At 42.3% G+C, this 72,089-nt stretch overlaps 1 protein-coding gene across 1 annotated transcript in view; it reads left to right on the top strand.

Moving 5' to 3' along the window:
• The first annotated feature begins 71,868 nt into the window (after positions 1-71,868).
• Positions 71,869-72,089, top strand: part of ANKFN1 (ankyrin repeat and fibronectin type III domain containing 1) — a 178,177-nt gene continuing 177,956 nt past the window's right edge. The window contains exon 1 of the mRNA XM_021704390.2: positions 71,869-72,005. The gene's annotated coding sequence lies outside the window, so the exon portion shown is untranslated. The remainder of the gene's footprint in view (positions 72,006-72,089) is intronic.

Genomic DNA, 72,089 nt, shown 5'->3' with positions numbered 1-72,089 from the left:
ATAGACTATGGAAGGCCCTGGTCAATAAAAAAAGAGGTCATGAGATACCAGTGGAGAAGGGCAGACTGTTTAGTAAGTGCTGTGGGTCTGTTGGCTTTTCATATGGGGATAAATTAGAAGAGGAATTTTACTTTTTTTCATATGGAAAACCAATAGTCCCGTAGCACTTTTTGAGATTTAATCACTGGGGCAGCTTCCAGTGCTTCTGGATTTTGTGCAACACCATCATTAGCATTTTTTCTGAGAAAAAAAAAAGCTTCTGTGAAATAGTTTTATTGTATATATTTATACAGTGGTTGAAACAAAGTTAGGACATTGGAGCCCCACTTGATTGGCATCCCCTCAACAATCCCTACCCCCAATCTCAGCACTTCACAAGAACAGAAGGCCCGTTTTCTCATTAAAAAACAGAGCAGGAAAGACAACATGACCCAAAGATCCTCCATTCTCTTGTTTCTGAATTTAGGGTTCAGAAAACCCAGTTTTACTCTTTATTTAGAATCCAGGCAGTGTTGTGATATACCTATTTACAACCAACATTTTGTACATCCTCTCACGTATTCTGCCTGCTTCAAAATGGAAGGCAATTAAGTTTCATCTTACGGTGATGGACAGTCTGTTGAAACAGCCATTCAAATGGTCTTCATCTGAGTCCCAACTCATAAGAAGAATGGCAAGGTTGATTAGTAATACTGCCAAGAGCACGGTATAGGATAGGGACAGCGTGCTGGCTGAAAATTCATCATTCTTTAATTTGACAGGTTTCTATCCAGAAATGGAAACATAATTTTTATATCATTAATCTAGGGAGCTTGGCATTATTATTCAAATAAAGAAATACCAATTCTGCCCACAAAGTATTTTTTTCTTAAAGCATCTGGTTGGGATATGCCACACAAACTAGATCAGTGCACCAGGTGTCACAGCTCTTTTCAAGTGAAAGGAGAATGTATACCCTCAAGAGTTAAGTTATTTGGCTTCATCAAGCCAGCAGTTGATTAGGGAATAGGGTATGCAGCCAGGGTTTCCCTTCTAAATATGATAGATAATTACATCTGATCATGTATCTAAGATAGTAAAGCCATCATTGATAATTACTTGAAAACTTATTACTTTAAAAAGCAAACCTTTTTACTTTTGAAGAGTTTTAACAAAATTTCCCATGTAGGGAAGTTGGGAGGGCAAGCTAAACCCAGTGGATTATTTCATTTACTGAACATATTTATACTTCACCTCTTTCCAAAAAAATCTTTTTTTTTTTTTTTTTTAAAGATTTTTTTATTTATTTATCTGAGACAGAGAGAATGAGAGAGACAGAGAGCACAGGAGAGGGGGGAGGGTCACAGGGAGAAGCAGACTCCCTGCCGAGCAGGGAGCCCGATGCGGGACTCGATCCAGGGACTCCAGGATCATGACCTGAGCCGAAGGCAGTCGCTTAACCAACTGAGCCACCCAGGCGCCCTTTCCAAAAAAATCTTGAAGCTGACTAAAACAAGAGCCATATACAATCATGTTAATAAAAACAGATAGTCTTGTTAATAAAACAAAAAAGATTGGTCATTTTTTTTCCTAAAGAAAGCCAAATTGTGTTTACTCGGTATTTTGTCATTGGTCTCCTTTAACATGGGACCTTTGGGTAACTTTGCAATGGTGTGAAATAATGTTTCAGCTGTAACTTAGAAGTGGTGCTCCCAAAAGCATGATCTGTGACTCAGGGAGTAAGTAATAAATGGAATCTCATGAAAGTGTGTGTGGTGAATTTTAAAAAATGAAGCTTCTGCTTCTAGAGCAGTTTTCATTGTAGGTAAGCCAGAATTTGACTTAGTTGCATTTATCTCATGAAAGACTTTTGTAACGCAATTAGCAGAGTGTAAATCTCCTGCCCCAAAGATTTTTCTCTCTGAGGTCCAAGTTTTCAGATGAGACATCCATCTCACAACTGCAGTTTCATTTCCACTGACTGTTCTGATGCTAAAGACCACCCACTTGTCCTCATCTCATTTGTTTTGACTGCCACCCCAGATGAAGCTTGAACGTGAACATGAAAATCTATGTTCCATCAGGAGAATTAAAAGGAAAAAAAAAAAAAGTAACAAGTACTCTTAACTTCTGTAGGAAGAGATCTTGTGAATCCATGCAAAAAGGTCTTAGAATATGAGCATTAAGAGACTAAAAAGAAAAAAATGAAGCAAAGGGTGAGGGTAGCTTCTAAAACGAATGCCAGGAAGTCCTGTTCAGATGCTGGAGTTGAGTTACAAATCTGTCTCTGACAGGCCCCTGGGTGGCTCAGTCGGTTAAGCGTCTGCCTTTGGATCAGGTCATGATCCCAGGGTCTTGGGATTGAGCCCCGCATTGGGCTCCCTGCTCAGCGGGGAGCCTGCTTCTCCCTCTCCCTCTGCCCCTCCCCCCCCGCTTTCTCTGTCTCTCTCTCTGACACTCTCTCTCTCTCTCATCCGCTCTGCTCTCTCTCTCAAGTAAATAAAATCTTAAAAACAAAAACAGAACCCTCAAATCTGTCTCTGAATCAGTAGTCTGTATCTTTTTGTGTTGAGCTGTGGACCCCTTTGAAGATATAATAAAGAATCTGAAGCATTCTCTCAGAAATAAAAAATAATGATTTATCAAAAAACTGCTATCAGTAAAAATATGTTTTTTTTTTTTACACCATAACATTTCCATAGCAACTTAATTTTAATTATAGTAACACAAATAAATAGATGTTTAGGTGCTAATTAGGAAAAATAACTGGAAATAAATTTCTGTCCAAAGTATCATCATAAATCTTTGGAAGTATTTACCTACTTCTGGGGTTGGGGATTGAGAAGGGGATGCAGGACAAAGTTATAGCAAGGGGACTGGAAATCCATATGCACATCAAGAATTATCTATTGAATAAATAATAACTCTTACATGCATGTAGCAGTCTTTACATATATAGATGCTGTTTTAATAAATGAAATAAAATATATCTAAAAGGAAAAAAATCCAAAATTTGAGAAGCCATTCAAGAATGTATTGATTGATTGATCCATCCTCTGTTTACTGACTCAACAAATGCTTAATGCCTGACTACTCTTTGAAATATTGAGAATGAATTTCAGGGTAATCCATTAGATTCTAAACTCCATGAGCGAAGTACCAAGTTGGCTCAAGGCAATTAGCTGGCAGGTATTTAGTTATGAATGTTGTGCTCTGTGGTACAGTCACAGAGCACAGGCTCACAAGATGGCGTCCATCCGTCATGTAGTGCCTTTGTGGGTTGATCACGTATGCTCAGAGAATGTGAACTCTTTTTTTTTTTTTTTAAAGATTTTATTTATTTATTTGAGAGAGAGAGAATGAGAGACAGAGAGCACGAGAGGGAGGAGAGTCAGAGGGAGAAGCAGCATGAGAGGGGGGAGGGTCAGAGGGAGAAGCAGACTCCCCGCTGAGCAGGGAGCCGGATGCAGGACAGTGTGAACTCTTTTATGCATCCAACATTACCACCACCGTACAGGACTTTAGGAACCATGTATTTCCACTTCTTCACTCTGGAGATATACAGAAAGGCCTGCAGGATAAAGTGGCTTCTCTAAAATTACCCAGCTAACCAATGATGGAACCAAGACTGGAACTCTTGATATTATATGCTTTTAACTAAAGAAAAAACTAGGGCAGTAAATCTGTAAAAGAATTATTTAAATGTATTCCTAGGCTAACTTGGCTTGTTTACTTTCCTCCCACATGTTGAAAGGTTTTTTTTTTCTTTTATTTGAAACACACTGTGATAAGATAAAAAATAACAATTGAGGGAATCTGGAATGAGAAAGAGGAGGTGAGAAAAATTAGGCGAAGTAAGAGATTACTTTAGTAAACTAAATGCTCCTGTAAGGTTCTGCATGGTTACCAACAATGGGTCACTGATTAATGCTGAACTTCTTAGCAGCAGTTCATGGTAGGCATCAGATAAAAACAATCTAAATCTGAAAAGATTATAGACTCTATGATTCCAACTATATGACATTCTGGAAAAGGCAAAACTATGGAGATAGTCAAAAGATCAGTGGTCGTAAGGAGCTAGTGAAAATGGAAGAGTTTCAGCACTTGTTGAGGTACAGAGGATTTAGGGCAATAAAAATACTTTGTATGAAAAAAATACTTTGTATGACAGTATAATGATGGATACATGTCATTATACATTTGTCCAGACCCACAGAATATACAACACCAAGAATGAACTTCAATGTAAACTACGGACTTCGGGTGATTATAATGTGTCAGTCAGTGTGGGTTCACTGATTGTAATCAATGTACCAGTCTGGTGGGGGATGTTGGTAATGTCGGGGAGTCTATGCATGTATGGGGGGCAGAGTTGTGTGGGAAATCTCTGTAACTCCCTCTCAATTTTGCAAAGAACCTAAAGGTGTTCTTTTTTTTTCTTTTAGGATTTTATTTATTTATTTTTAGAGAGAGAGAGAGAGAGTGAGTGCACAGTCAGGGAGGGGCAGAGAAAGAGTCTCAAGCCGACTCTGCTCTGAGCATGGAGCCCAATGTGGGGCTCAATCTCAGGACACTGTGATCATGATCTGAGCTGAAACCAAGAGTTGGAGGCTTAACCGACTGTGCCACCTAGGCACCCCAAACCTAAAACTATTCTTAAAAAATTAAAATCTTTATATTAAAAACCTAGATTCTCAGGGCCTTGAGACCTCAGTGAAATTTCTCCTGTAGGTTCTCAGAAAATGCACCTGCCTCTATCAATTCAATTGTAAATTTCAGCAGGCTGGTTCTTGAGCCATTCTTCATAGAGGCCAGGAGGAATGCAATGCCCGGGACAGTGGAAGCATCTGGTTAGGAGGCCAGAACACTGCAGTCCAGGCATGCAGATCACAGAGGGTCTGGCTTTATCTTGGGATAATATTTAGACCACCTAGAGGAATAACAAAAAGTTTGCCTTGCTTGGGCTGCTCTCACTATGTGCCCAGACTATTCTGGGCATTTACATGCTATCTTCATATCTTCTGGGCAGTCCCTATGGGATATTATTTCTTTTTTTTTTTTTAAAGATTTTATTTATTTATTTGAGACAGAGAGAATGAGAGACAGAGAGCACGAGAGGGAGGAGGGTCAGAGGGAGAAGCAGACTCCCTGCCGAGCAGGGAGCCCGATGCGGGACTCGATCCCGGGACTCCAGGATCATGACCTGAGCCGAAGGCAGTCGCTTAACCAACTGAGCCACCCAGGCGCCCGGGATATTATTTCTTAAAACTGAATTTTTAATAAGGACTGAGCAGTGGAACATTCAAGGTTATAAAGGTCATATATTCTGTCAAGTACTTGGAGAATAGATGTTCACTGTTGCTGATAATTTTTCTAATGCTGAGCCAGTAGTCTTCTGTGAAAATTAAAGCATTTCACCAGAACATGTACCAGAAGATGTTCAGGGAAATATAAACAAAACAAAACAGTTTTTCAGCATATTGGGATACCTGAACCACTGCCACATCCCCATCATGAGTTCAGGTAATTAGTAATTTATTAGTATTTAAAGCACTCTGGAACCTGAGAGAACGCAAGGTATAAATGTTCTCACTAATTTTAAAGTTAGGGTGTGAGACAATGTTATGTGAGCAACAACAAACCACAGTTAGTGTTTTTATCAAATGAAAGTTAAGCCAGGGCGCCTGGGTGGCTCAGTCGTTAAGCGTCTGCCTTCAGCTCAGGTCATAATCCCGGAGTCCTGGGATCGAGCCCCGCATCGGGCTCCCTGCTCCACGGGGAGCCTGCTTCTCCCTCTCCCACTCCGCCTGCTTGTGTTCCCTCTCTGGCTGTCTTTCTCTCTGTCAAATAAATAAAACCTTTAAAAAAAAAAAAAAGAAAGTTAAGCCAAAGGTTCTCTCACTACATTGTCTGTGTGTACCAGTGTGCTAAGGGTAGTGAGTTAAGCCTGTTTATTAGCTCACGTGAGTGACTACACTCCTCCACAGCCAGGACTCAGATAGTTCTTTTCCCTGGGTTACATCTCTGATATCTGCTTTCCTCTGGACTGCATGCAATCTGTTTCTCTCCACAGCAGAGCTTTTCAACCCCTGTTGCTCATCAGAACTGCCAGGGGAGCTTTGAAAACGCCCCATGTCCAGGCTGCACCCCAACCCACTGATCTCAGAGCCTCTGGGGTAGAACTCACATAAGACAGATCAAAAGAGTACACTGAGAGCATGAGCCCTGGATCCCGGGTATGCAGGAAGTGGGGAGAAGAGGCAGTGAGGGAGGAGACCAATAAAGGAGTTGGGGACCTGTGCTCTGGTGGGGGGCAGGGTGTCCCCAATCCTGTGGCTCTGGCTGCAAATATATGGCATCTCTTATACACAAAGGGCCCTGCTCCATTACCACTTTCTGTACACGTTGCCTCCGGCTACCAGACCTAAAATCCATTAATAGTAAGGCTGAAGTGACCACTATCAGGGAGGGCCAGGGAGAGGAAGAGCAAACAGCAAAAAGCAGTGAACACTTCCAGGAGGGGCTGTGAGTAGGGGGAGAAAGGCAGCAGGGAAAGTGACTCCTGGGTTCTAGCCTACCTTTGACCATGGCCATTTGATTCAATGATTCTCTTCTGTGCCAACCCTGCATTGATGATTTTCACTGGAGATAGCTGGTCACACCTGATGCTTGTGTTGCCGAAGTCCTTGAGGTTGGAGCTATAGAATATACTAGAAAGACCATTTATGCCTTTGGGTACAGAGAGGGTAGAGATGGTAGGAATTAAGTCCAGCTTTTTCTCAAGCTTCCTGCTTTTGGGTCACAGTACAGCTCCAGACTCCTGGGATGTGGGATTCAGCTCGGCCAGTGAGGTCCACCAGGCACGGACATTTGCCCCAGAGAAGGACACTCACTGTGCCCTTTAGGCTCAGGCAGCATGGAAGAGGATACTCCTTGTGAGACTCAGACTTGTAAAAAGAAAAGAGTACATTTTCACCGTTTCCTTGGTCCCCCAAAGAAGTCAAAATTAATCATATAAATTTAGAAGTGGCTAATTTTTAATGGAAACTTAATCTGTATGTTACCCCAGTGAAAAAGTAGTCTGTTTACAAACCAAGAAGGTCAGTGTGGTAAGTGTAACCTAATCATGCTTTGTAAATGGGTCGACTTTTCACTGGACTGTTGTATATCACACAGCTTTTACGCAAGCTTGTTAAATTTTAGACATTGAAGACAATCGAGTCTCATTACTGGTTAAGCCTCCATATTCTAATAATAGGAATTTATGTAAGAACTGTAAATTCACTGTGGAGAAAAATTAGTAGATGATAATTCTGCCTGAAGAAGGAATGTGTCATGAGCTGAGACCTGCCCACAGAGTGGCTCTTTCCATCCTGAATTCCTTCATTGTCCAGCTATGTAAGTTGCCAATGCCAGAGTTAGTCTGGGAACAGCCTGGTAGGGCTTAGAAAAGATTAATGAAAACCTTTTCAAAGACTCAAGTCAGGCCATTTTATTGGGGAGCAGAGAAGTATTGATTTTAATCCATTATTTGTGAGCTTAGAAGGAAATACTTATTTGCAAATTACCAAATAAGAAAAATGTGGTATTTCTTTTAGTCTCTCAAAATCTGGGCATTTTTCTCTTGGCAGATGCAAGCCTTTCCTCCTATAGTTTTCTCGCCTTATGAAAGGAGACTGGAGGTTAGCCTGGTGATGGGTATTGGGGAGGGCACGTTCTGCATGGAGCACTGGGTGTTATGTACAAACAATGAATCATGGAACACTACATCAAAAACTAATGATGTAATGTATGGTGATTAACATAACAATAAAAAAATTTTTTAAAAGAAAGGAGGCTGGAATTCATGGGGTTTGGTTTTTCATGGTGGAGAATTATTTGAGGCTGAGAACTTAGAGTGAAGAGTAGAAGAGAGGGAAGTGCACATTCTGAAAGGGTAAAATGGTAGGAGGTAAGAGAGCAAAAAATGCAGCCAGCTTCCCTTGACTGCCACCTGCCCATAGCTTGCTTTTCTTGATGGTTAGTTTTAGGCCACATGCAATTATCAATTAATATAAACATAGTAAATGTTTAAAAATAATATGTAACACGTATCAAGGGTCAACTATGAAGAGGCATGTTATATATTATACATAAGAACTTTAATAGTAACTTTACACTGTGGTTGACATTATCCCTATTTTACAGATACAAAATTAAGCTCAAAGGCATAATGAGCTACCTAAGACCACACGTGTAGAACATGATGAATCAGGAATTCAATCCTAAACCTAGTTCTTTTGCCTAACCAATATTATCTCCTAAGATTATCAAGAGTCACTAAAGTGAGTCAAGTCAGAATGTGCCTTTGTAATCATTTGTTCTCTCATTCCTTCATTCAAGTTAGGCCCAGATTACCCAGCCACATACTGATCAACATTGTAGACTTTGAGGTCAAGTCCTAGATATGCCTCTTGCTACCTTGGTGATTTGGTCAACTCACTTAAACCTTGGGTTCCTGATTTATGAATAGGAGATTGTGATGGGCTATTCAAAGGGCTCTTGTAGACTGAATAACTTCTAGCCCTTGGCTTGGTGCCTGAGTATTGTAAGTACTCACTAGCTTTATGTTGCTGATGGTAGTGATGAGGATGATGATAATTGTGGTGGCTCTGGACACAGAGATGCCATTTCTCTGCTAAGGACAGCTGACACTAGGAAGCTGTAATAATGGTCAGAGCCCCTCGAATCCTGGAGCTGATAAAGACCTTCAGAATTCATTTGTTCCCTGCTCTGGCTGCAGACAGAACTGCAAACCCCAGGGCTACATTAATGTGACGTGCAACCCAACTAATTTATTCACTGGCCCTTAAACAAGTTTGTCTCTTGCTCATGATTCTGGAAAAAGAGGGTAAATCCCATAGCTCAGGGCCTGCAGACACCCAGATGACATGGTGGGAGCGTTTTCCAACAATGTGTAAAACCCTCCACTTAGACTCTTAGCTTCTCTCCCAGGATGATGCCCTCTTGAGAAACCTTGCCAATTTACTCACAGTCACCAACCCTCCAGGCCACAAGCAAATGAGGACATGAGGACTATCCAGGGGACTCTCTCCCCCCGCAAAAAAAAAAAAAAAAAACCTTCATCCAGATGTTTGGCACTGTGGAAACAGGCACAGCCACAGTTTCCTTTGGACAGTTTAAGGAATTAATATTGAAGGATGTGTCACCCTGGACCTAGAAAACAGGTTGCCATAGGTTTTCTCAAGCAGCATTTGGAGCTCCAGGAGAGGGCTTTGGAATCAAAGGGAAACATGCATGGGTTATCCTACCTAGTGTCTTCTTGCCTCCCAACACACCCCACCCCTTCCAAGAGCACTTCATCAGCTGCTTGTCCTGTCCCTCTTCTAATGCCACCCTGGAAAACTCACCACGATTCCTGAACCTAAGCTATGAAAAAATCTCGACACTACCACCAGCTTCTATAGCACACTGAAAACGCTGCTACTGAAGTTCTCTTCTGAAAGTCTAGGAATATAGCAGAGTAAGAAGAGCCACGGGAGAGCATACAAATTTAACTCTTTCTTGCCTCTCTGTTCACTTGGACATGATGACTTTATTAAAAATGATAGTGTTTTTATTTTCCGTGAAACCCCCATCTCACAGTTCAAATGGGATTTAGATGGCTTTACCTGACAGGTGAACTTTGAGGAACTTTCATGACCCATGGTCCAAGCTAGAAATGATAATGCCCTTCTGTGGCTTAAATATATTTTAAAGATAGTATTAGGCTGTAGACATGAAAATAATAACAACATTAATAAATGGTTACTGTCATGCTATTTTTTCCCCCTCTAAATTTGCTCCATTTGCTTTCACATTCCCATAGTGTGAAGGTTTTGTTCAGAGTTCCATGTTGGGAAGGACCCCATGTGCTTTCTGTGTAAAGCATGGAGCCTGCCCACCATGGGCCAGAATTTGTAATAAATGGCTGGTGGAGAGAGAGGACCTCAGAACATACACAAATTATCTGGCCCACCGCAGCTACCACTGGCCTCTTTATTCATAAAATGGTAGGCACATTCCTTTGTCCTGATGAAAGTTCCAAAGTCTGAGAGATACAGAGTCACTGCACAGAAGAGTAGAAAGAACATCAGCCATGATTTGTTGGGTCCTTGTTAAATCTAGACACTGTTAAACGTGGAGTATCTTCTGTAAGCTTCACAACAGCTCTGTAGTGTAGTTACCATCATTATCCCCATTTCTGTGAGAATGAAGACACAGCCAAATTCAGGCACAGGCCTAAAATCCCCCACTGCTGAATGGTGGAGTCAGTATTCTGATGCACATCACAGATCCTCATTTTTTGACCACCGGGCCACAGTGGGACTTGGGGAGTCAGATGTTCTCTGTCCTTGTTCCAGCTGTCTCAGCAACTCTTGGACTTCTGTTTCTTCCTCTGTTAAGTGAGAAGGTTGGAATGAGTATTCCGGGTATAATTTATACCATTGAGATTCAGGGAAGGAAGACAAGGTTTTAAAAAGAGAGTGAAGTCCACTGACATCTGTTATCACAGGTGAGAGAGAAAAAAAGACGGTAACAACTTGCCCCTCTAGTTTGTCAATGAGCATGACACTGCTTCAATGACCGTAACTAGACCTCAACTAAGACTAGTTAAGGAAGACTGTATCCTGTGTGTTCCCAATTAATTCTTGTGGCAAGTACCTAAACTGTTTGATTCTCTCCTTTTTCTCGGCTTGTGATTCCTTTTTTTAGTGCCATCTTGCCAGGTATACTTAAGGATCCAAAAGATTTGGTATTACACACACACACACACACACACACACACACACCGTTCAAATTACTTAAAGGAAGTAACTTACTCACAGATGCAATTTAGCTGATTATGTGCAATTATGAGCATACATCTGCCATCCAAACAGAGCACTGCACTGGGTTTTGTGTGAGGATTGCCAAAAATAGATTCATCTAAACCATGGTGGCCTAAGAATTATCATACCAAATTTTAACTTTTAGGTATTCAACTTCCCCAATGTGACTTCCTGTTTTGCAGAAAAGAGCTTGAAGAAATAATTTTAAGAGAAGGTTCATACTCATTTCTGTTCACCAAGTGGCTCGTTCAAAACAACATTTTAATGATTTAAGTGTAAATGAATCAGAAGCATATGGATTAGATTTCCCTTAAAATACACAAGGATTTTTAAATGAGGGAGAGTGGAATGAAGAAATTTCCCCAAATTTAGTGCTCCTTGGAATTGCCTTTTCTAATGTTATTAAAAATTGGTGGTGGTGGTAAGGTGGGGCTAGGGTGCTGATTCACTTTGAACTACATTTGGCAAATGCAGGGGGTGGGGTGAGGGGTAGGTTCCTAACATCCTCTTTAAAAGGGGACCATACTTCTCCTTGGGCATCGACTAATTCATCCCAACCAGCATTTTTGATGAGTTAAGTGTAAATGAATCAGTAACATACGGATTGCATTTGAAATACACATGGGATTAAAAAATGAAGGAAAAATTGCTTGGTAAAGTATGTCTGGGGTTTTGCCAAACCCATAATGTTTAAAAAAAAAAGTTTGAAACAATTGATGAATCCCTCCCAGGCTTTGCCAACCTCACCAGGAGCAATGGACGCAGGGCTGTTTGTGTGACTCTTCCAGGCCCCTCGCTCTTAAACAACACTAGGGAATGGCCAGGATCCAACCTCACCTGTCTGGTGCCTGGATCACTTCCTGGTTGTAAGCTTCCATCCTAAAGAGGATCACTTCCTGAGTAGGAGAGAAGGCAAACTCATTCCCTTCTTTTGAGAGCATGTGGATACAGTACGTTTGGCTATTCAGATAATAGTACATTTGGCTTTCCTAGATAAATATAAAAGACAATTGGACAGATATTGGAATCTGTCCCTAACTGGGATCTGCATTTTGTGTTTACTTTTCAGCACCTGAATAAAACATGCAGTGACCTGGTACTCCATATCCTGCACGGAGGCCCCCTAAACCAGTGGTTCCCCACTTTTCACCTCCAGGGAACTTGTAATCTTCCTCCATATTTTGGACAATAAGGTCTATATACCAGATACAATTATTGAGAAATAATTTTCTCCTTTTGTTATTAAACAAAAACTGCCATCGTAAGAAAACCAACATAAAAAAAAAAACCCAACATAAACATATTGAGTTGATAGAATTTGAGTTAAAAGAAATATATTTTAGTTCTCCCTTGCGTCTGAACCCAGTTAGCTGTACAACTCCAGTGAGTGTTTCCAGCATGTTGGGAATATCTCAAAGAAGCTCATTTCTCTTCCTGCTTGGGTCACCAAGGGACCAGGATCCAAGATAGGGAATTATTAGTCTAATGAGTCTGACAGGCATTTCAAGGTGGAGAGATTTCCAAAACAGCTCCAATGGAAAGCTCTAGATCTGAGTCCTCCAAGAATCCTACTATTATTTTCATACATCTTTTCCTAATACTAGGCAGGTCAAAAGACTTGGTAGCTCTGAGAATCATCTCAGAGAGAAGCTGACGAGGTCTGGTGGGGCCACTGTCTTCCCAACAGAGTTTCTGATTTCTTAGAGCGGCCATGAGCCTCTCCCCTTTGCTTGGAGGCATTCTGCTCCTCATTTGGGGCCTGAAGTCATTCGGCCAGCCCCATTTAAGACCTCTGCAGAGACTGCAATGGTTTCAGTCTGTCGCAGCCACCCAAACACCTATTTTATTTTCAAGAAAATTAAGTGTGTGTCGTCAGCAATCGTTAAAGAGCTTAAGGGAAATTTGATTTTATTATTTCCCCGCTCTGTTTTTGAGGGTGGGGTGGGGGAGTGGAGTGGGAGAGAGTGATTATTTGAAGATCTGTATAAAAATTCAAAAGTTCAATCGTTTCTCGTCAGGACTTGGGCAAACATACTCCTGCGTGTTTTTATCAGAGTAGGTGGGAAGGCAGTTCTTTTTGTAACATTTGAAAATGAGCTTGATCTCCTGATTCCCATGAAGCAGACACAGCTCTGGCAGATGCCTCAGGAGACCGATCATCTTGAGACAGCCATGGAAACAGTTTGACATTAATGAAAATGTGCAAATGAGATCACAAACCAGGATGGAAGAACCATTTTGAAACAACCTGCGACCTTTTTTGTTTTCTTCCTGACACCCCCCCCACCCGCCCGCCAATGGAACAGTCACACAGATTGTTCAGAGAAAGGAGCCGCCATGGGATTAGCCATTATTAGAAAAAGGAGATTGTCCCCTTTTGCCCAGCCTTCTTTTCCGTTGTCGAAGACCGGAGTTAAGGTGCTGCTGTAACAATAAGCTGCTCTAAGAAATGAATTATGTCTGTAGCTTACATACAGTTAGTGCTCAAATGACCAAACCTCAGCAGAGAGGCCGAGTCATGGGAGTGCGCACATATACTCAATTTTATTTCAGGAAAGCAATCAAAGCCGGGCACTGAAGCCCCACAGTGGGGCCCACTCAGAAACAAGACAGACAGGTTCACCGGCCATTGCCCAGGAGCCTCCGAAGGGCTGACATAAGATCGATTGGCCATCCTGGGCCATTTACCAAACAGTTTACATAGACAGCCCAGGCAGTGGATTTAAATTAAATGAAAACTATTGGGAGAATTCCCTATAAAGTGGACTTGATCTATATTAGGGAACAGGCTAATTATAGGGATTGGCATATATGGAATCAAAGTGAAACACTATATGGGACTAAAGAGTGGTGGTCTTTTATACCAGGGTGGTCTGAAACCGGGATTTAATGTATGTACAATATACAAACATTTTTGACAGACCATTAACACCTATAATCTTGTAAATATTTGCAATTTTCTAGATCATAAATATAGCTGCATAAGCAGTTCTTTCAGAACATCATTTATACACCATTAAAGGTTAATTTACAAGTTAGTACCTTATAGAAAGAAGATATGTGGGCTTTATGCTAACTTTCTGTAAAGGGAGACCGGTGTCTCCAAAAGCAATTTGTAGCTCTCCTGTGGGTCTGACTGGGGTCCTATTCAAAGCACTATTTGAATTCTTTTCATCAGCTCATGTTCACAGCAAACTTAATCTTCTGTTTTTGGGGGAAAAAAAACAGGGGAGAGAAAGATCTGAGGTCTTCAGGCTGTACTTCCAAGCATCCAACTGTTTATTTGAACAGTCTCTCTTGACACCATAATCATTTGTCACAGTCCCTCTGATACCTGCTGTTGTACCTTAGCCTCCACCCCGAAGGACTTCCAACGGTTCTAAACTTAAAGACTCCTTGGTGGGACCAACCAACAATGAAAGTCTGACCTCTGAGGCTGCCATTGTGTGACATTTCACTTTGTCAAAAGATCAAAGAGGGGAAGGAAGAGAGGAGGGGAAATGGTGTGTGGGGACTCCCCCCAACCTCTGTCCAGCCAAGGCAATACTGGAGTCTCACTAAAGATGGTGAGAGGGACCCGGGATCCTCTAAGAGCCGGCCACAAATTATACAGCAATGGAAGGATGCTGGGGCGCTCACAGAAGAGCATCTCCTCTGTGAGAGGGTTGGTAAATGTGGGTCAAATCCATGAGGAGAAAGCCACAGAGTGAGGGCAAGTGACCACAGTGAATTTGTGTTGTCTGTAGGACGCTGAACTGTGTAACTTATTCACTGTGTGGAACCTCTCTTCCTCTGCAGAAGGATTCCATCGATATCACTGCCCTTTTCCTGAAATATGAGCAGCTGGGTCTGCTGGCTGCATGCCTGCCTGGCCTGGCTCAGGCATTTTTTAGAGCATGTTCTGCCTCTCAGACTTCCCGAACTTAGAGGATTCTTGGTATTTTCCTGCAACTCTGGTTGTCAAGAGTGCATTAAGTCACCGGAAGTAAATTTTGAAAAGTTTGCAGTCTTAGGAGCACCTGGGTGGCTCAGTTGGTTGAGCTTCTGACTTTTGGTTTTGGCTCAGGTCAGGATCTCAGGGTCGTGAGATCGACCTGCGTCTGGCTCTTCACTCAGCAGGGAGTCTGCTTGGGGTTCTCTCTCCCGCTCCCTCTGCCCCTCCCACTCATGTGCTCAATCTCTCTTTTTCTCTCTCTGTCAAATAAATCTTTTAAAATAAATAAAAATAAATTTTACAGTATACATACACACTCCTCCCTTCTTTTTCTGTTGATAATTGGGGAAATTTCCCAAGCGTGTCCCATCTCTCTTGTGCACTCTTGCCCCCTCGAAGTCAACCCATTCTCAGGATAGCAAGACAGCTCTCTCCCACACTTGAAACCCTCAGCACAGTGTGGCCAGTAGAACTCCGAAGTGGGTGTCTCAAGGTTTAGGCCCTAACCTTAGCCCTGTACCTCTCTGATCTTAGAGAAATGACAGTCCACTTGGGCTTCAGTTTTCTCATTTGTAAGTAACTACACTGAGTAGTTAATGAGATGGCCTCAAAGTTCCCTTCCATGACTCAGACTCTGTTTTCTGTGGTTCCTCTTGTTTGGGACCCATGAAACCTACTCAGTACCCTCCTCTCCCCACTACAAAGACTTCATCTCAGGGAGTGAACAGCATTGCCCTCCCCAGAACCCTCCCTCTAGTCCTCATGTGACCCTCTCATCGCATACTTTCTAGCACTTTTTCTATGATTTTCCCATCAAACTGTAGGCACAGCTTCTATTGTCTCTTTCTCTACTCTGCATCTACCGTTCCATGCTAGTTTAATATTACTTTTTTTAAGAAAAGATTTATTTGAGAGAGAGAGAGAGAGCTGTGGAGGGGCAGAGGGAGAGAGGGAATCCCAAGCAGACTTCCTGCTGAGCGCGGAGCCCAGTGCAGGGGTCAGTCCCATAACCCTGCGATCATGACCTGAGCCAAAACCAAGAGTCAGAAGCTAAACTGAGTGAGCCACCCAGGTACCCCTAATACTATTTTTTTAAAAATAATAGGGGCGCCTGGGTGGCCCAGTTGGTTAAGCGTCTGCCTTCAGCTCAGGTAATGATCCCAGGGTCCTGGGATCAAGCCCCGCATCGGGGTCCCTGCTCAGCAGGAAGCCTGCTTCTCCATCTCCCACTCCCTCTGCTTGTGTTCCCTCTCTCACTGTGTCTCTCTCGGTCAAATAAATAAATAAAATCTTTAAAAAATAATAATAATAAATGTTGGTGTAGCTCATGGGTTTTATGGGAATGAAAGATTCCCTGATATTTTGAGAAGAAACCCAAGATTTGAGCAAAAGGTGCAATACTTAATAAAATGGGAAGTTTTAAGGCTGTGGCTAGGGATTTAGGAACCTGACTTAGGGCCTGGAGGCCAAGTGTAGGACCGTATATGAAAAGTAGCCAGTCGGGGGCGCCTGGGTGGCTCAGTTGGTTAAGCGACTGCCTTCGGCTCAGGTCATGACCCTGGAGTCCTTGGATCGAGTCCCGCATCGGGCTCCCTGCTCGGCGGGGAGTCTGCTTCTCCCTCTGACCCTCCCCCCTCTCATGTGCTCTCTCATTCTCTCTGTCTCAAATAAATAAATAAATAAAAATCTAAAAAAGAAAAAAAGAAAAATAACCAGTCGAAGGGCAGAGTATGTGATGAGGGAGGGACACACAAAAATGGGCGCAACCATGAGGAGTGTCAAGTTACTGGCTTTTCTCTGGAACAACCAGACTGTATAACTTTTTTTTTTTAATTTTATTTTATTATGTTATGTTAATCACCATACATTACATCATTAGTTTCTGATGTAGTGTTCCATGATTCATTGTCTGCGTGTAACACCCAGTGCTCCATTCAATACATGCCCTCTTTAATACCCATCACCAGGCTAACCCATCCCTCCACCCCCGCCCCTCTAGAACCCTCAGTTTGTTTCTCAGAGTCCCTAGTCTCTCATGGTGCATCTCCCCCTCCGATTCCCCCCTCCTCATTTTTCCCTTCCTACTATCTCCTTTTTTTTTTTTTTTAACATCTATTATTTGTTTCAGAGGTACAGGTCTGTGATTTATCAGTCTTACACAATTCACAGCACTCACCATAGCACATACTCTCCCCAATGTCCATCACCCAGCTACCCCATCCCTCCCACCCCCCACCACTCCAGCAACCCTCAGTTTGTTTCCTGAGATTAAGAATTCCTCATATCAGTGAGATCATATGATACTTGTCTTTCTCTGATTGACTTATTTCACTTAGCATAATACGCTCTAGTTCCATCCACGTTGTTGCAAATGGCAAGATTTTGTGGGGTTTTTTATGGCTGCATAATATTCCATTGTGTGTGTGTGTGTATATCTATATATATAGATAGATAGATATACACACACAACGAGAGACCCCCTCTCGTTATCCAATGGAATATTATGCAGCCATAAAAAATATATATATATCACATCTTCTTTATCCATTCATCTGTTGATGGACATCTTGGCTCTTTCCACAGTTTGGCTATTGTGGACATTGCTGCTATAAACATTGGGGTGCACATACCCCTTCGGATCACTACATTTGTATCTTTGGGGTAAATACCCAGTAGTGCAATTGCTGGGTCGTACGGTAGCTCTATTTTCAACTTTTTGAGGAACCTCCATACTGTTTTCCAGAATGGCTGCACCAGCTTTCATTCCTACCAACAGTGTAGGAAGGTTCCCCTTCTCCGCATCCTCACCAACATCTGTCATTTCCTGACTTGTTAATTTTAGCCATTCTGACTGGTGTGAGGTGGTATCTCATTGAGGTTTTGATTTGGATTTCCCTAATGCCGAGCATTGATGAGCACTTTTTTATGTGTCTGTTGGCCATTTGGATGTCTTCTTTGGAAAAGTGTCTGTTCATGTCTTCTGCCCAAAAACCAAAAGACAACCAACAAAATGGGAGAAGATATTTGCAAATGACATATCAGATAAAGGGGTAGTATCTAAAATCTATAAAGAACTTATCAAACTCAACACACAAGGAACAAATAATCCAATCAGACTGTATAACTTTTAATATCAGCAAACAGTGAAATTTGATTTTCTTGACATTTTTCAATTGTGCTTGAGTCATTTGTAAATAACACTAGTTATCTGAGTGTTGGAGTTTTCTTCCATTTGGAAATAGAATCATTTTGAGCCTTGGACTATGTATTCCTTCAGTTTCTGATTTGGGGCCTCAGAGCTAGGCCTTATTTTACCAGCACTGCCTTAGGCCATCTACTCTGTGAGAATTTTAACCCACATTTGAATCTAATTCTGTGGCCTCCAGGACACTTGCCTGCTGAATCATTATGAATCTGAGTGCTCCTTCCACCTAAACGCTCCCATCCTGCCTTCCCCTTCTCTCCCTCTCCTTACTGGTTCCTCCGCCTCTCTTCAAAATGGCCCTGCTCTACATACCTTCCACTTAGAACCCGATTCTCCGCTTTCTCCACTAGTTAACTAAGCCAATAATCTACTCTGTGCACACTGGTGATTTCCATTGGGTTGACTCATTAGCTGCTCTATCTATATCCCTAAGCCCTGTCTATCCTGTACAAATTGAGATCACTGAAGTAATGTGTCAGACGGCATGCCCTTGGTTCACTGTAGATATTCCTACAAAGAACTGTGATTATCCTTGGTTTTCACTGAATGTTAATAGATGAAACAGCCGAATGGGGGATGTTTCTGCGTCTTTGGCATATTTGCTGTTGAAGACCAGCCATTATGTTATTCAATACCCCCTGTATAGGGAGCTATGTGATCAATTTGTTCTGAGGCTTCAGTGCTAAAAAGAAATAATTGCCCCTCCCAATTAACTATTTTGCTTTCATTTAGGAGGTAATTAGAACCATGAAACTCAAGAGTATTAGAGGAGTGTTTCCTTAATTTAGGAAAGGGATTCATCATGATTCCTTCTTCTTTCTGCCTTGGTTTCAAGGAGTTCAGAGCCTTGCCTTCCACACAGTTGTCATCACTTCCATTGTCCTGGTTCCTGAGCTGGTCCAACACTCTCCTTTTCCTCTCCTCTTTTCAACACCCTGTTCTTAGTCTCTTAGCCATGCATTCCCTACTCTGCTTACCTCTGTATCTCCAATGCTTTGTGGAAGGAAGAGAGGTTAAAATAATATGTTCCTTTCCTCAAACAGTATGTTGCTTTGCAGCGGTCCTTCTGGGAAAAGGACACTTTAACCCAAGACCTATCGAAAAATGTACTTATGAGAGTCTCCTCCAAACAAAAGAAAACAAAGAGTCCTTTGAACCAAAAAGTTAAGAAATATCATATACTCCAACTGCCTCTTGGGGGTCCTCAAAGAATATTAGCAGAGTTAAAGCTAAGAAGTCCTGAAGTAAAGAAAATAAATGTATTTGAATAAAAGTGACAGGAACCCTTTTGGAGAAAAAGAGTTTATTGGCTCATGAACCTGGAAGTCCATGGGTGGACATAAAGCATGGCTGAATCTAGAGCCTTCAATTAAGTCACCATGTCTGCTTCTTTCTCCTTCTCTTGGCTCTACTCCTGACTGCCCATTGACATCACTCTTAGTATCTCTCTGCATGTTGGGAAAGAAAGTCACTGACCACCCAAGTTTGCCTGTTGTGGACTAACAATCCAAAAGGAAGAGAGACCCCCTCTCATTATTCATATACCAGACAGCATGGAAGCACTGTGGCTGGCCCCTGTACATGGTCACATGCCCATCCCTGTAGCGAGGGCTGAAATCAGAGTATTGCCCTGAAGTGACTGCCCAGCTTGAGTCGTGAGCCCATTTACACAGGAGGCCTTAACAACAGAGAAAAACTGCAGGTTTACCGCATGCATACCAACATTATAGGTCTTGCTTGTTTTAGGGGCATGAATTATTGCACTTCGTTTAAAATGTGTTTTGCTTAAGAAAAAGAACCCCCATTTCATTCTACTTACAGTTACTTACACTGCATCCCTTTGCTCTCACTTGGAGTGCTTCAAGTTTTTTTCATAGACACCTTGTCTCCCCAGCTAGACTGTAAGCTCCTCTAGGACAGAAATCATGATTTCTTTTGATTTCCTGTTCCTCCCTCTCCTACCTAGTCCTCTGTACTAAGAATTGTACTAAGCCCTAGAAATTAAAAATAAAAATGCAAGAAGCTCAGAAAATGCTTTACAAATAACTGAAGCCCATTTCTTGTGACATTCTCACTGCTAAGACGGACCTTATTCTCTCAGCCACTGGCATTATAGCATTTTCAGTGAGGTAATTATGTGACCTTGGGCCAGTCATTTCCCCCCTTTGCACTTCAGATTCTTCATATGAAATAAACAGATTAGCAAGATGCTATCCAAGCTCTAAAATTCTAGGGTTCTAAGGCATGGACAGCCATAAACAGGGGCAGGAAGAGATGCTATTTTTGAACCCATCCCTAAATATCTCATTCCAGCTTAGATTACATCCTGACCCTCCCTTAGCATAAAAGATAAGGGAGCACATGATTATTTCACTGCCCCCTCTGCCACATTCACTTCCAGATAAAATGGATGTACCATTTTAAACTCCTTCACAACCTTCTGGCGTATTCACTATAACCAGCTGTTTTATTGATATGCACTCTGCAATTTAGGCAGCCCTCCCAAACAGCTCTTGGAAGCAGATAAGGTGTTGTCCCCACTTCACAGATGAGAAAGCTAAGGTTGAGAGATTATAACTATCATTTTGCTTGAGGTCATGGAGCTGGTATGGGTTTCTGAATGGTGCCAAGACAGTGCCCTCTCTCTTTGATGCAAGGCTGTGGCACAACGAAAAAGAGTTAGTTTTTGCCATCCAAAACCTGGATCCCACGAGAACAACGTCTGTGAACTTCTTAAGATGTTTAAGTCAAAAGGGCTTTGGTGAAGCATAGTTTTAACCCACAGCATAATAAGGCCTTTGGCAAGGAGACAAGGAATACCAGGAGTATAGTGTCTGTAAGAAACATGCGGCAGAATGCCACATATATCAAGCAGCTCTCACGGCGTGGGATGAAAGAAATTAGAACAGGGGGAAATCTCCCCATGTTTGGGGCCCTCCATTCTGTGAAGTTCTCATTCAGGTCCTTGCAAAGTCAGCCATGCTTTCCCACATCCCCCTAAACCCTGCCTTTCATTTTTAAACCAGAGTGCCTGCTAAGAGAAATCCAATGCACATGTTTCTGATTCATTTACACTTATCAAGCTCTGTTCAGGAAGAGCTATCTGGTGTCCAAAAATCTTTCAGAGTCTTTTTTCCGCTCCTGTTAATAAGCCACTGGAAGCTTGTGGTAAGCTTCTGGACCATGCCGGAGTTGAGCGCATGAAACAAAGTAGGGCACCCAAAGAGCCTTGTGGGCACGCAGGTTCCTGTCTGCTTAGAGATCAAGATGGACAGCACTGGCTAGCAGAGTCTCCAGGGTCCATGGCAGTGGAGCTCTACTAAGGGAACCCAAAGAAGCTGGAGGCAGGGCGAGGCAGGGCGATTTGCCCAGAGCCAGACCCATGTAGTTGCCATGAGGACCAGCAAGAAGCAGACAGGGCTGCAGACTTGGGGTAGGTTTTCCCTGTCCTGTCCAGTCTCCAGAGATACAAGGATGGAAAAACTACAAAATTGCTAACTCAGAAGGAGATGGTCACCCCAGGGAGAGAGAGTCCAGCTCACCAAGAAGGCCGTCCCAGCCACCATCATCCCTTCCCTGGACCCCTGCAACAGCATCCTGGCTGGGGGCTCTGTTCCCACTCCTGACCCTGTACAGCCCAGATTGTACTCTGGAGAAACCAAAATAAACATTTAAAACAGAAATCAGAGCTCGCCCCTTTTTGACTTAGAAACTTCCAATGGCTTACTGGAGCACTTTGAATAAAATCCAAATTCCTTGCCAGACCCAGAATATTCCTCAGGGCCAGGCTTCACCTGCTCCTCCAACCTCAGCCCTGACTGTCCTCGTTCACTCCACTCCAGCCAAAGTGCTACTGTTCTCTGACTTGAACATGTGAAGCTCATTTCAACCTCAGGATCTTTGCATTTGCTATTCCCTCAGCCTGGGCGCTTCTTCCTTCCAGTAGTCGTACCACCAGTTACGTCTCATTATTTGTTTCTTCTTTTCATCCTCTCTTCACTCATCCCTCCTGCTGCGGTGATGCTTCTGCCTTAGCTTGCTCTCTCATGTCTCATTTTTTCCTTCATACTTACCACCACCCAAAACTGTCTTAATTACATCTTTGTGTGTATGATTAGTTCTACTGACCCCCGCCGGAGTGTAAGCTCCAGGCCAGAGACCGTTCTTTCTAACACACCTCTGACTCTCCAGTGTCTAGAACACTACCTGACCTAGGGTAGCATCTCAGTAATTATCTGTTGAATGAATGAATGCCCTTAACAAATATTTCAACCCAGAGTCACACATAACCTCAAGAAGCCTCCCAGTCCCTGAGCAGCAGGAGGACGCTGACCTACAAGAGCCTTGCCTCTGTCTTGGATAAGGTGGCATCAATCCATTGCTTTCAGGCATCTGTCCCTTGGGGCAAATGCTGTGACAGTGACCAGGAAAGGCAGTGGAGCCTAAAATAGATGACTGTAGGAACAACTGCTGGCCCAAAACCTCTGGAGTGTTGGAAGGCATGATGCTGTAGAGACCAAGCTCATGCAGATGCAGCCAGAACAGAGGAAGCAGAGCCCCCACGTCCCACCCCAGACATTCACTGGCCAAGTGTCTTTGGGAAAGTATTTACCCTCCCTGTGCCTGTTTCCTCTTTTGAAAAACTAGGGTAATAACATCTAACTCAGAGACTCCTGTGTTACGTTAATGTGTAAAGTACCAAACACTAGATCTGATGTGAAAAGCGTATTCAAGACGTGGTAGTTGTTAAATGGAGGAGCAGAGGTACCAGACTTACGATGATGAACCAGAGAAACATGGTTTTGTTACACTATTGGGACAGGTGCTTCCCCAGACTGGGGTGACCTGGGGAATGTTTCCACCTACCAACCCAGCAGTTACATTTTTAACTGGAGGCTGAGGGAGGGAAATACCAGGGCTGAGTGTCATGCCATGCAGAAGGGATCCTGATTCCACACTTAACTCCAACTGTCTGGGAAAATGTTCTTTGGTTTGTTTCCTTTAAGTCTCTGCCAGGGAAAACTGAGAGATGATGCCTGGATTGGGCCCCTGGTTTAACAGCCCAAATATTTTTTCTAGATATAGCTGTTAATGTATCTTAACAGCCAGAGTCGTCACTTTGACACAAAAGATAGCAAATTCTAACTCCTACAGGACATGGTGCACGAGTCTGGCACTCTGAATCTCTGACAAATACCTCAGGATTTTCCTTCATTTTTTCTCATATGTATGAGACAATATACATAAAATATTTTACATGACTAAATTCTTAGTTTGTGTGTGTAGCCTAGCGTATTCATTCACCTTGTTATAAACAACTCTTTGTAAATATATTTATTTAAAGGATATGCGATATTCATTTCTATGCCTGGCTCATACTTTTCTGAGCCGTTCCTCTGTTTGCTGTTTGCTTTGTCCACTTTCCTCTGTTGTTCAGTATTTAGGCTTTTCCTTCCAATTTTTCCTATTATTTAAAATATTGTGACACATAAATCTTTGTCTGAACTTTATGTAGTTTTCAGAAGAGTGAGTGGCAGAAGTGAATTTTTGGATCAAAAACAATGGACATTTTTAAGGACTATTATAATATTGCTAAATTGATTTCAAGAATACAGTACAATTAGGGGTGCCTGGGTGGCTCAGTCAGTTAGGCGTCGGACTCTTGATTTCGGCTTAGGTCATGATCTCAGGTTCATGAGATGAGGCCTCCCTTGCCCCCTCAAAGGGCTCTGTACTCAGCAGGGAGTCTGCTTGAGATTCTGTCTTTCCCCCTCTGCCCCTCCCCCTGCCCCATTGGCACATGTGCGTTTTCTCTCTCTCTCTCTCTCTCAAATAAGTAAATCTTTAAAAAAAATAGTATACAATTATATACTATAACCAAATCTTATTTTCAGTTACATATGTGATTACTGTGTTAGGCTGAATTATTTCATGTTTGTTAGCTGTAACACTAGATTGTTAAGTAAAGAATGTTACTAAAACCTGAAGGAAGTCAAAAAATATATAAAGGAAAAAACTAAAAGCATAAAAATAATTAAATTCCCAAAGTATAAGCTTAAACTCAGAAAAATTGAACTACCTAATATTGTATATTTAACATGTATCAGAAACCTTGTTAATTGTTTATGTGAAACCATCTTTTATCCTCACAACAAATATATAGTATGGTTAGGACATTTTCAGCTGTAATACCCCAAACAACTGACTCATTTAATTGAAAAACGCTGGTAAGTTTGGGTTCAGGTAGAGCTTGATTCAGGGCCCCAAATGATACTTTTTCTATTTTTTGACTCTGACTTCCTCTATGTTTGCTACATTCTCAGCAATGAACGGTTGCCCAAGAGCCTGGTCCAGAGTCTTAATTGTATTTCATTGACTCTCACCAGATCACATTTCTAGGACTATGGTAATACAACATCTTATTGGCTAGATTTTACTTACACACAGTAACATCCAAAGCACGTGAGCTGTGAGCAGGGTAGAGGGCAGCACCAAAAAGAAAACTGGGGACCCTTTGACCAGAAGTGTCAATAGACACTGAGCAGCTGAAGTTACTCTACTATAGGCACAGACTCTTACTAACCACAGTTTCACAGATAAGAAACTGAGGCTCAGAGAGCTTATGTGGCTGCTCCAAGATCACACAGCTAGTATGAGGCCGAGAGCGATCCAAACGCCATCCCCCATTTATCTGACCTTAGGGCAAACACTGAAGAACTTGACAGAGTCCCCAAACCTCTGAGGTAAACATAACCTCATTCTAGTCCCTTTGGGGCTGGCAGTTTGCCTGGGTTCCTCTGTCAGCTCTGGGTCTCCACATAATTGCATGCATTCAGGCTGAATGCATTTATTCACTCAACCATGGGAGACTTCCACTCATTCTAGCTTCTAGTTTAATGAACTCAAGTTAATATTACAGGACTTGGAGGGCAGGCAGGTATGGGTTCAATCTTGTCTCTGAAAAATGTACCTTGAGAATATTTACATGGAGTAAATAGTAGTCCCTACCTTCATATGGTGGTTGTGAGAATAAAGTGCACTCATGCGTGCAAAGCTGTCGAGAGACATGTCTGCTCTTCATTGGTACCCATTGGTGATTGGCCATCTGGGAGCATGAAAGGCATTGTCACCACCTCCTTCTGTGCTATTACTACCCATCCTCAGGAAAGGTTGCTTACAATTTCAAATCCATCATAGTGTAATGCATGATAGGGAGATGACTAAACCAAGAATGATCATTCTTTCAAGGATCATTCCTTCTTCAGATTGGAATTTTGCTGATTAACAAGGAGGTGAATGTTACAAAGGGGAGTTTATGCTTATTTCTTAACTCATGAAATTTTTATTCCTCTTATTCTTAATAGCTTATCTCTCCCCTCTGAATTCTTTCTTATTCATTATATATTTTGATATCATAGACTATGTTTACATGCTTTAGATGAAGCCTTTTTTTTTTTTCTGACAGAGCCCCCAGCTTCACTCCCATTTTTCTTCAATTGTGGCAAGTTCACTTTCGAGGTTTATTTGAGGGAAAGGCAGCTACTCAAAAAAAGTACACTCTATTCACCATGGCAGTAATGTTTGTGGGTTGCCCTTGTGTTAGTCAGGGTTCTGCAGAGAAATAGAACCAATGGGATGGAGAGAAAGAGATAGAAAGAGGTATATTTGAGGATAGGCTCACATGATTTTGGAGGCTGAGAAGTCCCACACTCTGCTGTCCTCAAGCAGGAAGCCCAGGAAAGCTGGTGATGTAGTTTTAATCCAAAACAGAAGGCCCGAGAACCAGGGGAGCCAATGGAGTAAGCCCCATTCTGAGTGCAAAGACCCAAGAACCAGGAGCGCCAGTGTCCTAGGGCAGGAGAAGATAAATGTTCCAGCTAAAGCAGAGAGCAAACTCACCCTGCCTCCCGCTTTCTGTTCTATTCACACCCTCAAAGATTGGATGATGCCCACCCACATTGGTGAGGATGATCTTCCTTACTCAAGTCTGCTATTTCAAATGCTAAATCTCTTCCAGAAGCATGCTCACAGACACACCCAGAAATAATGTTTTACCAGCAATCTGGGCACTCCTTAGCCCAATCAAGTTGACACATAAAATGAACCATCACACCTGAACTCCTGAAATCCCAGCTGTAGAAATGATCTAGAATATAGGAGCCATCCAGATCAATCTTCACTGCCACATAAGGGAATGACCACCAACTGGTAGCTGTTTGCTATGTCCACTTTTTGTTTAAATATTTATTTATAAACATCTGTCAGTTATCTTCTTGAAATTCTCCAGGAACAAATCTGAATTCAGGAGTCAATTCCAGGAATTTTTTTTTATTCCTAAAAATCAAAAGGTCATACTTTTTTTTTACTTAATCCCAATTGTCATACAATGTTGAATTGCATAGTGTCATATAATATTCAGTAATAAAATTCCTATTTGAATATTAATATAAAGTAATTTTCATTTTATTCTTAAGTGATAACTAAGCACTTTGTAGACACACTTTGGTAATGAAAAATAATTTACAATTCCACATTTTACAGATTTGACCTGTAAGTTGTCAGTCTTGTAAGTCCTTTGTTTTTAAGACCATTTCTTTTCAGGGCACCTGTGTGGCTCAGTTGGTTAGGCATCTGACTTGATTTCAGCTCTGGTCTATGATCTCAGGGTCATGATCTCAAGCCCTGCATCAGGCTTCATGCTCAGCAGGGAGTCTGCTTAAGATTCTCTCCCTCTCGTATTATGTTGAGTGAAATAAGTCAAACAGAGAAAGACATGTATCATATGATCTCACTGATATGAGGAATTCTTAATCGCAGGAAACAAACTGAGGGTTGCTGGAGTGGGGGGTGGGGTGGGAGGGATGGGGTGACTGGGTGATAGACACTGGGGAGGGTATGTGCTCTGGTAAGCGCTGTGAATTGTGCAAGACGGTTGAATCTCAGATCTGTACCTCTGAAACAAATAATGCAATATATGTTAAGGAAAAAAAAAAAAAGAAGAAGAAGGTAGCGGGAGGGGAAGAATGAAGTGGGGGAAATCGGAGGGGTAGACAAACCATGAGAGACGATGGACTCTGAAAAACAAACAGGGTTCTAGAGGGGAGGGGGGTGGGAGGATGGGTTAGCCTGGTGGTGGGTATTGAGGAGGGCACATTCTGCATGGAGCACTGGGTGTTATGCACAAACAATGAATCATGGAACACTTCATCTAAAACTAATGATGTAATGTATGGGGATTAACACAAGAATAAAAATAAAAAAAAAAATTTTTTTTTAAAATTAAAAAAAAAAAAAAAAGATTCTCTCCCTCTCTCTCTCCCTCTGCTCCGCCGCCACTCACACACGTACACACATGCTCTCTCTCTCAAAATAAATAAAGACCTTTTCTTTTTCATTTACTGACTTACAGAGTTCTTCTGAGGTAGTAGAGTAATGATGATGATGATAATGATGATTTAATAGTAATAGTAGTAACTCCTGTGTATTGAGAGCCTACTATGTGCCAGGCACTGTCCCGGGTGCTACATGTACATTTCCTTATGCAATCCTCACAGTAACCCTGAGAATTAAGTATTCATATTTCCATTTTACACAGAGGGTAACATCGGAGTTCAAAGAATTATGTCTAGTCTCATGATAGGAAGTAACAGTACCAGAATCAAAACCAAATATTGCAAACTCCAAAGCCTACACTGCTTTAGAACTGAGTTTGCAATCTTTCAGAGTTTGAGTTTTAGAAATCTGGCTCACTGTCATAGAATCGTATTTTTAGCCCAAATGGTAGCGATCCAAGGAAGTGACAGAGCAATTCTATTAAAGCCTGAAAGCTAGCAGTATCGGTAAATTTTTATGGAAGACAACACTGAGTCATGTGATCCGCAGAGTTTCCAATAACTCAGCCGACGGTGTTGCTGTCACGGACATCCACACACTCTTCAGTATACCACTCTGCCAACAAGAGCAAGGGATGATACCCACTGGGCGTGTCAGCATGTCTGATAAGGCAAGTTTGAACACTTGCTCCCTTGAGAAAGTAATCATTTATCAAGGAAACATCGAGAGATCAACTGGTCCTTTATCACCAATCAATGACTTTTTAAAAGCAACTCCCTACAAAAGTCACTTTGAATTACCCATCCACAGCAGTATCAAAATGATCAAAGCAGCTTATATCTCATGCTAAAGCCTTTTCTTGTCTAAATGTTTCTTTGCCAACCTCTCTAGCATTCTCAAAGGTAACCACAGTGGAATACAATCTGGGTCCTCACGAGATAGCCTCCAGGGAACCTTCCCTTCCCTGCTGTCCCATCCCCCTCCCTCTGCTACCCCTTCCCTCAGTCTTCCCCTTGGATCTAAGTTTTCCCAAATCCCCAAATTAGGTATTAAGTACATGTTTATTCCATCATGATTTTCTCCTCTAATCTGGGAGATAAAAATAACAGAAAGAAATGTCTGTTTGTAGTCTCATTTTATCCTCCACCGTCCCCAAAGTAAACTTCAAAATGCCACTGATCTCATGCCTCCTCTTTCTTCCTTGGGCCCAGTCCAAACAAGACAGCTTTGAGGGCGGACCCCACATACAGCTCCAGTTTAGAAAAATTACTATCACTTCAGGAATATGCAGACTGATTCTGAATGTGCATTTGGCACATCACCAGTATTTTTTTTTAAGCCCATTCTACTTTAAAAACTAGAGAATAGGGTGCTTTATTGGCAAAAGTAATTCTGAGAGTTGATGACCAACAGGCAGCTTGAAAGACAGCTTAAAAGATGTCTTGTGACAAAACACAAATAATCATAAACAACTTCTAAGAGCCCAGAACTCCTCCCCGACTAGGTACACTGGAACCGCCTTCGTTTGTCTTAAACTGCCTCGAAATGAGAATAATTGTGGAACTGTGACATTTATTTTGAAAGATGTTCAATATGAAGCTTAAAGGTGAAAGATCCATTGAGCATGGATTGTTTTAAAGCTTTGAAATGAGCAGTGTCTGATTGTTACAGTAAAAGCTGTAGGACTTTGGGTAGAGACGTAATGGGGCTCCTAGTTTTTCTTCCTTGGTAGAGTAGTCCCATGGAATACTCATTGACCACCGTCTACGTATCATGCCCTGTGCTAATGAGAGAAAACCAAGTAAGACAAGCATGGCTTCTGTCCTCCAGGAGCTTAAAAACAAATCTTATGCTGGAGAGAGTGGCACTGCAGATTCTAATATCCACAAGTTAAAAAACTAATCATTGCATACCATCAGTTTTTCTGTCTATTGTCCTGTCATTTCTCCTTTCCAAAGAGAAGGATGTTGAATCCCAGGGAGAGAGAAAATAAATGTGCATGCTGAGCAATGTTCTTTTCCCTGTGATGTTTAACAGCAATTTTCTTTAAATGAAATTTTGATAGAAATTGCTAATATTGAAGTTAGTGATATTATCAGATATTCTGTGTTTTTACCCGAGAAGCATAAGAACTTCAGGCTTCGTGGTGTTTCAGCAAATAGTCTTTTGTTTTTGTAGCTTGAACCTTGACAACACGAAGACAGCTATTGACTTGGTATCCAGGGGTAGAATAACACACCTGATCCTAATGCCTCAGTTATTTCTTTCAATCTTCCGCCTCTCTCTGTTCCTTCTCTTTATGACTTCCCAGAGGAAATTCATATTTAGAATTTTGCTCCATACGACACAAAGAGCTAGATAACATTCTCTGTTGGCAAGAAAGCAGCAGCTATTTCATTGGGTTGGGAGCTGTGGTGGTGGGTGTTTTTGTTAGGTTGACATCAATTTTGTTGTACATCCATATGACGTGTGAAGAGCAGTGGGTTTAGAGTGAGTCAGTTTGTAAGTTTTGTAAATTGAGGCGACTCACTTATAACTTCGGAGCCTCAATTTCCACATTTATAAATTTGAGCACTAAACCAGTGGTTCCCAAACTTTGCTGCACATTAGAATCATCAAGAGAGCTTTTAAAAATCCTGATGGCCAGGTTGTACACCAGACCAATTAAATCAGAATACTTAAGGGTGGGAGTCATATATGTGTGGTTTAAAGATCCCCAGGTGGTTCCAGTGTGTAGCAAGGGTAAAGAACCACTACAGAACAGATTTATCCATTGTCTTTTCCAGCTCTAGTATTCTAAATTCCATAACTCTCTGAGCTTTAGTTTTCTCATCTCTATCATGTGGCTCAAGTTATTAACAACGTACCTATAGCTTCAATAAAATCATAATAAAAATCTCAGTGGGCTTTTTTTTTGGAACTTGGCAAACATTGTAAAATTTTTATGGAAATGCAAAGGATCTAAAATAGTCAAGGCAATCTTGCAAGAAAGAATAGTTGAGGGCCTCAAGATTGTCAAACTGCAGTAATTCAAACATGTGGTATTAGTGTGAGGATAGACAAATAGATCAATGGAACAGAATAGAAGATGCAACACTTGACCCTCACTTACAGCATCAATTGATTTTCAACAAAGGTGCCAAAAAGGAAAGGAAAATCTTTTCAATGCATAACACTGCAACAACCAGATAATAATTTGTAAAAGAAATGAATCTCAATCCCTACCTTACATCAAATATAAAAATAAATTTTATATGAATCACAGACCTAAATGTACAAGCTAAAACTACAGTGTAAAGCTTCTAAAAGAAAGTATAAGATAAAATATTTGTGAAGACTTCCTGTTAAACAGGACACCAGAAATACTTGGCATTAAAAATGATAAATTATCTTTCTCTACTTATTTCACTTAGCATAATCCCCTCCAGTTCCATCCATGTCAATACAAAAGGTGGGTATTCATCCTTTCTGATGGCTGAGTAATATTCCATTATATATATGAACCATTTCTTCTTTATCCATTCATCTGTTGAAGGGCATCTTGGCTCCTTCCACAGTTTGGCTATTGTGGACATTGCTGCTATGAACATTGGGGTGCATGTGCCCCTTTTCACTACATCTGTATCTTTGGGGTAAATACCTAGTAGTGCAATTGCTGGGTCATAGGGTTCTTGAGGAACCACCATACTGTTTTCCAGAGTGGCTGCACCAGCTTGCATTCCCACCAACAGTGTAAGAGGGTTCCCCTTCCTCTGCATCCTCGCCAACACTGTTTCCTGTGTTGTTAATTTTTGCCATTCTAACTGGCGTAAGGTGGTATCTCATTCATATGTGGAACATAAGGAATAGCGCAGAGGACCACAAGGGAAGGGAGGGAAAACTGAACGGGAAGAAATCAGAGAGGGAGACAAACCATGAGAGACCCTGGATACCGGGAAACAAACTGAAGGTTACAAAAGTGAGGGGGATGGGGGGATGTGGTAACCGGGTGATGGGTATTAAGGAGGGCACGTGTTATGATGAGCACTGGATGTTATATGCAACTAATGAATCATTGAACACTATATCAAAAACTAATGATGCACTATATGCCGACTAACTGAACATAATAAAAAAATAAAAAATAGAAAAAAAAAGAATAAAGACAATAGATCATTTGACTTAAAAAAAATGATAAATGGGGGGGCGCCTGGGGGGCTCAGTCAGTGAAGCATCTGCTTTCGGCTCAGGTCATGATCCCAGGGTCCTGGGATCAAGTCCCATGTCAGGCTCCCTGCTCAGTGGGGAGTCTGCTTCTCCCTCTGTCCCTCTCCCTGCTTGTGCTTTCTCTCTCGCTCGCTCGCTCTCTCAAATAAATAAATAAATAAAATTTTTTTAATGATAAATTAGGGGCACCTGGGTGGCTCAGTCAGTTAAGCATCTGCCTTCAGCTCAGGTCATGATCCCAGGGTCCTGGGATCAAGCTCCATATTGGACTCCGTGCTCAGTGGAGAGCCTGCTTCTCCCCCTCCCTCTGCTGCTCCCCCTGCTTGTGCGCACACGCTCTCTCTCTCTCTGTCAAATAAATAGATAAAATTTTTTTTAAAAAAATGATAAATTAGGGGCACCTGGGTGGCTCAGTCAGTTGAGTGGCTTAGGTCATGGTTGATTTTGGCTCAGGTCATGATCTCAGGGTCCTGGGATTGAGGCCCCCCCCCCACTGTTGGGCTCTGCACTCAGCAGGGAGTCTGCTTGAGGATTCTTCCTCTTCCCCTCCCCCCACTCACTCACTCTCTAAAATAATAAATCTTTTTAAAAATTATAAATTAAAACTTCAGAAGACTCCATTAAAAAAATATGAATAGGCAAGCCACAGACTGGGAAAAAAATATTCACATTATGTAGAACTTGTATTCAGAATATATAAAGAGCTCCCAAAATTCGATAACAAAAAGACAACCCCAATTTAAAAATGGACAAAATACATGAATAGAATAAATACTTTACAAAAGACATAAAAATAACCAGTAAGCACATAGAAAAAACATCCAAACTCATTAGACATCAAGGCGATGCAAATGGAACTTAGAATGAAATCAAAATGAAAACTCCTTGCATGCATTAGAATGACTAAAATTTGAAAGACTGACAACACCAAATGTTGATCCACCAAATGTGGATCAACTGGAATTCACATATATTGGCCATAGGAGGGTAAAATGGTACAATTACATTGGAAAACTGTTTGGCAATTGTCTATAAGGTTAAACATGTATCTACTCTATGACCCAACAATTCCACCTCAAACTGGAGATGACCCAAATGTGCACCAGTGGGATGCTTGGATAAACAAATTGTATATATTCATACTCAGCAAGAGTAAAGAGTAAACTACTCATACAAACATCAGCATGGATGAATCTCAAAAATATGTTGAATGAAAGAAGCCAGACACAAAAGAATACATACAGCATGATTGCATTTATTTTTTTTTAAAGATTGCATTTATTTATTTTATTTTAGAGAGAGAGAGCATGAGTGGGGAAGGGGCAGAGGGAGAGGGAAAGAATCCCAAGAAGAGTCAGCGCTGAGTGCAGAGCCTGATGTGAAGCTTGATCTCAGGACCCTGAGATCATGACCTGAGCCAAAACCAGGAGTCAGAGGCTTAACCAACTGAGCCACCCAGGTGCCCCTATGATTACATTTATATAACAATAAAATCGGAACAGTAGTTGTCTTTGTGTGTATGAGAGGGGAGGGTGTGCAATAGACTAGAACTCTCTGGGGTGTTGGAAATGTTCTATCTTGATTGCAGTGTGGGTTACATGGGTATATATGTTTATCAAACATTTGCTAAAGCTCATCAGATTGTATACCTAAGATCTATATGTAAATTATACCTCAAAACTTAAAATATAAAAAAATTACTTTTGTAAACTATGAAGTGTTATATACGAATACTAGAAAATACTAGAAAGTGTTTTAATTTTTTAAATCTTCCAAGAAAAAGATGAGTTTGAGATGGTTTGAGTGCTGAACAGATGCTCAACAATCATATGGCACTGTGTATCCCATTTTCATCTGGATATTTGATGTGATTTGCTCTAAACTTTTTTTTAAGATTTTATTTATTCATTTGAGACACAGAGATACAGAGAGAGAGAGAGAGCATGAGCAGGGGAAGAGGCAGAGGGAGAGGGAGAAGCAGGCTTCCCCCTGAGCCAGGAGCCCAATGTCGGGATCGATCCCAGGACCCTGGGATCATTACCTGAGCCGAAGGCAGACGCTTAACCATCTGAGCCACCCAGTCGCCCCGATGTGATTTGCTCTAGTATGATGAGTTTGTTTTATAACTTAGAATATGAATGCAGTGCCTTTTAACCACTCTTGCTAGCAATTAAAAAAAAAAAAAAAAAGACCTGGTACCAAGAGTGATCTATACTACACATAAGTGTATAGAATCTTAAACCTTGACAAAGTGTTGGCACAATCACTTAGATATTGCAATTGCTGGTGATTTCAGTGATTTTTTTTTTTTTAGTGATTTAGTAATTTTACCTTTATATCGAAGTAAAAAAAATAGAAGTTTAAGACATATGACACTAGAAATCACATTCTGTAAAGCAAATTCTACTAATAACCAAACAACAGTGTGAAGGTATGTGCATGACACTAAAAAGGTAAAAACTGATTTAAATATTTTACAACAAAATCTCAACTGAGAAATTCTCCAAGAACAAAGTCCTGTGTCCCTCTTTTTTCAACACACACACACAAACACACACACACACCCCCGTACACCCTCCATAAAGCACCAGGAGTGGCGTTCATCTGTAGGCAGGTCCCAAGAGCAGTGGGAAGACTGAACCACAAGGACAGGTACCCAGGACACAACCCCTCATTGCCTGCCTGCCTTTCTCACCACATGGACATTCAGGTGTAAAGAGCTGTTCTTAGACAAAGTTGTGAATCTGACAGAGCTTGTTCCAACAATACCGGCCTTTTTTCAGGGCTTTGAAAATACTGTGGGGCTGTCCCCTATGCTAGATGTTAAGCTTAGAGTGCTCCCCATACACTCCTTCCCATCCCCAAAATTATTCTGTCAGGGAAGCCCCAACCTAGCATCAGGTCTACCCGTTAGATGGTCTCCTACACAAATCAAGGAGCCTCTCCTTCACAGCACTTACTTAACTTGGCATAAAGGGGCATCTATTGGTAGAGGAGAAGCTCACTGGGGGCTTTGCTCACTAGTAATCCCAGTACCTAAAATAGAGTAGGTGCCGTATGTATTTTGTAGACCATGCGGCTCAGTGACTGAATGCTGATCTCAGGGCACATTGTAACAATTCAGTGAAGTAATATATTTGAAGTGTTAGGGGAGCACCTAACACATAGGTGGAATTTCTGTTCCTTTTTCCCTTTCTTTTTATAAAGATTTTTCTTCTTCAGGGAACTCTTTCCCTTATTCGATGACTAGATCTTATTCATGTTAACCACCACAATCCAACCCCTTTGGAAAATAGGAAATAATTATTTACAGCTATCAAAAGATTGGTGACACTTTATTGTGACTGTGTTATGGTCTCTATGCTTCCTCACCCAGTAGTGGACTTTTAGACACTTCTGATTGGGAAACTAAACACTCTAAACTCTGATATTTGATAAAAGTTCCCAGGGAGATCTGGAAATGTTGCGTGCATGTCCATGTGTGGAGTGCTTGAATGGACATGCACGTGTTTGTGTATGAGAGAGAGGCTGATTTGTGAAATTCTAGCAATGGACTTAAATGTTATAAATACCTATCCCAGAATACAAAAAAGTATTATAAAATGTCCAATTATAATTCACCTTTTAAAGTTGTCTTAGAAGGTAAAATGTCAAAAATACTCCTAAGATTTTTTATTTTCCCTTTTTCTTTACAAATAAACACACTGTCCATCTTCTTAAGTCTCAGAGGAATCCAATCAGGGCTAATGATTTCCCATTTATCTTGATCCGAATTTCACTGCATCTAATGGAATAGCTCAACATAGGAAAACACACCTTAGAAAGGAAATGGATGGAAACTAGCAGAGTATAAAAAGCAGGGTGCTTTGGAAGGATTACATTTTGTGGATTTTTGTTTCAGTTTTATAGATGCAATGTATATGTGTTTACCAGGGCACAATGTAAAAAGAGTTTTTTTTTTTTAATGTTATGTTAATCACCATACATTACATCATTAGTTTTTGATGTAGTGCTCCATGATTCATTGTTTGCGTGTAACACCCAGTGCTCCATGCAGTACATGCCCTCTTTAATACCCATCACCAGGCTAACCCATCCCTCCACCCCCCTCCTCTCTAGAACCCTCAGTTTGTTTCTCAGAGTCCATAGTCTCTCATGCTTCGTCTCCCCCTCCGATTCCCCCCCTTCATTTTTCCCTTCCTGTTATCTTCTTCTTTTTTTTTTTTTAACATATAATGTATTATTTGTTTCAGAGGTACAGATCTATGATTCAACAGTCTTACACAATTCACAGCGCTCACCATAGCACATACCCTCCTCAGTGTCTATCACCCAGCCACCCCATCCCTCCCACACCCCACCACTCCAGCAACGCTGTTTGTTTCCTGAGATTAAGAATTCCTCATATCAGTGAGGTCATATGATACATGTCTTTCTCTGATTGACTTATTTCACTCAACATAATACCCTCCAGTTCCATCCACGTCATTGCAAATGGCAAGATCTCATTCCTTTTGATGGCTGCATAATATTCCATTGTGTGTATATATATATATATATATATATATATATATATATATATATATATACCACCTCTTCTTTATCCATTCATCTGTCGATGGACATCTTGGCTCTTTCCACAGTTTGGCTATTGTGGACATTGCTGCTATAAACATCGGGGTGCACATACCCCTTCAGATCCCTACATTTGTATCTTTGGGGTAAATACCCAGTAGTGCAATTGCTGGGTCGTAGGGTAGCTCTATTTTCAATTTTTTGAGGAACCTCCATACTGTTTTCCAGAGTGACTGCACCAGCTTGCATTCCTACCAACAGTGTAGGAGGGTTCCCCTTTCTCCACATCCCTGCCAACATCTGTCATTTCCTGACTTGTTAATTTTAGCCATTCTGACTGGTGTGAGGTGATAGCTCGTTGAGGTTTTGATTTGGATTTCCCTGATGCCGAGCGATGTTGAGCACTTTTTCATGTGTCTGTTGGCCATTTGGATGTCTTCTTTGGAAAAATGTCTGTTCATGTCTTCTGCCCATTTCTTGATTGGATCATTTGTTCTTTGGGTGTTGAGTTTGATGAGTTCTTTATAGATTTTGGATACTAGCCCTTTATCTTATATGTCGTTTGCAAATATCTTCTCCCATTCTGTCGGTTGTCTTTTGGTTTTGTTGACTGTTTCTTTTGCTGTGCAAAAGCTTTTGATCTTGATGAAGTCCCAATGGTTCATTTTTGCCCTTGCTTCCCTTGCCTTTGGCGATGTTTCTAGGAAGAAGTTGCTGCGGCTGAGGTCGAAGAGGTTGCTGCCTGTGTTCTCCTTTAGGATTTGGATGGACTCCTGTCTCACATTGAGGTCTTTCAACCATTTGGAGTCTATTTTTGTGTGTGGTGTAAGGAAATGGTCCAGTTTCATTCTTCTGCATGTGGCTGTCCAATTTTCCCAACACCATTTGTTGAAGAGACTGTCTTCTTTCCATTGGACATTCTTTCCGGCTTTGTCAAAGATAAGTTGACCATAGAGTTGAGGGTCCATTTCTGGGCTCTCTATTCTGTTCCATTGAGCTATGTGTCTGTTTTTGTGCCAGCACCATACTGTCTTGATGATGACAGCTTTGTAATAGAGCTGCAAGTCCGGAATTGTGATGCCACAGCTTTCCTTTTCTTTTTCAACATTCCTCTGGCTATTCGGGGTCTTTTCTGGTTCCATACAAATTTTAGGATTATTTGTTCCATTTCTTTGAAAAAAGTGGATGGTATTTTGATAGGGATTGCACTGAATGTGTAGATTGCTCTAGGTGGCACTGACATCTTCACAATATTTGTTCTTCCAGTCCATGAGCATGGAACATTTTTCCATTTCTTTGTGTCTTCCTCAATTTCTTTCATGAGTATTTTATAGTTTTCTGAGTACAGACTCTTTGCCTCTTTGGTTAGATTTATTCCTAGGTATCTTATGGTTTTGGGTGCAATTGTAAATGGGATGGACTCCTTAGTTTCTCTTTCTTCTGTCTTGTTGTTGGTGTATAGGAATGCCACTGATTTCTGTGCATTGATTTTATATCCTGCCACTTTATTGAATTCCTGTATGAGTTCTAGCAGTTTTGGGGTGGAGTCTTTGGGGTTTTCCACATAAAGTGTCATATCATCTGCAAAGAATGAGAGTTTGACTTCTTCTTTGCTGACGGATGCCTTTGATTTCTTTTTGTTGTCTGTTTGCTGTGGCTAGGACTTCTAGTACTATGTTGAATAGCAGTGGTGATAGTGGACATCCCTGCCGCGTTCCTGACCTTAGGGCGAAAGCTCTCAGTTTTTCCCCATTGAGAATGATATTCGCTGTGGGTTTTTCATAGATGGCTTTTATGATATTAAGGTATGTACCCTCTATCCCTATACTCTGAAGAGTTTTGATCAAGAAAGGATGCTGTACTTTGTCAAAAGCTTTTTCTGCATCTATTGAGTGGATCATATGGTTCTTGTTCTTTCTTTTATTAATGTATCACTGATTGATTTGCAGATGTTGAACCAACCTTGCAGCCCAAGGATAAATCCCACTTGGTCGTGGTGAATAATCCTTTTAATGTACTGTTGGATCCTATTGGCTAGTATTTTGGTGAGAATTTTTGCATCCATGTTCATCAAGGATATTGGTCTGTAATGCTCCTTTTTGATGGGGTCTTTGTCTGGTTTGGCGATCGAGGTAATGGTGGCCTCATAAAACGAGTTTGGAAGTTTTCCTTCCATTTCTATTTTTTGGAACAGTTTCAGAAGAATAGGTATTAGAGTGTTTCTTAGTGGAAGTCGTGGTCACAGAAATTTGAAGGCCTCCTCTCTGTGTAATGGCACAGAATGCTCAGGCAACAACCAAGGTTAGAGAGTCCGAATCTGGTAAAAGAACAGGGTTGAGGTATGCCAATGTATAGAAGCTCCAGAGGTTCCAACACAAACAGGGAATTTCCAGGCAACCTAAAGAGAGACTTTGTTTAGTTCATTGAGACAAGCTTAGTGAGATGAGGGAAGAGAGGCAGGCAAATTTTCTCAACTTCCCAAAAGGGGAACAATTGCCATAATTGTCAGAAGCATGTCAGAAAGAACCCAGATTACCTGGAATAAGCTATGTAAAATATGAAGCCCAAGTCAGGATTCTGTTTATTCTGTGACTATAAAAATATTGCACTATTTTTTGATAGAAAGGAATCTGTGACTACTTCAGTAAGTCATCTCATGGAGAAATCTGCAACTATGATATCCTTATAATCTGTTCCCTTCTCTCAGAATTTTAATTGAGCCATGCCAGTGTCATTTAGGGTGACAGCAGGGGTGTGGTTGGGGACTGTGTGTGGTCTTTCCCTTGCAAACAAATTCCTATTCTTTAAAGAGTATGAGGCAGAGACTGGACAGGCAGCTAAAGGCTTATTCCTGCGAGCTGCTGGGCTGGAGGTGGCATCCCACCCTCTCTGAAATCTTTAGGATCTTTTGGTCAGAAGCGGCCAGCATCCCAGCCCAAGTCTGCTTCAAAACATCCTTCTTCCAGAACTTCCTTCTCCCCCCTTCCTTATTTCCCTGCCTTTTCTCCCTCCACACGTATGCACACACACCCCAGACGACTCCTGTACGCCCCTCTCTGTCTTTATTCCATCTCCCATGAAGGAGTTTCTCAAAACAAAATGGATAGTTAAAATTCACCTTCTTGGTTAAGAGAGGTCTCAGAGTTGGAACGGTACAATGCTGATGTGTTTTTCTTCTTAGCTTTTCCATCATTAAGACTGAGCCTCAGGGTGCCTGGGTGGCTCAGTCGGTTAAGCATCAGCCTTAGGCTCAGGTCATGATCTCAGGGTCCTGGGATTGAGCCCCGTGTTGGTCTCCCTGTTCAGAGAGTCTGTTTCTCCCCCTGCCCTCATCCCCCATGTGCATGCCCTCTCATGCACACGTGCTCTCTCTCACTCTCTCTCTCTCAAATAAATAAAATCTTTAAAAAAAAATAAAAGTAAACTGTGCCTCTCTCTCCCCACTTAGGATCCAAATCCTGCCTCTGCACCTGGCCTTGTGACTTGCCATATAACTGTTGCAAACAGAGACTTCCCCATCCAGGTCATCACACTGTTCTCCACCACAACCCTCATCACCTCCTACTGATTGGCTGCTGTCACATTAGTCTCTAAGTCCAGTATACCTAGGGCATCCCCACCTACACCTGGTGAACCAGAATAACTTTTAGTAACACACCCTTTCATTTTTTTTTTTTATTTGAGATAGAGTGAGAGAGAGAGAGAGAGCACGAGGTGGGGGCAGAGGGAAAGGGAGAAGCAGACTCCCTGCTGAGCAGGGAGCCTGACATGGGACTTGATCCCAGGACCCTGGGATCATGATCTGAGCCCAAGGCAACCGCTTAACTGACTGAGCCACCCTGGCGCCCACCACCCCCTTTCATTTTCAAAAGCATTCCAGTGTGGAAAGTCACTTAGCCAACCTATGCCGGGCCTGCTTGGTTAGCTATCTCCCTGTGACCTGCCCTGGGGCCATCCCTTAGGTCTACAGTTACAGGTTGGCCCAGACAACATCTCCTGCCTCCCCGCATCATCTTGAACTTCCAGAATGGAAAGCTACTCTAGCCAGATAAACCTTAAAGAAAACTGTGATGTTATCTTGGGGTCTCTGTGACCCGGTTTTAATGTTTCCAAATCTTTTCCTGCTTAACAACTTAGTGACTTAAAACAATAATTATCATTTATTATCCCTTACGGTTTCTATGGTTCAAGAATTCAGATATACGTATTTGGGGCAGCTTGTTTCTGTTCCATCATGTCTGGGGCCTCAGCTGGCACACTCAGAGGTTGAGGGCTGAAATTATCCAGAGGCACATTCATTCACATGTTGATGCTGGCTGTCATTTGAGGCCTAGTTGTGTCTGTTGTCCGGAACACTCATACATGGCCTCTTCATGGGACCAGGACTTCCTCCCCACGTGGCGGCAGGGTTAAAGGACAAGTACCTGAGCCAGGTGGAAGCTGATCCTTTTTATGACATAGGCTCACTTAACATCAGGTTGCATGGCATCAAGGAGTTTGTAACCCACTGCCAAGATTCAAGGACAAAGGACATTAGACCCCACCCCATTTTAGCAGGAGAAATGTAGTCACATTGTAAGAAAATCATCTGGGATGGGAGAGGATGGATGGATGGATAGATGGATAGATGGATGGATAGGTAGGCAGGCAGATAGATGATAGAAAGATAGACAGAGTGAATACCTAACTTAGGAAAGTAACCAGGGACTTCTTCCAAGCACCCCACCAACCATAGGTAAAATGTTACCATCCTTCTTAACTCCTATCAAAAATTTCTAAGGATAAGTCCCTTGATATTATGATACGGGGTGACAATTTTCTCATCAGGAATACTACTCAAATCCCTTATATTTGTGAGGCTTGTTATGGTTTCCCAAGACTTTCCATCTGATCCTCACAACCCCATGAGGCAGAGAAGGCAGGGCTCACACTCCCCATTTTTCAAGCAAAAAGGGAAGCACAGCCAGGTAAATAATTTACCCAAAGTCACAGAGCTGGGTCTCAGTATAGTCAGTCTGATGTGGAATCAGATTTCTTTCCACCACCAACTAACGTCTGCTAATGAGAAAGCAGTACAGCTCTGGGGTCTGAGCCTGGGCTTTGCACCAGATGAGCCTGAATTGGAGTCCTGGTTGTACAGCTTGGTGGCTTGGAACAAATTGCTTACCTGCTCAGAGTTTCCATCTTCTTATCCTTTGAATGAAGGCAATACGATCCACCTCATGTATTTAGTTCCTGCTATGGAACTAAATGATGTTTGTAAAGAGCCTAGGACAGTGCCCTACAGGTCTTCGGTGCCCAAACAGTAGCCGAGAAGTTAATTTTTTTTTTTTTAACCTATTTAGAGCCTGCCCTCAGGGAAATAAGCGCTAATCCTGGCCATCACAGACAGGAGATCCTCTACATCTGAGTGTAGATGGGAGACCATCCTCAAACCACTCCTGCAAGACGATTTTTCGTCAATTGGAAGAAGAAAACTTACAGAGGGCTACCATGCAAATATTACAGAACAGGATACAGGCTAATAATGAAATCTCTAGCTCAAAAAGCTCCCAATGACATGGAGAGTTGCTTCGTCATGCAGAGCACACAGCGGGCAGATGGCCTTGGAGGGCCAACCTTGGGTGGCTGAGCACAGGGTTAACACAGTGCAGAGGCCTTCAGCAAATTACCCTTGGATGCTGCTGTGATGTAACTCTGTACCATAGCCATGTCTGTGAAGGTGGACCCTGAGTCATTCAAAGGCCCTGCCTTTTGCTCTCACGGTTTCAAGAGGACAGTGTGCTGCTGGTGGAGGCTCCGGGTAGTTGTCATTAACGGGAGAAAAGTAAAGGACCAAATTCATCAGTGTTTATAGTACCTGAGATCTACGCCGTAGGGGCAGGGGACAGTCCTAGAAGATGCCTCACAGACCTGGAGAAAAAGGCATTTTGCTAGAGCTCATTAGTAGTTTTCCTGTCTCTACCGTCCCATCACTTGGGCCTGGCCTTGAGGCCCCAATTCTACTTCTGGGGCCAAGAGGACAGCAGACTGGCTCATCAGAAAGCCCAGGGGATCCTTAGAATTTATGAGCCAGTCGTCAGCTCCTTACTGTGTACAGTTCTCATTCGTGTCAGTGGGAAGCCTACCTACAGGGCAGAGTATCTCAATCGAGTTCTTTCTCTGCCTCACTGGTTTCCCATCAAACTTGCGCTGTGGCTGCTTTAAGTATTGATGTCTTGGCATCGAAAAGCAGAGACAGCTCCATTTCTTCTAGCACCGGGAGCCCGCGCTTCGGGGCAGCTCACCCTGGAATCCTCACTGTTTATGAAGGAAACCCACATTGGCCCCATTGTCACTCAGTAGCAATGGGGAGTTTAAACGTCTTAAGTGACCTCCAGGGTAACCAAAACCCTGAATACCCTAGCAGAGTAACTGACTTTCTGCTAACGTGCTGCCTTGGAGTTGAACAGCACTCTGTTTTCCAAAGCTCCTTCGTGTGCTTGGTCTCCTATGGGCAGGCAGACCCTGTGAGGAAGGCACAGCAGAAGTAGCTGGTCCCATTTCACAGTCAAGAAGACTGAGAGGCAGACAGTTCCATCATGCAGCTAGTGAGTTGTGGGTCTGGGACCTAAACTCCCCACCCATTGCACGGTCCCTCAGGATGGGTGGGTGTTTTCCTTTCTCCTCTTTGTCCCTTTTCTGCTTATTTCCTCCTTCTCGTTCCCTTTCCCTCCCCTATTCCCTCCTCCCTTCTGCCCTTCTTTCCCTCTTTCAACATCTCTCTCCCCTCTTTCCTCAACAAAGATTTCAGGCAGGATGATGAACACTGTAGAATTATAGCACCAACGTCCCTCTTAGCTCCACAATTGAAACAGGCACTTGAAAGCTCTCAGGAGAAATCTCTTTGCCTCTCCGGGACTCATTTTCTCCATCTGTGAAATCGGATGCTGTGTGGATAATTACAAGATGACAGAGTTGAAAAGGTTCTTAAAAGCCAGAAGTGCCCGAAGGAATATTGATGTAGGAGCCACCAGAGATACAACCAGTATCTGTTTAGATCAAATTTATGTACGCCTCGATATAGCACTTTTTACTTTCTCTTTTTAGAATTTGGAATTATGTTCGATTGGCACATTTGAGTTACAGCCAAACCTAGAGCTCTCTCCCCGCACCACCCTCTCTACTTGGGGAGACATGCAAACCAGGTATTCGAAAGGTGCAAGGGAGAGTTGAGTCTGTCTGGGACTCTAAATAAGGATAGCTCAGCAATTCAGAGTGAAAGTATGAAATTGTCTATCTGCAGCCCAGCTCAGGCAGATGGTAGCTGGTCTCATTGGTTACTGTGCCGGGTCCCCCGATAGCCTCTCTCACCTCAGTCTCTATTGATTTGCAGATGTTTGGAGGAATATCTGATCAAAATTGCTCTCTGAACGGTGCCTGATCTCATTTCCTCCCTCCTGTGAAAAGTAATAACATGAAGACAAGTTTTCATGAGTGCCTGTCTCCAGTGTCCAAGCTCTGAGGTCTACTATAATGCTTGGAGAACACCAACTTAATAGAAGGATTTTAAATACCTTCAACCTAATTAGAGAGGCAAAGAAAGGTCATCTTTCAGAACTGTGCCCCTACCTCTAAAAGCAGTGTTTCCAGTTTGCAAATAAAGAGTCTGGGTCATTTCATACCATCCCATCCTGAGAAGTGACCAGAACCAAGAAAACCCTATTGAGACTGTTGGTAATTTCTGAGGGGCAAAATGTCTCCAGAAGAATATCACTGGAGCATCTCAAGGGTCCGTGTGTATTTTTGTCCCATGTCCAAGTCTCTCCAGAATCCATTTGGTCTTCCTAAACTCCTTGTCTGATTATACTGCTGTAGGGGCCTTGGATGGATGTTTTAACTCGTTAATTGACTGAACATATGGGATTCTTCTATTTTGAGTGTACTCACTCTCATAACAGCAGAGGAAAATCCTGTGATTGGGGAGTGCCTGCCAGTAATGTCCAAGTAGGGCAGATCAGTTCAGGTCAAGACCATGTCAATGGACATGGGCTATCCTACTGGATAGAGCTGACCTTCTGATGCCCAGATATGTACTAGTCCAAAGCACATTTAGCCAAAAGCCTGATGTTATTCCAGCTAACTGAACCTTGGCTTCATCTAGTTGGGCTGACCTGGACACTGGACAGCTGCCTGTTACAGTGGCCTCGGGTAGCCTTCGCTTCTTGCCCAACTTGGCCTATAATCCTTTGCTGCAGGGCTTGGAACTTAATAGTGGGGCCAGCCAACAGCCTTGCCACCCAGCATGCTTCTGCCTCTTCCCGTGGGCTGTCCAGAAGTTCTCCAGTGCTCTTTCGAAGCAAAGATGGGCTGTAGCTTCTGATGCTTGGTCCAGAGGCAACTGTTAAACTTTGCTAGCCTATTCACCTATTTCCCTGAAGTACCTGTTTAGTGCCAAATACTTGCCTTGAAAATTAATTGGCAAATGACCCTAATTTAACAAAGAACCAGCAGTAAATTGGCTTAAGAGAAGGGTACTTAATCCACTAAACTATGTGGAATTCTCCTACAGTTTGTGACAGATTCTTTATCTCCCTTAGAGCTGCTGCCAATACTTTTTCTGTCATTTCAGTAGGACGCAGGAGAGCCAACCAGGTGGCATCTCAGAAGGAGCATGTTGCCGAGAACGTACATTGCTAAGTAGTGGGCATCATTTTTACCTCCCTGGTTTTCCTTTTCGTCACTGGCATGGAAATCACAGTGCCTTCCAAAGAGGCAGAGGCTGAGTCAGATTCCTGCTAGGACAAAGTAAAACTTGGTTTCCTGGGGAGTACAGCTGAACTGACTCAGAGGCTGAGGATCTAATAATCACAGGAGGAAAAACAAACCAAATTCCAGTACTCTTGATCCTGTACCATCTTAGGGCTACCTTCCAGGGAACAGAGGTAATGTGATGAAAAGCAATATGTGGTCTCATCTGTATGGAGTATGGCTCTGAGAAGCTAAGGACCATGCCTGGGGGAGATAGACTTGCTCTGCCAGAGTGTGCCAGATTCAGGAGGAGACCTTTTTGGGAGAAGTGTTTGCAGTGGGTCTCTAGGTGGTCCTGGGAAGGACAGGGGTGCAGACATCAGTATGTGCTGTTGATTTTCTCCAGACCTTTGTTTTCTCTGTTCACCAAACCAGACAGCATCTGTAACCATTTCTAGCTAACGTCTGTATTCCCTTAAGCAACTGGAAAGCAAAGCAAAGAAATGTAGAATCTCTAAGCAAAGCAGAGTTTGATTAAAAAACAAAACAAAACAAATTCTCACCTAGCTAACCCTAGCGTGTTAGAAGAGACCACAGAATGAAGGCACACTGCCTGGGCTGCTGAGTCAACCGTAGGAAAGAGCTTCTCATGCTGAGAACGCACCAACAGCTCTATTAAAAAGGGTCATACTTTTCTCACCTACTCACTCTGACTGTGATGTCCTCCAGTGGCAGCAGAATGACCATCCCTAGGGAAGCGTCGCTGCTTGGCTTGTACCTTCATTTCTGCGTGCGTGGGCGTGCATTTGTTCCCTCAGACATTTATTAAACTCCCACTTATTTGCCAGTGGTTTTCAGTTCCATCTATCCATCCATTTATTCATAAATTATTTCTTCCTGAACCTGACTGGTGGGCCAAGTACCACTGTCTTAGGTACTGGGTGTGGGAAGACGTATGAAACACAGCCCATAACATGAAAAAAGTGATAGTCTAGGTAGTAATTCATACTCTCATCCCTCACCTACTTGTTCCTCCATTGATCATTCCCTTGACAGATATTTGCTGAGGACCGACTGCAGGCCAGGTGCAGTGTTAAGGCACTGACCCAAACATATGCATCCTCATCTTCTTCTCTACCCTCATTTTAACTCAGTGTCTCACACAGACACAGTGGCAGCTCTGCCGAGCACAGATGCAGACACAAACCCAGCAGCGTTTGGGGCTTGGCGTGGGTGGATTGTGTGTGTGTGCTTATCTTAGGGGGAGGGGTAAGTGGGCTGCAGGTGGGCAGGCAGGGTTAGTGAGTTCTACAGCAGTCTTCCAAGTAGACATTGGTTTCATTCGGGGTAAAATCTAAGAAGGCAGGTGACGAATTAGGTACAGCACGGAGTGAGCCTCTGAGCCAGGGGACTGTGGAGCAGTGGGATAAGCTCCGCCCAAGATGAGGTCAGAGGTCAGGCAACGATCTGCCAAGGCCAGCACAGAAAAGATGCTGCTTCCCAGAAGACTTCTGATCCCTGATCTAGAGTCTCTCCCTACTCTGAGATTTCATTACCAAAACAGCCTCCCTGGCACATTCCAACTGTTCAGTAAATACTTGCCAGATGAATGAGTGAATTTGTTGGACCTTGAACTCCTTGAGGGTAAGAGCTGGGCCTTATTCATCCCTTGGCAGTCCCAGGGCCTCCAACCCTCTCCAGGGCTCCAGGGAACCGTCTGAAGACCTTTGTACTGGAAGCCCCCAAGCTCCCTTTTTAACATTCCAGGCAGAAACATCTTCTGGTGGTTTAGCTACCCGGCAGGTTCTCTCAGCAAGGGGAGCATCCTTTATAAGCAGATTCAGTTGCCTTTTCCTTAAATTCCAGGCTTTGTTTTCCTCTCTAATTAGCAAATTGCTGGTCCTCTTCCCCACCATGAGACCTTATGTACTCAGGGAACAAAAATTTGTTTTGTTATCAGCTCGAAAGGCAAAATAGCTATATAAAGAAACCGAATAATGCCTTCCCAAAGCAAACAGAAGAATTGGCTTCTGGGTCCGCTCTGTTTGGGGTTATCTGTGGCTGTTTCCCTTCCTCTGGTGGCACCGTAATCATAAAGAGAATGCCTGATTGCCTCTGGAAACCGAGGGATTGATCTATAGCACTGTGGGCCAGACACCACTGCCTGAAGGGAGGCTACAGACAGGGGAAGCCAGAAGCCAACTTCAAGACTCTAGGGCTGCAGGCCATACCATAATTCAGGTCGTCATACTTTGCCAAGGAAGCTTATCAAAGAAGAAAGCAGACTGACATTTTCTGGCCTCTGGTCTGCTCTCAGAATGTGAGGCTGGAAGTTAGCCTGGCTTTCCCCATCCTAGGGAGAGATAGTAGAAGTTTGAGAATTTGATTCTTTGATAATACAGAATATGGAGCCTAGGACAGCAGTGTGGATGCTGTTTTGCTAAAGCAAAGACCCAAAGCAAGACCCAAAGAATTGCACACTGGAACACGGGCCTGACCTGCTTGCGTCATGGCTGTGTCGTTCAGGGACAGCCCCAGTCTGGCACAGAGCTCAACCCGTTAATTTAGATGAAAACATTACTCAGGGAACACTGATTCTAAACTCACTCTACTCCCAATATGCTAAGAAACTTCCGGAAGCAGTGCACACTGCACAAGCCTGAGCCATCAGGGGGCTGGGTAATTTTTCACAGGGCATTTTGATGGGTGAATCTGGGAAAGCAGTCACAGTTTTAGCAAGGGCATATAATCTTTCCAGCCACAGGAGTGAAGTCCGATTCCTAGGACAGCTGCAGAAAATGACGAAGCAACCATCTCTAAAATTACATCAAGTAACAAAGAAGCCAATATCCTTTCCTGTTATTGATGGAGAGGAGACTATCAGAAAACATGGGGCCCTCTCTGCCTTTTATCTGTTAACGATCACTCCTGGGACTTCAAGTGCCACAGCCGTTCCTTGGGAAACCCCCTGTGTCATGACCCGGAAGACCCAGTTTGAAATGGGCCCAGTTCTCCAGGTGACGATCTCTCCGGTCACATCACCAATCCATCATTTCAGCAGAAAGGCAGTGTGGCATGGAATTCCCTTTAAAATAACACAACAGAGGCCTCTTTCTCTGGAGGGTAAAGCTTTGGCAGATCCTCTTCTCCAGCTGCATTCAGAGGTGCTCCCAGACCAGCAGGATCAGCATCACCTGGGAACTTGTTAGGAATGCAGACCCTTGGGCCCCACCCAGAATTCCCGACTTGGAAACTGGGGTGGGGGCCCAGTGGTCTGTTTTAACAAACCTCCATTCCAGTGCACACAAATGTTTGAGAACCACCACTGTATGCTCCATTAAGAAACATGGGTCCCACAATGATATAAAGAAATCTCTCTATATATTTAGTAATATATATATTATATATTTAAGTAATGTATATTTAGTAATACAGCCATATATATTTAATAATATATACACATATATTGTATATTTAGTTCTATGTATACATATATGTATATATGTGTGTATATATTAGTACTTAGTACTGCCATACACACACACACATATAAAATCAGTACCTAAATTAAGGATTTAAAAAATTTAGTTTATTTTAATAGGACAGAAACTTTTATTGAAACCTCTGGCTAATTGATGTGGTTAACTCGGAGTCCCTCGTGAACTACCTGTATGTGCTTCCTATGATCTCAGTACCATGGGTGGTAAACCAATAACCCAGGAAATCAGGGGATTTGCTCTTGGCTGATTTAAAATTAGCTATTATGAATCTACCCTACCATTGAAGATTCTCTAAAAAAGTGAAATGCTTGGTCTTCTTTAGCATTTCTATGAATCTGATGAAGAGAAGTTTACACAAATATGAGACCCTAAAAGAAGCTGATTAGAGTGGTGATAAAGAACACGGACTTTGGGGGCGCCTGGGTAGCTCAGTCAGTTAAGCGTCTGCCTTCGGCTCAGGTCGTGATCCCAGGGTCCTGGGATCGAGCCCCAGTTCAGGCTTCCTGCTCAGCAGGAAGCCTGCTTCTCCCTCTCCCACTCCCCCTGCTTGTGTTTCCTCTCTCACTGTCTCTGTGTCAAATAAATAAATAAAATCTTAAAAAAAAAAAAAAAAACACAGACTTTGGAGTCCAGTAGATTTGGGTTTAAGTCTACCTCCACCCCTTGTCCACTGAGTGACATTGGGCAAGTGGTTTAACTTCTCTGATCCTCCATTTCTTTCTTTGTTGGTAAAATGGGAAGAGTAATAGTGCTGAACTCCTAGGGCCAATGTGAAGATTAGGTCAGATGATGCAACATCTAGTGATGATTAAATGCATACATGTATATAAAGTACATAGTGTGCCCAGCACGTATTAAACACTCAATAAATTTAAGTCATTACTGCCCCCCCCCCCAAAAAAAGATGATACAACATCTGTAGCGTGCTTGGCCGATATCACTGTTCACGCACCATTTGGTCTCATTGTTCCTATGATTTTACTGGGTTGACCCACAGTGAACAGTACTAAAGTGCCCAGAGAGTCCTCACTATGAAATGTAGCTTCACTGGATCTCTTTAAAATTCTTCTTCAGGGACAGTCCAAGACGATGAATGAACACGAGAACCTCGACTTCTGTGGATGTTTGGGGAAAGTTCCGGGATGAGAAGCAAGGCACAGGCGTGGGGTGAGGGGAATTTGCCGGCAGGGTGGAGGCTGCAGTGGATCATTGGCCTCTGCAGCCCTGTGGTGGCTGCAGTTTTCCTTTCTCATTGTTATGGCGTCTGGGCAGAGAGGCGCTCGGGAGCCAGACCTCTGAGGCTGTGTGTGGTGAGCCTGCAGGGGCTGGCAGTCGCTAAGGGCGGAAACCACTGTTGGGGAGCTGCTGGTGGTTTAACTGTTTCTCTGGCTCAGTGCTGAGATGAGAAAAAAGCAGCAGGGCCAGAGCCTTCCACGTTATGATGCTGTTCATGCTCAGAGCCTGCTCACCGAGAGCGTCCGTCAGAGGTTTCTTTGGAAACATGAGCTTATCAAGCGGCTTCTGGAACTAGATTTTTAGCTGGTTGCCTATCAGACATCCATCTCGCAGACTCCTGTCTTGGTTCTCCTCTCCTTGTGCGCATTTCGAAAGAACCACTTGGCCCATCTCAGAAGTCGGTGATGACTGCCTCGTGAGAGACACAGCTTCCCAAGGCTTATTGAGGTCTTCGCCGCACACCTAAAACGATTTCCTGAGGACCATTCCTTTCAGAGGTGTGGGCAGTACGATCCTCTAAAATCCAAAGTTACCGTAAGAGTGTAAATGTTTCCTTTTATCTCCCAGCCTCAGATGTGCTCGCTTTCTAAGTCTCAAGGCTAGAGGTGCATCTTACTCCCCTTAGCATGGTTTTCTTAAAAATATGACAGCCTCCAGTCATTGAGTATGGGAGGAACTGTTCAACAGCAGGGCATGGTTAACAAATCATGGAATAAAATATGATGCAGCCCTGAGAAAAGATATTTTCCAATTACTGTAATACTCGTGATGCAGTATGTAGTGATCCCAACCTCATGGAGCCATGGATCCCAGAGTATGGTCCCCAGACAAGCAGCTGCAGCACCTATAACCTTGGTGGAAATGCACATTCCTGGGCCCCAGCCAGACCTGCTGAACCAGAGACTCCGGAAGGGAACCCACAGCAGTGCAGGATTTAATAGCCCGGCGACTCTGGTATAAGTTAAAGTTTGAGAACCACGGATACAGAGCATGAATTCACATAAATATGTAAAATATACACACATGGAAGAAAATACAGAAAGAGATAAAATGATTTTTCTCTGTGGTCGGATTATGGATGCTTTTTGCTTTCCCCTATTTATCTGTTTTTTTTTTAATATATTCTACATTTTCTACAATGAGCATGTCTTGCATTTGCATTTGGAGAAAAATATAGTGAAGTTATCAGATATTTGTCATACATGTATCCTGTCAACTCACACCATATTCACATTTTCTTGAAGACTTTAACTCTTCATGCACCTTCACTGTTCTTCAATTTCTTATTCTGATGAATCAACTTCCCTGTATTTTCTCTGATAAATCTTCTCAGCCCTGCTGCTTGTTTACTGACTTTCCCACCCTTAAGTCTTGAAGCCCCTGCTATTGATATTAAACAACATTTTGCAAACTGTCAAAAGTCTCTATGCTTGGTTTGTCATAAGTGAGCAAATATTTGGGGGTTTTTATATCTATTTAGAGGTTAATGTATTTTCATGTATTAGTAACAATTTTAGGTTCTACATATATTTGTATGCACAATTTACATTTTGTTGGGATTGATTTTTTTTAACAGCTTGACCCTGCTAATTTCAAGGGTTCATTTACAGTTTACAAAGTAAGCAGATACAGTGGATTTACATTTATACAGGGGGTTTAAGTTCTAAAATCAGCAAATAAATATCACATAAGGTTGGGGTGCCTGGGTGGCTCGGATGGCTAGGCGTCTGCCAGGGTCCTGGGATCGAGTCCCGCATCGGGCTCCCTGCTTGGCCGAGAGCCTGCTTCTCCCTCTCCCTCTGCTGCTCTTCCCGCTTGTGCTCTCTTGCTCTGTCAAATAAATAAATAAAATCTTTTTTTAAAAAAATTAAATAAATAAATATCATATAGAGTTAAAATTGCTCCATCTCAGTAACACCAGCATAGACTGTTACTGCTCCAGCCCCGGAACTAGCTTATCACCTGAGTACTAGCAAAGATGGTTAGGGTCTGTGTTATGCAAAAATGTGCACCTTTCCTCTCTAGAATCCCTCTGCACTGTGAGATGCTCACATCACAAGAGGTTCTCAGATCAGAACCGACTGGAATGACAGGCTCCTCCTCCCATCTTAGGCTCAGTTCCTAGGCAATGGCAGATGAAATGGCCCGAGCAATTTATTTTGGAGGGCTTGTTTTCTTTTGTTTCGGTTGATGGTTTGTGATTGCACTTGCCAGAGTCAGAGGTGCATTTGGCGTGATTTTCGTGCATCTCTGCAGTACCTCCATCGTTCCCGAGGCTTCTTTCTCCCATCCCTGTCTCTCTCGGATGTGCTCCAGGCAGGAGTGACTCTGACCTCTCCCCTGGCATTCCTATCTTACCCATCCTTTAAAACCTTATGCAAAAACTGCCTTCTACACAAAGCCTTCCTAATCTCAGTAGAAAGTAATCTTTGCCCTGAATGTTTCTGGGACATTTATCACTCTTTATTATATTTACATTCAAATATGTCTTAAGCTTGCCCAGGAGACTCCAGAGTTCTTGAAGGCAGAATCCAAGTGTCTTTAACACCAGTCTTGGCTTTAAATCCTAGATATGCCCTTTCTAGCCAATCTTAGGTAAATTACTAAATCCCACTGTGCCTCCCTCCTCCTCTGTAAAATGGAGATAGTCATAGTACTGACCCCTGGAAGTTCAAATGCGCATTAACCGAGACACTGCTCGGTAAGTGGCTATCACAATATCAAGCACACAGTAAACCCCAATAAATGTTAGCTGCTTTTATTTCTGTTCTCCGTTGTGATCCCAGAAGTACATTTATGTTCCATAAGCATATGTTTATTGAATGTATGAGTGCATGAACACTATACAAATTCATACACACCCCTCTGAATTCTCAGTGCTCAACGGGGAGTTTATACTTGCCATCTGTCTGTGAATCCATTATAGAACTTAATGAACCAATGATTCTCTTTCATTCTCAAGGCAGTTGCGGGGTGTAGATGGGTAAATTTTCTGTCTTAAGAAAGCTGCCACCAACCATCTTGTTTAAACCCCATCGAGCTCTGTGTTTTCATCCATGAAATGGGAATTATAACGCTGATCTGTGATTTTGCCTGGATACAAGAAGAACCCAAGGAGGACTAGGCCTTTAGGGAGAAATTTTATAAACAGGGACTGTTTGGGGTAATTTAAAGAATCAGAGCATGAGTTTGTAAATTAGCATATTTCAGTTACAGAGCTTCCAATCACATGGGACTCTAGATGTTGCTCAGTGAGGGCACTGGGCAAACCCAGCTGCTTTTTGGGTTTGTCAAGCATCTCAAGTTATTTCTCAGGAGTTGGGGTTTGGCAAGGCCTGAAATCCACATTGCCAAGTCCTTCTTTCCCCCTTAATTTTTAAGCCCATGTGTATTTTAAGGGAAATTTAATCCGTATGTTTCTGTTTCCTTTACACTTAACTCATAAAAATGGTTTGTCAGAGCAATTTGATGTCCCAAAAATCTTTGGAGCCTTTATAATGATATTTTTTAACCTTTCCCCCCTCCTTAGACACAGGAAATTGCATTTTTTAAAAGAAAATGAATCAAACTGAAAGTCTCAAGGTCAGTATTGATGGGTCAGACACACAAGCTCAAGGAGCTATGCATTTGCAAAAATGGCATCTTCCCTTGCTGATCCTGCAGGCTCTGAGGGCGAGAGAAAGATCAGTTTTCAGAGGCAGATGGCTAATAATTGGCAGTGTGTTGTGAGAGAGTCCTCAGATACTTGATTGTTTGCCCATCGGGCCGAGAGTCTCTCTCCTAGATGTACTACTGAATTGGGAGGTCTGCTGCTTAGAATTTGGGTCCCAGCGTTCAGCACCAGAAGTTTGTGCACACAAGTAGTCTGAAAGAATTGAAACCACTAATTCCAAAACACAGTAATTGTTTTCTAATCTAGTTTTCTGCATCATCCCTAGAGAGAGAAAACAGGAGTCGGCATGTGTTAAGAGCCATAGGAAGTGTTTTCACAAAGCTTTGTTAGGATGGCATTCCTCCAGAGTTACTGAGTTTGCTGTCATGGAAAGGGTTCACATAATCCCCAGATATCCACAGCTCAGGCAGAAATGTGCCATGCATTGGTGCTGTACCTCAGCCATAAGAGGGACTATCTAGGGTCGTTTGACCGGCCTCAGATCCAGCTTTGGAGCCATGCTACCTCTCCTGCCATCAGCTGGAGTTAAACTCTGGTCAGGCTCCTCTCTGGCAGCTGGATTGGATTGCCTCTTTCTGGACATTAAGGATCACAGAGTCTCACGATGCATGGCATGTAATAGTGGAGGACAGATCCACCATAATGGCTCAGTTTAATTCAAAACGCCCTAAAATGCTGACTTCTCCCATCCCACTTTCCCTATATGGCATTAGAACTTGGTAATGTAATGGCCCAAGCCAAGGCTTTCTCATGTGGACTTCTCTCATCTCTCAAAACAAAATTACCAATAAGGAGTCCCATCCAGGAATGCCCTGATGACTCTGCCATTTTTAAAAGGGGATAGGTGCAGAACAGCTGAGCCCATTAGATGATGAAGATTCAGAGCTTTGAAGGACCGCTCTCTACGCTAAGCTAGCTTATGATAGAGGTGGAACAGTGAAATTCCAGCCCTGGGTGGCTGAATGAAGGGTAAAAGGAGGGCATGTCTATAGAACACCAACACCAAACCAAGGTATTGAAACTGCATGTTGCTTTTATTTTGGACCTTGGATGAGAATAGGAAACGATAGGAAGTGGCCAGTCTTGGAAATTCATTGGGTCGGTGGGGTCTGATGACTCAAAAGGTTTTATATGATCGATTGAGAAGTTGTAGGCAAGGGTGTGAGTCAAAAATCTAACACCCTCCCACAGCCTAGGACTGTTCTAGAACTTGCTTTTAAAATTTCTTCTTGAATATCTTTCTGTTTCAATAATGCATATCTACCAGATCCTTTTTAAGAGTTGCATGATATTCCATTATAAAGATTGCTATTGTATATTTAAGTCTATTGAATATTTTTATTCCAACTTTTGGCAACCAGAAGCACTACTGCAATGAAGTGTGCACAGTTATATGTAATTGCACATTTGCAGATGAAGAGCCATAGGATAATGTCTCAAGAATGGATTTGTTGGGTGAAAGAATTCACAACCCATGCTCTGTTTGCTATACAAGGCCACTTCCTTTGGCTTCCTTTCGCTTTCTAGTTCCTTTGATTTCTGAGTAAGTTGGATACCAAATTTCCAGACAAGTAACTTTATCTTCCCCTTGTATTTCACTGCTAGGGAATTTGAGAGCCAACAATTCCATTAGATTTGAGGAACAACCAACACAGTCCAACTCTGAGGCAAAACAGTTAGCAGATTTCTGAAAGTGTCCTTTTTTACAATATTACATTCAGGAGCTACTGACTGATTTTTAAGTTTGTGAAAAGCCCTGCACTAGATCCTGAGTAAGCCGTAAATCGGGTAGCATGCCCTCGGGCCACTGGAGAACTGGATGGTAACGAAATCTCTCTGCTGCTCTGCACCAGATTGCTGCCATGCAGGTAAACCTAGCTGTGGGGTTCCCAGAACCACGCCTCCATGCTCGTGTCTGCGGAGCACTCTGAAAGGTTAAATATCAGGCTACCGAATGAAGCAGGCTATTTTCACAGTTGATCAGCTTTTTAATTAAACTTCTAATTTTGAAATAACTGTAGGTTCAAATGCCTTTGTAAGAAATAACACAGGACGATCCCATGTGCCCTTTACTCATTTCCCACACCCCCCCCCATGATAACATCTTGCATCTTAAGACAATATCAACACCAAGTTATTGATATTGATATAGTCCAGAAACAGAACATTTCTGTCACCACAAAGATCCTTTCTATTGTCCTTTGACAACCACACTACTCCCTCCTTAACATTAACCCTGACAAGCACTAATCTCTGCTCCATTTTGATATTTTTGCAGTTAAATGGAATCATACAGTAGTAGCCATTTAAGATTGACTTTTTTACTCAGCAAGAAATGCTCTGGAAATTTATCCAGGTTGTTGTGTGTATCCGAAGTCTGTTCCTTATTTCTGCTGAGTAGTATTCCATTTTATGGATGTTTGTTTAACCGTTCATCCATTGAAGGATATCTAGTTTGTTCCCAGTTTGAGGCTATTATGAATGAAGCTGCTATAAATGTTCATGTACCTGGGCCAAAACTCTTCTTCATTTCTCTGAGATAAATGCCTCATAGTGCAATTGCTAGAACATAGGCCGGTGGCATGTTTAGTTTTTTAAGAAATTGCCAGTTTTCCAGAGTGACTGTAGTGATCCACTTTCTCTGCATCCTCACCAGCATTCAGTGTCATCACTGTTTTCTTACTTTAGCCATTCTTAAAGGCTTGTAGTGACATCTCATTGTGGTTTTAATCTGCATGCCCGTAATGGCTAATGATGGTGAATATAATTTCACGTGCTTATGGTATATTTGCCACCTGTACATCCTCTTTGGTAAAATGTCTCTATCTCTTGCCCATTTGAGAATTCTTTATATGTTCTAGATATCGGTTCTTTGTCAGACGTGCAGTTTGCAAATATCTTTCCCCCGTCTGCAGCTTGTCTTTTCATCCTTTCGTGAAGCAAAAGTTCATTTTGATGAAGCCCAGTTTATTAATTTTTCATTCTATGGAATGTGCTTTTGGCATCAAGTCCTAGATCCTGAAGACTGTCTCCTGTGTGTTTTCTAGAAGTGTTGTAGTTTTTCATTTTACATTGAAGTTCATGATCCATTTTGAATTCATGTTTGTATCAGGTGTGTGGCTTAGGTTGTTTCTTTTATTATTTATTTATTTGTTTGGTTGGTTTTGCCTATGGATGTTTAATTGCTTCAGCACAACTTGTTGAAAGGCTATCTTTCCTCCGTTGGGTTACTTTTGCACCTTTGTCAAAGGAACCCAGTTGTGCATATTTGTTTGGGTTAATTTCTGAATTATCTGTTCTGTCCCATTGGTCTGTGTGCTTCTCCCTCTGCTAATACCATGCAGTCTTAATCACTGCAGCTGTATGATGAGTCTTGAAATTGAGTAGACTGGTTCCTCCCAGCTTAGTTTTCTTTTTCAGAATTATTGGAGGTATTCACCTCCTACCTATATTTTAGAAAAATCTGTTCTATATAAAAAATCTTGCTGGGATTTTGGTAGTAGGAATTGTATTAAAACTAGCTGTCAACTTGGGGAGAATTGACATCTTTACTCTGGTGCATCTTCTAATCCATGGATGCAGTATGCCTCTCCAATTCTTAAGATCTTTGATTTTTTTTTTTAATCAATGTTTTATGGTCAGCATACAAATCTTATACATGTTTTTTAGACTTACACCTAAGATTTTGTTTTTGGAGCAAACTGTAAATAATATTGCATTTTTTTAGTTCAGTGTCTATATATTCATTGCTAGTATACAGAAATAAAATTAAGTTTTGTACGTTCATTTTGTATCCTGTATCTTTACTGAATTCACTTACTAGTGCTAGGAGTCTTTTGTAGATTCCTTGGTATTTTCTGTGTAGAAAATCATTTTGTCTGCAATAGGGTCAGTTCCAGTTCTTCCTTTTGTATGTGTATATCTTTTACTTCCTTTCCTTGCTCTACTATACTATAAGAACTCCCAGTACTGTGATAAATAGTAAGAGTGGTTAGAGTTGACATCCATGATTTACCCCTGATCTTAGGGGGAAAGCATTAAGTCTTTCAGCATTTACTATAATGTTAGATATAGATTTCTTGGTAGATGTTCTTTATCAAGCTGAGGGCCTCCTCTGTTACTACCTATCTGAGAATCATTATCATGAATGAGTGTCAAATTTTGTCTAGTACTTTTCTGTATCAATTGACATGATCAGGTGAGTTTTTTATTCTTCAGTCTGTTAATAGGATGAATTACATTGATTGATTTTAAAATATTGAACTAGCCTTGCATGCCTTGAATAAATGCTACTTGGTCATGGTATATAATTCTTTTATATATCGTTGGGTTCTATAGCTAATATTTGGTTAATGATTTTTACACCAATATTTATGAGAAATTGTGCTATGTGGTTTTATTTTTTGGTACTGTATTTGTCTGGTTTTGTTATCAGGGTAATATTAGTTTCATAAGATGAATTGGGATGCGTTCTTCCCCCTTCTGTTCTGCAAGAGATTGTGTAAAATTAATTCTTCTTTAAACATTTGGTAGAATTCTCCAGTGAAACCATCTGGGCCTGGAGATTTCTTTCTTGGATGTTTTAAAATTATGAATTTAATTTCCTTAATAGTTAAAAGACAATTCAAGTGATCTGTTTCATATTGGTTAGGTTGTGGTAGTCTGTGTTTTTTTGAAAAGGGGTCTACTTCATTTAAGGTGTCAAATTTATGTTTGTAGAATTATTCATCGTATTTCCTTGTTACCCTTTTAATATCTGTAATGATAGCCCCACTTTTAGTTCCTTATATAGCCTACACAAGTTATAGGAAATGTCAGAGGAAATATTAAAAGGCCACTCTATACATTTACATTCAAAATTGAATTTAGATTTATGCAAAATGAACTTGTATGAAGAGTTTAATCTTCAGAAAAATTGTTCTGCAAGAATCATCAACCATAGGTGTACTAAAAAGGATATTTCAAAGTTATCAAAAATTTAATTATTATTATTACTTATAAAATACTCTTAACAGGTCCAGTAATAATTACATCAACAGAAAGATTCTCCCAAAATTAAAAATTATCAAAACATATCTATGATCTTGCATTTGCCAAGAGTAACTAAATAATTGATTTGCTTTCAGTTGTATCAACTGAAAATGAGGTTACTAAAATTATAAATTCTGATAACCAAAAAATGAATTTCCAGAGAAGCAAGCTAGAAAAATCTTAGGGCCAGTCAAGATCACATTAGTAAAATGTTACTATTTATTGTATTAGATAAGATTTTGACACCAAAATACTGTATTTTTTGCACATTGATGTTCTTGATATCTTGCTCCTAATCCCAGCTGCCCTGGCTGCCCGGTCTCTGGCCTTCCAGGGTCCTCCCCGGATCTTTGTTTCCCTGCTGGTCTCCAGTTGTGCAGCCTTTGCTACCTGAGCATTCCCTGGGGAAGTTGCTAGCTTCCGACTTCATGTTCCCCAGACTTCTAGCTCATTTTGTCACTCAGCAAACCTTTGCAGAGCACCTCCTATGTGCTAGGCACTATACTATACCTTGGGGTATTATGTGGAACAAGAGGCGGACTCCCTGCCCTATGGAACTCACAGTCCTAAGGACTGATGGCGACCCTGTAAGGAAATACTAATTGCAGATTCTTAGTGCTTTTAGGACAGCAGGTGTTGAGATAGAGATTCATGGGAATGAGGGCAGAATATTACCTCCATGAGGAAATGGCATTTATACCAAGATCTGAAGGATGAAAGAAAGCCAGTCCTGTGAAAACAGAGACAAATGTTTCAAGCAGGTAGAACATGATGTACGGATTGAAGAGAGCCCTCATGTAGAGCTTTGCAGGTTGCTCCTGGCCCAAACAGGCCTGGCCCAAAGGGTAAAAAGTTGCTAATATTCCGCCAGTCTCTGCTCCCTAGGCAGTGTGCCATAGTGAGGGGAAAGGAAGAGGTTTGCTCTTCTTATTTCTTACAAAGTCACCACAGGGGCTAGGAGCAGCCCTGGCCTTGAGGTAGGAAAAGGATGGCTCTTAGTCCTTGGGCTGCAGCCTGGGTTCGCATCCTGGGATCTGCACTTGGCCTCCAGATGTATGTCTCTGTATGCCCGCCCATAACCTAGTCTGAGTTTGCTTTTATCGATCAGATGGCAACAACGAAGATTTCCGTGGCATTTTCCATTTGCCTTTGTTTCTTGTTCAATCTTCCAACATCTCTGTAAGGTAGCTAGAGCAGACATTTTTTTCTTTAAATTGACATACAATAAAATGAAAAGATTTTTAAGAGTTTGGCTAGATATGTTTCAATCATTGAATACACCCACCTAACTAACACCTCAATCAAATATAGAACATTTCCAACATGCCTGGTGGTTTTCTTCTACCACTGTCCAATCAGATATCCCCACACCCAGGCCTAGGTCACCACTGTTTTGATTTCTATCCCTATTGTGATCAGTTTGCCAAATTTCTTCATAGAAATGCCGTCATGTAAGTATTCTATTGTGTCTGGCTTCTTTTGCTCAATATAATGTGGTGGGGGGGCAGTTGTTTTTAAGATTCATTCAGTCACCTTGTTATGTGGCTCCATAGTTCATTCCTTTTTATTGTCTAGTAATGTTCCATAGACTGGCTACACCACAGTTTGCTAATCTGTTATCCTATTAATGACATTTGAACTATTTCCAGATTGGCTGTTTTGACCAAAGCTGCTATAAATATTCTTACAAATCTTTTTGTGGGTATTTCTTTTCCTTGCTTTTGGGTAAAACCCAAGGAAGAATTGCTAAATCATAAGGTACATTATATTTAGTTTTCTAAAAAAGTGCCAAACTGTTCTCAAAAGTTCTTATACCATTTCACACTCCCATGCATTCCAGTTGTTCCACATCCTCACCAACCTTTGATGGTAGCCATTCCAAGGGCACGTACATTGGTATCTCACTGTGGTTTTATTTTGCAATTCTCTGATGACTAATCAAGTTGAGCACCTTTTCATGTGCTCAGGCCTTGGCAGGGTGACTACTATTCATTCCATTGTATAGATGAGAAAATTGAGACTCAGAAGTCAAGTGACCTGCCAGATTCACTCCTAACAAGTAGCAAACCCAAGCCTTTATCCACATCTCTTGACCCTAATTGGCATTTCATTGCCAATATCCTAGACTTTTCCCTACAGTGGATCCCAGAGAAAAGGGATTCACTAAAAAAGGATCCTAAAAAGGGATTCAGGCTCTGGGACAGGGTGAAGGAAAGGAAGTGGCACAGAGAAGTGTGGCGGAAAAAGGTACAGGTGTGGAGGAAGGAAGAGGGGAATGATTTGAGGCTACCTGAAAGTGGCAGTGATTCTTTTTCAGGCAGAACTCAAAGTCATTTCATTGTAAGCATGGGGTCTTTGTGTGACACCTGATGCCATCTCAGGCAGGAATCTAATCGTCTCAACTACTCAGTGCTGCCAAGCTCAAAATAAACTCTTGTTCTGGGGCAAGTGTGTTTCACTAGGCTACAGGTAACTCTCTTCAGCCTATGTGGTTTTGATTTAATCAGTTTAAATAGCCACAATTTCTCCTGTCCATATTCCACATTGCACTAAATTCATATTTGACTGATGAAGTGTAAATGCTCCTAAGCACTTGATTTTCTCACTTATATAACCAGAGAAGATGGTGAATATGTAGTGGGGTGTGTGTGTGTGTGTGTGTGTGTGTGTTTTAATTTGAGAAGGAAATGCATTTTGGAGTTGGACTGTCATGGAAAATCCCTTCTTTTCCTTGATGTTGCAGGTAAATCACTTAGGAATAACTAGCTCTGGTTGTATTTGATACACTGAATTTGAATGTGGAGGAGTGAAGAAATAAGTGAGACTTTGTGACCTCCTTTCAAACCAAAAGGAGGCTGACCTAGCGAGATTGGCGGCCCTGATGGAAGGCGCCTGTTACAGTCCTTTTAATCCTCTCTGAGCGGAGTCTTGGATTTTCCCCCAAATAATGAATGAAGTGAATAAGCCATTGAGCCTTTAATTCCATTCAATGCCTTGCTCTCCTGCGAGGTGCATCCGGTCGGTCTGACAATGCCATAGAAGAATTACTTTGAGTACTTGGCATATGCGGTCCTTGAAAAAAGCTCTGCGGAGCAATCTTACAAAGTGGCCAGAGCACCCCATTCAACCCCTCATAGGTCTGCTGTCATGGGGGTTCAGACTCTGGGACAGAGTGAAGAAAAGAAAGTGGGGACAGAAGTCTGAAGACAGGAGAACTAGGCCAGAAATAAAGGGGCTGAGCCAACGTCTGCAAGGGAAGGAGGAAGAAGAGAGATGAAGCTAAAAGTTAACGAGATGAATCTTGAAAGCCTTCTTTAAAAATACTATTACAACCTCTTTAACTTTCCTTTTATTTCTTCCTCTGTTTTTCTTTCTTCTCTAATTCATTAAATACCTTTTCTCTGTTGTGTGCTTTAGGTCGTATGCTCCTGACATTTGTATGGCAAACCTGATCTGGCATTTTCAGGAGAAAGGGGAAGTTTTCCCTTTCAGCGGAGAGTAATTCCAGTGGGTAAAGTGGCATTTGCAGTCCAGTTTTTAAGTGACAGTGTAGACTCCCTTTGTAACTGCTGGGTCCTATCACATGGGCTGTAGGTCTTCATCCCCGTGTTTGAAGGTGCAAATACAATGAATGTCCTCACTTCTTTACCTCAGCATTTTGAATTCTCACTGTGATTAATTACAAAGAATTTTCTCTTCTCTTCTAAGATTTGGTGTCATGAATTCATGGACGTAAACCGTTTGTCAAACGGGTGAGGTGTTTCTTGTGGGGCTGGGCAGGTGAGCGGTTGCAGGAGACTGGATCCTAAGCACACAGGGGTCATCTAAGGGACTCTCGGGCTGCACAGTAAATGGAGAAAGAAAACCTGGAAAAGAGGGAAGACCTCTTGAGATTTATTTATCAGTTAACCAAGGGTCAGGGGACCCTCTCTGAAATTTGGTCTTAAGGGTCTAGAATCCAACTTAAACCTGGACTTAACCTCCAAGCAGAAGTATCCCTGGATGAATTTATGGAAACCCATTGTGGTTGGTGCTCTGGAGACAAAAACAAATGAGGGTGGAGAGAGGAGAATTTGCTCTATGGTTTGCCTCACCACCAAAACTACCCAGATTACTCATGCAAATCACTCCCCACTGCATGGGGCCACCTTGGGTAATCAGAGGATCCAACGCTCCGGTGCAATATGGTGAGTATGTAAAGAGCACCAACCCCTCCAACAGAAACATCTTGTTGGTTTTATCCAAAGAAAATCTAAATAGATACAGGGTTCTCTTAGTGAGTGAGATACATTTACATTCTTTTTCATTTTTAAAGCAAGCATTCCTGATAATACCTGCTTAAAGCCGATTTCATTGCACTGTAGGGAAAGTTCATGTCTGTTGGTTCTGAAGTATCAGAACCTATTTCCAGTACAAACCAAGAGTCACTGGGTAGAAATAAAGCATTTTGTCTTTGTGGCAGATACTCTTTTATGTGCTAAGTTCTATAGTAGCCTCTTGGTATCAGAGCATGTTAGAGCTGGGCATTGCTTCAAAGTCATCTAGTTTAACTGCTCAATTATGAGAGGAGAAAGCTTCACGTTGTTTGGCTTTTGTTTTGTTTTTGTTTTTGTTTTTCTGTGGGTTTTTCAGGTTTGGGGTTTTAAAAAAAAAAGTCAGGAGAGTCACTGAGAAGATTCCAGTTGATGTCAAGAGACACTACCTATCAACCTGCTCAGGCAGACCTTTCTGCAGAAAGGAACAACTCAGCCTGCCTCCGTCTTTGACTCACAGGAGAGGTGTAAATCCCACCCACGTAGTTAAAGCTTTCTTGCTGGACTGCTGTTTATTTTGAGGTTAACAGAGGCTAAGGAAGCCCATTGTGAAATGTTTGTTTGGAGGGCCAGAATCTAAACTTACACTCCTTGTCATGGTCATTTTTTAAAAGAAGATGACAGATTGGAGCCACAGGGAGGGAGAGACTCCAGCCATGCCAGGAATAAGAGGATGTTCTTTGTGGTTTGTTGCTGTTATTGTTGTTTTCCATGTGCTTCCAGGGATGTCAGGTTTATTACCATGGCTGGGGACAGGGCTGAGAATGTGGTGGACAATATGACAACTCTTTCCTTCCTGGTGTGTCCCTGAATGGCCAGCACAGTCCACACGTAATCAGACGATCTATGGTTGCACTGTTGCTGCTGACAACTTCATTATGCCTGTGATATTCAGCTGGTAATTCATTTCCCGAGCATGGCAATAGCTCTTGATATGCCTAATGGGTTGAATGTAATTTTGTAAGCTTTTGAAGATGAATGTCTCCCCTTGTGCTTAGCTATGCCCTAATATGGGAAACAATGATAGCTACCCTTAGGAAACAGCATTGTAGTGTTGGGCTTTTCAGTGCAGGTTGGGTCTCTAAACCACAAAAGCAGGAAACATTAGTGATTAGAATGATCCACTAGATACGGGTCACTTAACGTCCCTTGTAACGGCTTTTTTGCCTACCTCTGCATTTAACCTTCTTGTGGCCAGGGCATCCTACAAAATAAGGTGGCCTTGCCAAGGATATAAAATTAGTTAATTAATGGTTCCGGGGCTTTGGCATGATATGCCTACAGTCACTTACCATTGCTGTCTTAAAATGGAAGAACCAGATGACAAGAAATGTGACCCATGCATGGTTTCCAACACCCGAGCTGTGATTTTTCTTTAAACCTAGGAACAGAAGTATAAAGTGTGTTCATCTGAATTCTCTTCAATTCAGTTCAACTAACCCTATATGTGTTGCACATCATCTACCATACACAGGGCCCAGGTCCTTGAGCTAAGAGGCAAATTCAAACGTTAGGGAGGCCTGAGTCCTGCTCTCCTGGAGATCTCAATCCAGTAAGGGAAGTGGGGCCCCAAGTAATTCTAGCGAAGGTAGACTGTGCAGAGCACACTAACATTAATTACAAATGCTACAGTGAGAGGAGAGAAACACACTCATTCCATTTGGGAACATGAAAGAGAAAGTTAAGATGCCATCTCTCAAGCCTTCCACCTTCATCCAGCAGCCAATCTGTATTCTTTTGAGAGAATCTGGTCTCCTGAGAATCTTACTTGAGTCAGCTTCTTAATTTCTGAGACTCACGACTCCTCATCCTATCTAATTTCTCAGTGCTTCTCAGCCATCGTTTATGACAATGAGTTCCAGGTATCCCAAATGAATATGGGGAAGTGAACATACAAATAGGCCTAAGAATCTCTAAGCTTATCCTTTTATCGACCCCCACACTTGTTTTCTTGACTTTGTAAAACTAAATCCTACCAGGAAGACTATTATTAGCAGCTGGAAAATAGAGACAGATTCTGTGCTAATACTTTTAACTAAGATATTTTTGATACAAAGATTTTCTTTACAGAAAAAAGAGAAGGAAGAAGAAGAGGATACATAGGAATAGGAGGAAGAGAAGAGTCTGCCTGAAACCCAGCTCATTTATGCTTTGGTACTCTGACTCATCAACTTGACCACTTTGACTTATGTATTGAGCACTTACTTACTTTATAGACCCAATTTTCATGCATCCTGGTGAAGATTCGTATGGTTTGCTGGGTGCGTGTACATGTACATAGGTTTTGAAACCACGTTGAAACCATGAGGTCTGCCAGTTGCTTTATCATCCTGATCTGAGCAAACGTTCTCTGAATTATGAACGTCTGAATTACCAAATCCTAGGGCATTAATAATTTCATTTTTAAATTATTCAAAAATTCTGCATAACATTCTTAAAGTAGGTGAAGACACACAAATCATCTTTGGCTTCCTGTTGCAAACGAAAGACCTCCCCCAAAGAAATGGCCAAAATGAATGTGAATGGAGAGGGGCCCCGAGGTCTCTGTGATGGCGCCTCGCCCTCCTAAACAACCCACTACGGTCCAGATCTCACTCTCCAAAGGCAAGGTGAAGATCCAGTTAGCAGATCAATTATTGTAAATGCTATTCTTTATGATAAAATCCAGTGCATCAAAGAATGTAGATGGCCTTGGGGATGGTTGTAAGGAGAAGTGACCTGTGCTAATTCCTTTTGGAGAGATTTAGGTGAATACTGCCACCTATTGATAGGTGAACCATATGCCACAAATTCCTACTCTGACCTGACATGGTACAAATACTTATCAGAACAGATCTCCATATGCAGTTGGCCAAAACCTTTTAACAGCCCTGAGTTCAGAATTCTTCACGTATTTGTGATGAAAAATAGCTGTGTTATACTAATTTAAAACGACTTACAAATTGTATTTCTGGGAAGAGGCAAAAGAGAGAGGTACAAATGCCATGAGCTTTGCAGTCAGAGATCTGGGTTTGAGTCTCAGCTCAGCCCCTGAATGCACAGAAATCAGTTTATTAATCTCTCTGAGCCTTAGTTTCCTCACCAGTAAAAAGTGGATACTCCTCTTCACAGAGCGTGAGAACGCAGTAACGTCGCTGCACGCCACATGGGAGGGAGGTGTTGGGTAAATGGCAGCTATTGTAGTTACTATGTTTCCACTGCGCTATTAAAATTAACTATTGGTGATGCAGTGATTGGTAATATGACAAAGCACGTCGTGCATCAGACTCTGGTGAACTCTTCTGTGAGTTTCAATTATCCTTTGGCAATGCTACTTGTCTCGTATAGTATCTTTGACGTTCAAAATTAGGACAGTGTGAACATAAATATTAGAACTTTAAGTGTGCCAATTGAGAAAATGAGGATAAATGGGCTTCATTACCAAACGTCTCCTGACTGCCTGAGAGGATATATGGGGCTGAGCAGATAAAGAATTATGATAAAACTTTGGAGCTGAGTATAAATGGGGCTTTGTGACCTGCTGGACAGGGTTGAGGCTTAGGACCAGACCTAGGAGGTTCACATTCCTTCCTCGGCATGGTGTGGGGGATCCCGGGCTCACACAGACAATAGGGGATTCATAGTTTGAGAATTCTTATGATGACTGAAAGGAGGGTGGCAGCCAGAACAAGAAGACTTTTCAGAAGCTCGGACCCTGATTATCACATCGGGGCTACAGCCCGGCGAGAGGCTGCTTGAGAGGCGGCATGAAGCCGTTCTTGGAAAGCTTTCAGTGAAGTGTTTGTAACCTCCTTAAGAGAATCCCATTTCTCAAAAATGCAACACTGGAAAAGCTCACATGATTAGTTCAGATAAACACTCTGTCATCAAATCACAGCAGAAGTCACACGGCCCATCTCTTTTTGAAGAGTCTTTCTGAATGTCATGAGTCTAGTCTCTAAGACTTAGGCTGCCGGGGGGGGGACCCCAAGAGAGAGTTTCTCAGGATATTTTGGGACCTTTACTTTTAGTCTGAAAGGTCAGCTGGTGCTTAAAACAAAATAATCAAGAAATAGCATGCCCATGAACAGTCTGCACCTTTTGAAAAGGTCTGCTTTGGACTGAATAGCCACTGCCCTCCCCCACCCCGTTTCCTTTTTTCTTTGGGGCTTAGTAACTGAGAGGGAGGAGGAGGAAGAGTTTTACATTCATTACTAACAACTTCGCACATAATAAGCATGTTCAGATACACCCTGGGGTGTTAGTTTTCTTTTCCTATTTTTTTGTCTCCTTTTTAGCAGCTTTTGATAAGTAGCACATTTTATTTTTGAAAAAAGAATCAGAGCCATTACTGAGCAGCCGCACCCTGAGGAAGGTCAGGAGATTAGGGAGCGGAAGTAGGCTGGCCAGACTCTTTGCTGACCACAGTAAGGGACTGCTGCTTTTTTCCCATAATTTAATTTTGAGACTCCGATGAAAAGGCACCCCTTAAAAAAAAAATCTTTGCTGAAAAAAAGAGTGAAAAATTGTTAGAAAAAGGTCATCAAAAAGTGATCAATTTAAATTTATGTCTTACAAAGTAACCACATGGAACTAACCGCGGGGCAGACATGCATTTTCGGTGATATATGGACGTTCTCAAAATATGGGCATGATTTCGCAGGAGAGAGTGGACATTGCTAGCCTCTGATGTTGGTGGGCTTTGGCCTCGTTTCATGAGTATCCTGAAATTCTCAACGTGGCACTTCACAAATCAGAGGAGAGTACACTAAAAGGGACCTTTGAAGTTAACTGGCCCCCTCCCTCACTTGCCAAGTGGGAAAGCTGAGACCTGGTGGATAGAAAGTAACTTGCCCAAGGTCACTCAGCCACTGAGAAGCAGCTCGAGGACTCAGACTCCTCATCCCCAGCTGTATTTCCTTCCACCAAGCTCCACAACTCTGAGATGGGAAGCCCGGCATCAGGAAGTCCTCTTTCTGGGGAGACTCTGCACCCATTCCCCTGCAGATGGCCCCGCGTGTTGCCAGGGGTAGTTGGTCCGCCACAGCCTGAACTGACTTCTTCCGCGGCTGTTGAATGGATTCTTCAGAGCAGTCCAGGCACTTTCCACGGGGTTGCAAGGACTCGGCCTCCTGCTCTTGGCTCTACCTTCGAAAGATGCACAGACCGTGCCATGAACGCCTACGTTATCGCTGGGTTTGCGCACCGGCATCCATGGATGTCGCCATCATCTGCCATCATGCAGGTTAAAACGTTCAAAGGCATCTTCAGCTTCTTTCTTACTCCCTCTCCCATCTCCCCTCACTCTCAGCAGCACCGCTGACAGGTCCTCCTCCAGAGTGTGCCCCACAGTCAGCTCCTGATTGCTGTTGCCATAGGCCCTGGCCATCCACGTCTGCCTGCTTCCCGGCTCTCCCCGCTTCAGTTCACGGGCCTCGATGGCTAGAACGGAGGGAGCTTCATCCGTGGTGCTGCCATTCTCCTGCCCAAATCCCTGTCACCCCTAGGAAAAAGTCCAGACTCTAAGATCGCATCCACTCACACCCCAGTCCCATCCCAGCCTATTTCTGCAGCCCCAATTCCATTAGATGTTCCCCTCCATGTGTACTCCGGCCAGCTGGATTACTTGTCATTCCCTAAACATTCTAGGAATTCTGTGCATCGACTCCCTTTCCTTCTCTTCTGTTCAGCCTCTAGAGGTCTTCATTCTGCCAGATGCAGTGCAACCGCAAACTTCTGTGAATCTTCCTGAAGCATCCCGGAAGGAAGTACAATTCTCTCTCACTAAGGAGAGCCATTTTATCTTTGAAAAGATACCTCCTCATCTTTGTTCCCTTCCTCACCATAGTGCTTTATCCAGCACTTTGCACAAATAAGGTGTTTTTCTTTCTTAATATTGATCGAGCACTGAACTATCTTGAGACACCAGGCCAGGCAGTGTAAGGGCTAGAGAAGGAAGATACAAATTAACTAAAATGTAATCCCTGTCTTCAAAGGAGCTTGAATCAGTGAGACATGTTCACAAATAACGTAAGCAAGTGAGCTAACTGTGGGGGTGGAATTGGGTGGAGGGGAAGTGCTGAGTGTGGAGGAAACATTCTCAGTGTTCCAGATGAGAACACGGGTATTCTGATATGAAGGGCGGGGCGGGGGAGGCGGAGGGAAAGAAAGCGCAAAGCTGTGTTTTAAATTCTATTTCTGTGCTGCGGTCATTATTAGAGTCCTTTCTAGGTCTGGCCAATGCAATCCATTCTTCCCCCAATTCCAGAGTAATCTTCCTAAAGCGAGACTCCAATCATTTCTTTTAAAGATTTTATTTATTTATATGACAAAGAGAGAGAGAGCAGCAGCAGAAGGAAAGGAAGAAGCAGGCTCTCTGCTGAGTAGGGAGCCTGATACAGGGCTCCATCCCAGGACCCTGGGATCATGATGTGAGCTGAAGGCAGACGCTTAACTGACTGAGCCACCCAGGTACCCAAGACTGATCATTTAACTCTCTGTTCAAACGTTTGCTATTGAATGAATCAAGCATCAAATAATTGCAGGCTTATGCTAGGCGTTATGGAGAATACCAGTCCATAGAGAGGAGACCACGTCTAGGAAACAGCTAGAGAACAAAAAGCAAGAATATGCTGTAAAAGTGCTGGGGGACAGGGGACAAAATAAGTGTGTGATCACTCTGGACTGAGACTGATCGAGAAGGAATAATCAGAGGAGGCGAGACTTCACTAGATGGCCAGTTGGCAAGAAAAATTAGATGTACTAAGTGAACTTTAGGGTTCCTTTCAATTCTCAGGCCCCTGTTATTCTTTGAAATGATTTATTCATTCATTCAACAAATACATGCTAAGCACTTGAACAGAATACTCACTAAGTATTTACTGAATGCCTTCTATGTGCCAGGAATTCTGCTAGACTGGAAATAGAGCAGTGAATAGAAAACTTCGCACTTAAACTCTTATAGCAAAATAGAGATGGCTGATGTAAAGCAAGTAAGTGTAACAAAATGTGATGGATGTCACAAAGGGTGAATAGAAGGTGCTCTAGGACTGCAGAGCGGGGAGCCTAACAGCCCAAGGGCCAGAAAAGTATCACGGAGAGATGATGTTTAAGCCAAGACTCTAGTGCTGTACGTGAGTTAGACAGAAGACCGAGTGTTGGGGCAGAAGAATATCATATGGAGAATTCTGAAGTTGAGAGATGGTATAGCATGTCCAAGTATCTGAAAGACATTTAAAAAGGCTACAACATGGAGGGTGAGTAGGAAGGGGGCAAGAAATTAGGCTACAGAGGTAGGCAGAGCCAGATTACAGAGAATTTTACTAATTCTCATTGATAAGCTTTTTGGTAACATTAAAATATTTAGCACAATATGACACACGGACTAAGGACTTACTAAACTTAAGTACTTTTGTTAAGAGCAGACTGAGGAATGAATGGATAAATTAATGCAATGGACAGGAGATGCAGGACATGACTCAGTCTTGGGCATTTGCTCCTGGAAGCGATGTCGCTATTACTAAGGCTCCATCCCCTTAGGTTTGCACAGTAGATTGAATCATGACCCCGTGGGGGCAGCCCCTAATCTTAATAGAATGACTCCCTCACCTGGCTTTCCCCAGGAGACGGAATTTAAGTAAATCTGCATTAAAGTCAAAGTTTGTTTAGAGATAAGGGTAAAGTTTTACCTGGCAATCCTTTAGGCTTAAGCTGCAAAAGGGTAGCCTGACTCTTTCTTAATCCTTGATGAAAAAATAGCCTTCTGAACCTCAAGCATGAATATTGCCAAATTAGATTATTCATAGCAATGCTTCCATAGGACAGGTAAGTCTAGGAAGAAGGAGAGGGAAAAAAAATATTCCAAAGAGAGATTTTGCCTTTTGAACGAGAAAAGAAAAAGTAAGACAACTGTGAAAAGCTAACCTGCGCCCCTCCTTTGGGAGGTCTTATGAGTCACGGAGTCTCGCCTCAGATCCCAACTCCAGAGCAGACACTTGTCTGGGACGAGTCAGCCACCAGAGTGAAATGCTGTCTCTAGAAGGGGGGGCAGGTTTTCAGGGACACAAGATGCCATTCCGAGGATTCTAATTAATTACCAGGCCAAAGACTAACACTCCACCCTCTTGTTTATAACCAAGAGACTTTCTTCTGATTTGCTGCAGAGTTGCATTCAAAATTTGGGAGTTGATTTGGCTCTCGGTATAAATAACATACCAGAGTCAGTGCCTAGTAGAAGGGTCCAAAACTATTTCTGAAGTCATCATAGCAGCTAAGCTTTCATTTGGCAGAGAGAGAATCTGAAGAGATCTTTAGAGATTCTTAATGCTGTTGCTAGGGACGTCTGTGTGTGTGTATCTGTGTGTGGGGGCGGGGGGAGGGGTGGCGCAGGGTTTAATATGTGCTCTCAATCAGCAATGTCTCCTTAACATAAAAGCAGCCTGTGAAGGTCATTTGCCATTTTATTTCAGAGAGAAACATGAAAAATGCCTAAATAAGCGGCTTTCTAGGAAATTCATTCTGTGTGTTTCATTAGTCATGTAAGGCATAACGTCCTGAAAGGAGCCAGGTGCACGCATATGTAGCCGGCATGAAAGGAGCACTGGAATCTTCCTCCTAAGACTGAGCCTCTTGGTGTCCTAAGTCCCAGATCTGCTGACTACTTTCTCAGAACCTGCTCAGATGAAAACTCTAGCAATGCTTGAGCAGCCCTGACTGGATTGGGAGCTTTCTTAGCTCTTGCTGGGAGCTTGTAAAGGATTGCACAGGTGCCTTAGGTGAGGGAATGCGGTGGCCACCTGTGTGCTTCTCATCCCGGGGAGCTGTGGGAGTAAACGGGTGTCTGGCCCCAGGAGAGCTATCGATCATTTGCAGTCACAGATTCCTGGATGGGCTCTTGGATGCCAGACGATATTTCTTTGCCTGCAGTTGATAGAGTGCAAAGCGAACCGGCTGCCCTGCTGCCCCTCTGCTCATCCTTGAGTGACAGCCGGTTCTGATTCAGGCTTGTTTGCCATGAAGCTTGTTGTCCCTGCGTGCCATTCCTAATGGACCTCACAGATACAATAGGCTAAAGATACACTGAAGTCATGGCATCCTTTTACTACATGCACAAGAGATTGAGAAATCAAGCCTTCTCAGGGCTACAGTCTTGAGAATACACCTAGATTCCGAGTCACGCTGTCTCCCTCTCCCCTTTCCTCCCTGTGCATCATTTGCGCTTTTATTTTGCAGGAAGAGTAGCTTAGTGATCATGGACTTCAGCTCTTGCCTGTAGTGATCCTGTTCGCATTTTATTCTTTACACAGAATAGGAAGGAGGTTCGCTTGCTTTGCGCAGAGGCTGAGCCACCGGAGAAAGCAAAGCCAGTGTGATTTATTGAATGAAAGCGCTGGACAATTACCAACAACTTGTTCCTCTGCTGCCTCGAACAATCTAAACTGGTAAGTAAAATTTATTGTTGTCTTTCTTCATATGAATGTGGGGCTTTCTAATTCACTGATTATTTTTTTAAATGTGTGTGTGTT

The sequence above is a fragment of the Neomonachus schauinslandi genome, chromosome 15, assembly GCF_002201575.2.
Source record: "Neomonachus schauinslandi chromosome 15, ASM220157v2, whole genome shotgun sequence".
In the NCBI taxonomy this organism is placed as follows: domain Eukaryota; kingdom Metazoa; phylum Chordata; class Mammalia; order Carnivora; family Phocidae; genus Neomonachus; species Neomonachus schauinslandi.
Note: the sequence above shows the minus strand (reverse complement) of the source record. Positions and strands in the feature narration are given on the sequence as shown.